This window comes from Notothenia rossii, assembly GCF_949606895.1.
Source record: "Notothenia rossii genome assembly, chromosome: 1".
Lineage (NCBI taxonomy): Eukaryota > Metazoa > Chordata > Actinopteri > Perciformes > Nototheniidae > Notothenia > Notothenia rossii.
The window spans coordinates 18,701,761-18,763,434 of record NC_136912.1 but is presented as its reverse complement, the minus strand read 5'-3'; the positions used below and the strand labels follow the sequence as shown (position 1 = coordinate 18,763,434).

At 41.6% G+C, this 61,674-nt stretch overlaps 2 long non-coding RNA genes across 2 annotated transcripts; both read right to left on the bottom strand.

Annotated features, from left to right (window-relative positions):
• Nucleotides 1-2,518: 2,518 nt before the first annotated feature.
• LOC307037580 lies at nt 2,519-15,672 on the bottom strand. The gene is made up of 2 exons (XR_013807710.1): nt 15,311-15,672; nt 2,519-2,637 (listed from the first exon to the last, which is right to left on the bottom strand). It is a non-coding gene; the product is annotated as an uncharacterized lncRNA (long non-coding RNA).
• A 4,183-nt stretch (nt 15,673-19,855) lies between these two features.
• On the bottom strand, nt 19,856-60,530 carry LOC307042345. Its single transcript, XR_013809086.1, has 5 exons — nt 60,513-60,530; nt 23,847-23,932; nt 23,643-23,724; nt 23,070-23,399; nt 19,856-22,167 (listed from the first exon to the last, which is right to left on the bottom strand). It is a non-coding gene; the product is annotated as an uncharacterized lncRNA (long non-coding RNA).
• Between the last annotated feature and the right edge of the window lie 1,144 nt (nt 60,531-61,674).

Sequence of the window (61,674 nt, the reverse complement as noted above, 5' to 3'; positions counted from 1 at the left end):
TGGTTGCAGTCACCCGTGACAGTTGTACGGCTACGGAATTGGACAGACTGATCAGGGACCCTCCATCGTGGTGGGAAGAAAGTTACGATAAGCCCCGGGGCTGTTCATAACCCTGTCGCTGTCTGTGTGGTGGCGCTGTCCAGTGCTGAAAGTGACACCCCTGTCACCTCGGAGGCCCCGATCGCTGCGGAGACTCTGGTAAATATTGAGTCTCATTTAGCACACTTGCCTGATGCGGAGCGTGCAGATGTATTGGAACTGATCGTGAGGTGGAGCGCACTGTGTCATACCGCTCCAAGAAATTCAATCCCCACCAGCGGGTGTGTTCCACCGTTGGTTCCACCATCGAAAAGAAGGCACTGGCTATGGTTCTGGCTTTAAACCACTTTGAGGTGTCACTGTTCTTAGCAATCACGACCCTCTTGTGTTTTTTTTGTGTTTGTTTTTGTTTTACAGTGGGTGCATGACACAAATCAAGGATTGATGTGGTGAAGACAAGCATAGTCGTGAGTGCGTCTGTCAACTGAGTTGATTGTTGTGATTGTTTCGGTTTTAAAAAAAATCACTAACTCATGGTGGGGGTGTTACATGCTGCCTTTTCTGTTGTCTTCTCTTTCTCTCTGCTGCACAGGTACACCTGGTCCGCCCCTGGCTCCGCCTACCCCAGGTGTCCTAATTCCATTCAGCTGGGGACTTAAAAGGAGAAACTGGAGGAGATGAGGAGTCTCTCTCCCTATCCCTATACCGGAAGACTTTGTCCGTGGACAATCTCTCTCTGCCGTTTGGATCTGTAGATCCCTTGTGTTATTTTGTAATATGTTTACTCTGGAGGACCAGGTAGTATAGGTTTTCGCGGCTTTATTTTACCCATAGGTATTTGTTAGATCTCTGGGTAGGGGAGGGAAGCTCTGGGTCCTACGGCCCGTGGTGTGGCTGGCCCAGGCCCCCTTCTTCCTTTTGTTTGTTTTTCCTGTCCTCCAGACCTTGTTCATTTGCCGTTGGCCCATGTGAGTACGGTTGTGTGTCAAAAGAAATGAACGCCGTTAAGTGCTGCGTGTTTGGTGTGTTTTATGTTACGTTGCGGGTCTCCCCACAAGCCACTACCACTGAGTAGAGGGCGGGTCGTAACAGAAACAATGCCTGACGTGTTTTGGACGTAATCTCGTCTTTGTTTACACTAGCAAGCCTCGCTAACACTCAGAGCTAACCTGTAGTGTTTAGAGCACATGTTTTAAAAAGCAGGAAATAAAAAAAGAACTCACCTTGTGATAAACCTGCAAGAGAAAAAGCATTTGAGCTCCATACTATTTCAGAAATAATCCTTGACGTGGTTTAAACAGAATTTTACTTTATCTCCGGTAGAATTCTGAACAGGCATTAGCTCTGCCTTCTCTTCTTTCTTTTTTTTCAAGCTAAGGACCCAAGATCCGCGTTTCTCTAAAAGGGCTGCAAAAGAGGGGTTTGAGCAGTATGAGGCATGGCTACAATGGGTGAACTGTTTGGTATTTTGAAAAAAAAACTTCACAGACATGTTTTGTATAGGTATGGCCCTACAATATATTTTTCAAATATAGCATGATAGGTCCACTTTAAGTTCCCTATGAAGAGCCAACCTTCAATTTAGAGAATTCCCAGTTTATTCCCGTTTATTCCCATAAATTCCCGTTTATTCCCATGGAAAGTTTCCATCTTTTAAAATTCCCGGAATTTTGCATCCCTAGTAAGACGTGACACAGACCTTTAAACCTTACCAAAGGATTCAGTGGCCCATGGATATTGTATTGAGATATGGCCAGAAATCATAACTTTAACATAACATTGTTACTTTCACTTCAACAGTTTTAGTTCTTTAGGCTGGAAATACATGCAGAATGTCAACCTTGCTCATCTTGAATCACCCACCATCAGAAAGTAAGAAAGTGTATTATAAATAAGCGTTTGCAGTAGGCCACCACGCAATGCAGGCTACAACTAGCCTAGAGGATAAGTGCGCAATGCTCGGTTGATTTAAGCATGGTCAAATAAAATTCCATTACAATATGCCATGTTGTTGCCTTTTAGCAGGGTTTATCTGTGTTTGTTGCAAGTAAACGTGTTTGCACTAAACTAGTAGAAAAATGACAATCACAACTTCACTTTGCCTGGATTGATTGTTTCTTGAATGGCAGCAATCAATTTGTTTCTCTTTCTCTTTTGTTTAACTTTTGGCTGTCGGTGACAAGATGTTGTTAAATTGTAATCTGTTACACCCCAAGTCTGGTAACTCCAGTCATGACGTTATGTTAATACCATCTATACATACTAGTGTCACAGCTATAGCCAATATTCATGAGACAACAATAGCCCATCATCGCTTGAAACTTTCATGAACATTTCACTCAGTGATCAGTCATGCTAAAGGTCAACTTAAAAAGTTAACAAAAGAATCATGGTAATGTGAACTATGCAATACAGTATTTGATCCTGTGTGTATATATTTGTAGGTGTAGCAAAGAAGTGGAAGAGAGGGACAGACAGCTTAATGACTGACTGCCTATTTAATTGACAGATGGGATGTTGATGGCTGTTCAGCTGCCTCCACTGTGGAGCCACCAGTGGTCTCCATGACGATCTCACGTCTCCAAACCCACTCAGGACCTTGGATTAGAAACACAAACACATCAGTCCAAGGTTTGTACTACACACACATTCCCACTAACCCACTTACACATTATATAGTTACCTTGCCCCTTTATACAACCACAACAACAACACCCCCACTGTTACACCATGACTTATTGATTTATGATGACCTGTTGCTTTATTGTGAATTATATCTGGTTGATTGTTGTGTTACTGAGATAAACAATGTGCATCCTCAGCTCTGGTGAAAATGAAAATCCCCTTCTGATTTCAATTGATGGCTTGGCTGTAAATGTTGTAGCCTGCTTTCAAGCTCATTCACTGAACTCAAAATGCAAATGCGGTAGATAGCTATCTGTAACTGCCGTGTGTGCAACTCTGTGCACGGTGTGCATTTGTATTTAGAGAATCTGTGGTGCATGTAGCCAAAGCTGCATTCTGCATGTTAAGCGTATTTAATTCTGTCAAAAGCCCAAATCCAAATGCAGATTACTTTAATTGTTAATACTTCAGTTTAAGCAAGATGAGGATTTTCACTGATCACTTTTTGTTGATTGCAATCACTTATGTATTTTCTAACGAATGACCCAGAGCTCCTTTAGCTAAAAGCCCTATGTATTACGGATGAAGCTGTAAGGCAATTGGTTAAAGTTTGTCTTGCATACTAAATAACCCATGTATTATGAAGCAGCATGCAGGACAGACATCATAATGGGGTCAGGTATGATGGAAAAAGGCTTCCACTTAGATAAAAAAAAAACACGGTATGACCACGTTTTAATGCAATCCTCCCTTATTCCCATACATCTTGTTCAATTAAAACAACTGATTTCGCACAAATTGTGTGCTTGGAATTTTTGTTCAATCTCATGTCCCTAATGCCGAAAAAATGATCTGCTTGGTTGATCCTGTAGAATTGCACAGCTTGAAGATAAACTAAAAGCCTTCTCTTAAAGGTCACCTCTATTATACACTGCTATGAATGGTTATATGGAGGTATGAGGGGCCGTACAGGCCGTAATTCATACTGGTCCTCTCACACTCATACATTCTCCTTTTACATACATATATTTTCACTCTTAAAGGTCGAGCGGGGCGGGCTCATGTTCAGAACTTCTGATTCAAATCAACATGATGGAGGGAGATGAATCCGTGTATCTTCGGACCATTTGATTTTGGTATGTGTATTTTTATCTGTGCATGTGTGAGAGGATGACCAATAGTTCTGAATTCTTAATCCATCTGGAGAGAACTGCAGGGCTTCTGAAAAGTAAAGCAGGCCTGACTGATCACGACTCAAATACTTCTACTTGGAGGGAGGTCAGGATAACCTCCTTGACAATCTTCAGCCTCATTTACCCTTCTGCAGCACAGTCTCTAGCCGGGCATGTCCCTTTGGTTTGTTGAGTTTTTGTTGTTACAGAGGGTTACGGTGACATTTGGCTTTTTTTTTCTCTGCCTAAGTACCTGTTTATGCAGCTGAGACTTTTAGCTATAACTGTATTTTGTCACAGCATTTAATTTACCGAGAAGTTTATCTGCAATCTCATTTAAAATCAGAAGACTTTTTTTTCGTTTTCCAATAATCTTAATGACTTGAAGTATTGTGAATTGAAATATGTTTTTCTTAAACTACTGTTATGCGATACTAAACACAATACTACCCAAACTACAGTTTAATGTGTACTAATTCCTGTATGAGACAGATTCATATTTGCCCAAATACAGTTTGGCTAAAGTTGTGTGTATCTTATCTCTGTATGAGTGTCTAATGTGAAGCTTTGCCTCATGATTTCTCGATGTGAATTTGATCCAAATGCTCCAAATCTGATTACTCTGCTCAATTACCTATTTAGTTGGAGATTTATCTTTAAAAAACACATGGGACGGATATATCTTGTGTCATGAGCTGAACGAGAAACTGGCCTTGTAGTATTTGCAGTGACAGAATTGGTGGATAAAATGGCTGACTATACGTAATCTTACGTATAGTCACACTACAGGCACACACACGTGTCTGTGTGTGCCTGTCATGTGCTTGGGGTGTAAGATTCCACATTGCAAAATATGCAAATATTTCTTACTTCCTGAAGCAATGTCAACAGAAACACACTGTCCGGTGTTTTTTTCTGTGACCACTTGAATGCTTACCTTTCTGCTTGTACCCTTGCACGTGCCATATGCAAGTGCGTGCATGCATGCGCTACTTTTTTGAAGGGGACACCATATTTGGAGATAGTGCCAGACGCTGGAATGCTTCCCTCGTAAAAAATGGGTGTGCGTGACACAATCTTGTAGCAGATGTGTATGTGTTTTCATTGAAGTAAATATAAATGCTACATGATTACTGGTCAACTATACCTCTGTTCTTATTCTTTCATGTGTGGGTACTAAATGGCTACAAACATTGTGGAGAAATTAGCTTAAACATCTTTCATTACTCCATATGAAATGGAAGCAGTTTTTTATGACAGGGACGAGAGAGGTGGGGGAGGGACGCATTCCAGGAGTTTCAGCATGTCAATTGTCAGGGGAATCGACTTGTTTTCAATAGAGGTGTGTGGTTAGTTACTTTGTGTTAATAATAGCAGTATGTGTAAAGGAAGCTGGAAATATACAATGTGAAACCTTTTATTTGAAGTAAAGATGTGAACAATAGCTCAAACAAATGGAAGGGCCATAGGTAAGCCTGAGAAGTTTGACTATTTGAAAAGCATCTCTAATACTGCTTAAGAGCATAGGTAATGTGTTCCTCGTTGTTATTGATATGAAAGTAATTAACATGTATTACGTATATTTAGCCAACTATAACAACTATATCTTAAAACATACTTTTAACTTGTGTGTGGCAGTCAGGAGGCGGGAAGATGGACTCAGGGACACAGGGCCATAAAGGAGATGTGTGTGTGCTGGCTAAAAGCTGCTGTGTCGCACTGATTGGGTGCGACAGGCCATGTGTTGATCTCTGCCAATAAGATGACCTCTGGGGGAATGCACGTACACACCTCCTCCTGTGTTTTAGTATGAAAGCCTGTGTTTTCCTTTGGTTCGCGCTCTTGTTTTTCACCAGCCGTTCCTGAGACCTGTCTCACACGTGGGGTAGAACCTGAGCCCGGAGTACTCTGCAGAGTGCTTCGTGATTTCTTTGTATTTTGTATCGTTACCTTGTATCATTAAAGCCGGATTATTGTTTCACTTGTATTCTGGTGTTTCTTAATCCCTCCCTTTTCCCGAATTCACCTAGCTTGTCAAACGACACGCGGAGACGAGGTTGGTTTGCAACATCCTCAAAATCTCCAACAAGTGGTGACCCCGACGTGTCTGAGTGGGGTGTTTTCGGGGAAGAGACCACCAGCGGCAAGCGGACGAATGGTCCGGAGAAGGCCTAGAATAATCTCTGACAACTAAAACGGGGATCCTACAATTGAAAGGTGAGCAGACAAGCCTGTTTCTATCGAAGGTCTGTAATTGGCTAAACTAAATTTTAGAGTTGTCAGAGACATATTCCGGTGTCATAGTTGTTGCGGTGGAATATACAAATCCATATTTTAGATAGGTAGGAAAGTTATATAACATAAAAGTGAATCAACGAGGTATGTAAGACGAAGGTGAAAGGCCCCGTACTTTTTTCAGAAAGGAGACGGCTGAAGACTCGTTGGGGGACGTCCAGTGACCGTTTTCAGACGGCATCCAGGAGACGAATCTGAATAACAATTCTTAGGTTCATAGGAATCGAAGTTGAGTTATAAGTAAAATCCAAAGGAGAGTAACGCAACCTTCAAAAAGCAATTTTGAAGTGACCGGACCTCATTAATCCTTTGTTCTGTGGGGGTTGCTGAATAGACTGTACGGGGAACATTTTTTTCTGTGAATATTTACTGGTAACAAGGACAGTAAGTCAGATCAATAGATATGAAGTCTGTGAATATTTACTGGTAACAAGGACAGTAAGTCAGATCAATAGATATGAAGTCTGTGAATATTTACTGGTAACAGAAACAGCCTAAGTCAGATGAATAGATACGAAGTCATAATGAAGGGAACATTTTAACGAGAGGAGCGTGAGTTGAGAGCTTACGAGGACAGTGGGTTAAAAAAAAAAAAAAATTGAATAAAAGGATAGCAGAAGTGTTAATTGTTGAAAGAAGCCCCCCTTTTCCAAAGGAGAGGCTGAGAGCTACAGCAGGGGAGAGAGAAGGGGGTGTCAGTATTTGTCTGTGAGATTTTCCCCCACCCTTTTTCCTCTCGAGAGCAGCAGCAGCAGCCCGGAGTGTGTCTGCTTGCTTTTTTCTCTAGTGATCTGAAGTTGGAGTTTAATACATAGAAAATTAACAGATCAAGGTGTGATTTGAAGTGGTAGATATATTGAAATAAATAAGAAACAATGATTTGCTGCTATTTAAATATAGTCTGTGAGAACTGATTGATACCGTTGCATTGCGTTGTGAATTTCATGGTATTTGTCATTAACTAAGGATTGTACTTAATTATATTCCAAGGGGAAAATTATATTAAATACAGGAACAAAAGAGTAGAAAGTAAAGATAAGGTTTTTGGAAGTTTGTCAGAGGGAATCTGTTAATGTTTAAGCATGACAGAGGTCCTGCACGAGGTTTTACTCCAGCCATCTCACACGGTTACACAAAGGGGTGATTTATGAGAAACTTGTGGTCAGGAGAAATGAGATGTTTTGGAGAGTAGACAGAGAGAGAGAGAAAAGTAAGGTTGTTGCTAAAATATAGAGAGTAAAAGTTATATAAAGTTAACTACTATTCGGGAGAATGTCATATTGTTGAATGAGTAACCTAAAATAAGTGAAGATGGTGAAATAGTTTGATTAAGGATACAACCGGTAACTACTGATTAAATACACAGTGATGGTGTACATGAACATTGAGAGTAGATTAAGTTGTTTTGTTCTTCATGCTTTTCACCAGAAGTCATTTGAATTGTTATTATTTTTAAGTAGTGTTGTTTTGGGTTATATTTCTAGACTATAATGTACCCACATGCATGTGGTTTCTTTGTCCCTGTTCATTTTAAAGTCAGCCGCCTCATGGCTAAATCTATTTGACCCCAGGAGGTCAAGAGTCATTCTGTTAGACCACCATCTTGTGAAAGACAAATCATTGTTCTTTTGTCACATTTTGAATTAGAAAAGAGTTCATTTTGCTAGATCAATTTATCTATAAATGTTGTAGTGGGAGTTTTGTTTTTGCTAACATTTTTAGGAACGACAACACTAGGAGATGAGTAAACTCAAGAATCCGTGGAGTGTAAATACATTGAGAAACACATTTTTATACTCTAACTTTTTGCACATCATAGACAAGGAATTCAGACAATATAAATAAATATTCACCAAAAGTAATGAGTAAAATGGAAAGTAGACATGGGCCTACACTTGAGTCAAATTATATTACTGTGATCTGATCAGTGTGCTCTGCAGGTTTACTATTGTTCTAAGTAACAGTGGGATTTAAAATATTGGAGAAAGTATGGAGATGTTCTTTCGTAGTGTGTGAAATATGTAATGCTTGAAACAGGTATTTCAATTTATGGAAGAAAATGGTTTCCTGAAAGACTCAGGTTGGGTAGATATGTAACAATGGATGAAACAATTTATAGAGGGAGTTTTTGTAATATCATTAGTAGACATTAATGGTGTTGTTTAGATGGCATTTAGCAACTAAGACATATAGTATGATTAGAAAGAGACAGAGTGGAAAGGGTTGGATTGATTCAATCTCAGTGTGCTAGATTTCTTATGGATAATGCGTCCCGGGACCTGGACTCCCCCTCTGAGTTAGAAAGGCTACGACCCCGTCCCTCCAAACTAGACAAAAGACCCAACCCAAAAGGAGGCTCCTCCTTCTCCATCAAACAGACAGAGAACCGGAGCTGAACCGTCTCCACCTGAGGCATCCAGAACCAAACCGCTTGCTGACATACAGAAATACTCTCATCAGTCCCTCAGACAGGGCATGAAGCTGAGCCACGAGATTTGGCACAGGAGCAGAGTGGGGGACATGAGAGCAGAATCCGCCCTCCATGAAGCAGCAGAGAGACTGTAAAGGGGAGATGAAATGCAAAGCAGTGCAAGAACAGTGGCATGATGTGGGCTGCAGATGTGACTGGGCCAAAGGCTGCCTAAAAGAGTTACAGCGGATGGATTCAAGAGCTGATGGACTGAAGAGAAGACAGAATCAGAGGAGTTGGCATAGTCGATTTGAGGTGAGGAGGTCGGGGTCACGGCTTGAGACAACCAGGGGAGGAGAAAAGGAAAACGGGAATGAGTGAGTTTACACATAAACACACTTATTCACAAAACGCGCATAGAAGACACCACATTTAAAGAACTTGAATTGACTTGATAAATAAGTAAAGATAAAAAGAGGTATTAACCATGAATTAATCGATTGGTAAATTCAAAATAGCAGTAAAGAGGAAACTATTAATGTAAAATGAGAAAATCATCCTAAAAACACACTGAGGGTTAAAGGGGGAGACATGAGGGAAATATGCACTACACTTTAAGCAGGGGGTGTTTTGGAGTAGCACAGTGTAGAACCATATTCTTCAATCTTTCCATCATATTAATAAATCATTCTTCAAGAGATTTTTATTCATGTGTGAATAAAGTAGTGATCTCATTTGTTACAATATTGATTTCACCATTGTGGCATAGTTATTACCATAGGAGGGCTTTAGGATGGAAACTGTTTTTAATCCTTGATAGAGTAAAGGGTGATGGTTGCATGTTCGGACACCCAAGGTTCCACACACTGCTAAAGAGTTTAACATTGTTTTTAAGTAGACCGGAATTGAAGATAAATGAGTATAATGAGCTATGAAATGCAGAGCTACACAGATCCTAGTGATGTTTTGACTTAAGATAATAGTTATGTACACAAGTTTCTGAATTAGATTTATTAGACATTTTAATACTACTTAGTTGTAAATAAATTGCAGTAGTAGTAGTACTATTATGAAGTGAGTTTTGTACCAAGTTGCGGGAAATGTGGGAAGCAGCCGTCCCGATGACAAGTTAGAGATATCTGACTTAAAGTGGTAATCGTGAATTGATAAATGATGGCGCTCCATATATGACTGATTTTTGTAGACAAAGGATACTGGCCTATGCTGAAATATCAAAGTCTCTGCAGAGCACGACACATGGCCAATGAAACTGAGACCAAATGACCTTTGACCCTGACTGACAGTGTGACTTGAGAAAAGCACTATCAATGACTGACTCTGGGGCTGACCAAACTTGACTTTACAACCTGACAGTGTGAGTGTGAATGAATTTCTGCATGTGATCAGTGTAACTGCATGATTCTAAAACAATAACTAACCGAGCATGTCTTTGGACTAATACATTATTTTGGAGCTCCATGGGAAACACAGGTTTCCTACAATTTCACACATTTGGAAAAACGCACATGTGACCCGTTTCTAATTCCCACAGGAGTTGGCGGTTTGCAAATGTAAAACTCAAACTAAAATCTAAAGATTCTGTTTCTTTTAGGACTGCCAGCTGGAAATGAACACTTATTTTCCCTGGAGTGTTTACTGTGAAAAGTGATGGATATACTTTTGTGAATGATGTTTGGTATTTTCTTATAACCACTGGTTACCTGAAGGTTTTCTTCCCATACAGGATTTTATTACACATGTTTACATGTGTAAAAAGGGGGAGTGTGGGATATTTTCATTTAGGGACTGGAAGAAACCTGCCGCCCCAACTCAGATGTTCAATCTGACCATAGATTGACAGTTTTAGATTTAACCTGCTCCATATCTGGGGATAAGATAATGTTTGATTAATGTTGACATGTTTCTAATATTGATTGAGTTATAACAGGTAACACAGATGCAGAATCAGTGGCCAAGGGGCTACTGAGAGAGGTAATTCCAGAATGAGAATGAGAAGGTGAACTGTGATAATGAAAACAATTTTGTAATATTTCAACAGGTATTAAAGTAACTGAGGTTTGAAGTGTAGAAAGAACATATTACAGCTAAGTTAAAACATAGTAATGTAATGAGATAGAATTTAATTTAGACAACATCTTGTAACTAGCCTGGTAAAGAAGTAAAAGCCATAGACTGTTTAGATCATTATGGGGATGTACATTTAATTTAAAGTCATAATAGAAAGACATTTGATGACAGTATGTTGGATTTCTGTATTCATTTTTCAGCTTGATAATATCCAAGCAGTGACAGGTAGAAGCAGTCTCGCCTGGAAATTATTCACTTTGTCAGTATCATGATTTTAGTTGTTTTTAATCCATAACATTAGTTTGTTCCATTACCAGAAACATTAGCAGTTCATATTATATTTAGATTTTAAATGGGATCTCAAGGATTTCATTTATAATAACACAGATGCTTGTCAGGAATTCAGAGCTATTGAGATATTTAGTTCACCTGAAGATGTTGGGGTTTATTTTGTTGACACAGGCCAAGTATTAGAATTCTTAAGCGGCCTACCAGTGGTGGGTCAAACACCTGAGGGCCCAGAAGCACTGAGCGTAGACTTGAGGGGTGGGTATCAGATTTCTCCACACAGGTTGCTGACGCCAAAAGGGGGACCCGAGGAGCAGGAGGCCGACACAGCGGAGTTCGTCTGGCTGAAGGTCGTCAGGCCTACGTGACTCAACCCCAGGTTCTCCGGCCTCTACAGAGTGACCCAGAGGACATCTCATGCCGTCCGCCGAGGAGCAAAGGGGGACATCTGGTACTACTGGAGCCAGTGTGCGGCGAGGAACACTCCGGCTAGGACCTTGGAGGACATCAGGATGGACCTGGCTATCGTCAACGCGGACATCCCTACAGCAGACGACTTGGAAGCAGGCATCAGCGGACTGGAGGAGAAGGACCTCGCGGACATCCCTACAGCAGACGACTTGGAAGGAGGCGTCAGCGGGCTGGGGGACTTCTCGAGGCAGCAGAGGAGTCTACTTCTCTCTGATCAGATTCATCAGTTCCACCTTTGAAGGAAAGGCCGCATCTCCCCCTCCCTATCAGCTGCCCTTGTTGGCGTATTCCGCTGAGGGGGGGGGGGGCCCTGATGATTCAACAACACGCAAGGATGCTGCTGTCTGGCACTCAGGCTCTCACTCTGATAGTTTCTTCATTGTCATTGGAGGTTGTTTTCTGTTCTCAAGGGTTTAATGAAGGGGGACAGACACCGTATTAAAGAAGGACAGTAGTTTTGTTTCAAATGTCTTATGTGTGTTGGTCTCGTTAATGCGAGACCAAAAAGGGGGAATTGAAGGATTATTTGAATTATTTGAAGTATTAAAGTAACGTGGTATGACAGGAAAGTTAAATCTGGTATATTCCTTTTAATGCCACCTTATTTATATTCATGTGTGTTAAATTAGAAAGGACAAAGTATCTTTTCCCTCCCCCAATATATTGAGGTGAATTCCTTGTGTTTAGAGAGAGAGGTGAGAAGGGGACACCATATTTGGAGATAGTGCCAGACGCTGGAATGCTTCCCTCGTAAAAAATGGGTGTGCGTGACACAATCTTGTAGCAGATGTGTATGTGTTTTCATTGAAGTAAATATAAATGCTACATGATTACTGGTCAACTATACCTCTGTTCTTATTCTTTCATGTGTGGGTACTAAATGGCTACAAACATTGTGGAGAAATTAGCTTAAACATCTTTCATTACTCCATATGAAATGGAAGCAGTTTTTTATGACAGGGACGAGAGAGGTGGGGGAGGGACGCATTCCAGGAGTTTCAGCATGTCAATTGTCAGGGGAATCGACTTGTTTTCAATAGAGGTGTGTGGTTAGTTACTTTGTGTTAATAATAGCAGTATGTGTAAAGGAAGCTGGAAATATACAATGTGAAACCTTTTATTTGAAGTAAAGATGTGAACAATAGCTCAAACAAATGGAAGGGCCATAGGTAAGCCTGAGAAGTTTGACTATTTGAAAAGCATCTCTAATACTGCTTAAGAGCATAGGTAATGTGTTCCTCGTTGTTATTGATATGAAAGTAATTAACATGTATTACGTATATTTAGCCAACTATAACAACTATATCTTAAAACATACTTTTAACTTGTGTGTGGCAGTCAGGAGGCGGGAAGATGGACTCAGGGACACAGGGCCATAAAGGAGATGTGTGTGTGCTGGCTAAAAGCTGCTGTGTCGCACTGATTGGGTGCGACAGGCCATGTGTTGATCTCTGCCAATAAGATGACCTCTGGGGGAATGCACGTACACACCTCCTCCTGTGTTTTAGTATGAAAGCCTGTGTTTTCCTTTGGTTCGCGCTCTTGTTTTTCACCAGCCGTTCCTGAGACCTGTCTCACACGTGGGGTAGAACCTGAGCCCGGAGTACTCTGCAGAGTGCTTCGTGATTTCTTTGTATTTTGTATCGTTACCTTGTATCATTAAAGCCGGATTATTGTTTCACTTGTATTCTGGTGTTTCTTAATCCCTCCCTTTTCCCGAATTCACCTAGCTTGTCAAACGACACGCGGAGACGAGGTTGGTTTGCAACATCCTCAAAATCTCCAACAGTGTCTAAAGAACATTTTTATCTTCCGTGCGGTTTTCCTTTCTTCCCAGGTTATTTTCCATCTTTTTTCTCATTACTTGTCAAGAAAATATCAAATGTGTCAACACCATGTGTTATTTCACTTCACAGGGACTTAATGAGGCTTTCTGATTGTGTAATTTGTAAAATCCCCTTCACATAACCGTTTTTACAATCAACATGTTATTAGCACATTTGCTGGTTTCCTGCTCTTTACTGTAAATTCTCGGAATGGGGATAACATTCAGTTGAATATTCAGAAAGACAGGAATTTTGGTTATTGATGAATAAGAAATGAATCCTAAAATCCAGTCCCATTACAATTATACATATTGGTCATGGAACAATGCCAAACCTCCCAGTTCTATATAGATCGCGATTAAAAGGACCACAATGCAATATTTATGACAACATAAACAATTGAAGAAACATTTGGTTTGAAAGTAATGTTTATTTTGTTTCCGATTAATTTACCACTTCTGTCAGAGAATATAAATGTTAAACCTTTAAATAAGGATGATTAGACATGTAAATAAGAATCAATTGTTAAGACTGAAATCACCATCTGTGAAACAAGCACAGATGGCTTTTGATTTCTGTTGTTCCATAACCTCCATCTTTCAATAATGAGGTGTTTTTCATTTACAGAAATGAAATGATCCTATCAAAGCACAACACATGAATTAATTACTTGCAAATAAAGATACAGTATACCTCATTGTGCTCAACAACATGTCAAAACAAGAAGTGATTGTGTGGGTAGCTGCCTGTAAACTTCTATAAAAGCCTTTCTCCGATTAGCTCTTCAACTTGTACACCATGAGTCATACATCAGATGGAAAGTGGAACTTTTTTCTGTTGTGAAAAATAGCAGATCAGTACAAATCAACATTTAAATTAGCTCTGTCATACTAAGATGATGATCCCCTATGAAGGAATACGATAAAGTTGACTTTGAATACCTCCTGCGACGCTGCGTCCTCTTATGCGGATATTACATTTTGGGATTGCTGCACCAAACTTTATTCTGCTTTACTTAGACATGTTGTCCGTGTTCGTAGTCACTTTATTGTGTCATCTAGTTCTAGAATTTTAGCATTACCAATACTGCTTATCAATGATGTTATTTATTGATACTCTTAACAATAATACTCTCCATAAATGCTTGCAAAATAATACATACATAATACATTCAAGAAATTAATGGAAACAATGTGAAAAGATTCCAGCACATCCCCCAAAACACATAATCAATTCTTAGTTTATCAGTTTTATGTCTAGACAAAAATGAACATGTTGCCTTTCCCTTGGAGAAGTGAAAATATCTCCAGCTTTGGATAACACTCTTTCAGCAGGTGATGAGGAGGCGTGCCCACAGACTGACTGTAGTTACCTCAGGACGGCTCACACCAGTGTTTGCCCCTGTGGCAACGCAGACAGCAACAACAACCCATAACAATACAGGATGCTGCTACTTAGAAAGTACACATTTGACAACATTGAGGGAGTTTATTGTGGAAATGTTGTAATCAAATCAACTTTTAAATGTCACACACGTACCCTTTACCCGCATTGACCCCTTCTTGTTGGACATGAGGCACAGTTGGCATCTCAAAGGTGGCTAGGATGCAAACTGTTCATAAAAATGCACATCATACAAAAGCTTGTGTCTGAGGGGAGGGTTTCTCACTCTTATAACGGTACCCTTTTTTCTCACCCTAATCATGATTCTCATTAGCCAAGTCACCCACTACTCTACCTCTCCTTCCTCCTAGGCCCTTGGTCACATCTGTTGTACTTGGAATACTAGAGTATACAGCACTCAGACTTAATGGATCGTGCAGTCTTTTCATTATTACAAAAGAGCCAGGCATGCTCCCATAGCATTCAAGCAAGTACTAGAATAAGTGAAGATGAAATGGTGTTTGCCAGTTTGGTGGTCAGGGTTACCAGGTGGTACATAAATCACCATGTTACACAATATCACAGACACACACACAAACAGAGGCAGGAAACTGAAGCAGTGGAACATATTGTAAATCTACAGGGGGCTGAGAGTAAAGAGGAAACATTTGGGTGTTTTTCTCTGAGCACACTTAACCATGTCATTCACATACCGGTTCTGCCTTGAGTGTTTTGACCCCTCCGTTCATGCAGAGAATGGATGATGGGCGATGAGACCTGTAGATTGAAGGGAGATGCCAAGAATGAGCACAAATTACCAATAAAAATGTCCTTTTGTCTCCGAGATGAAAAGCAGAAAACTGGAAAATGTAATATTCATGGAGAACAGACGGAGATTACTTTTGTGGCGTGAGCTCATCAGCAGCCCATTGATGCGAGATATGGAGGTGATTGCTATCGATCAGAGATGGTGTGTTATTTAAAAGCTGAAAAAATCAAGCTTTTATGGATCCAATCTCAAAAGTGCTTGATTTAGCTTACGGTCAGTCAGTTCTCTTGCAGGCTACTTCTTCAAACTTGGTCGTTTTTTGGGTATATGACAGTGAACAGTTCTTAGCTTGATGAAGTTTAATGAAATATTGATTCTGTGTTACAGAGAATTGTTAAGAAGTCATTTTTCAGAGTTGCAAACAGGTCAAAACTAGATTCAAGTCAAACAATTTCAAGACCGAAATACTGTTTCCCATAATCCTGAGGAATAACTAAATACAAATATATATATATACAAATATTTGTATTTTTTTATTCCAGATTGTCGGTGCGGGCACGTCCTTGCCAAATTGAAATACACACTATATTTTCTTGACTGTTTCACATTTGGCACGAGGTGGGCCTATATGTTATATGTTATCATGTTGTAATTTGTGTGCTAATTGTGATGCTTTCTCGTAATAATTAATCATCTCGGCCAATAAAATGATTACACACATGCCATGGTGCCAAAAAAACATTTTTCCATTAACTTACATTGGATAAGACATGACTGTTATTCAGCGTAGTACTTTTTTGTAGGTAAATTGTCTTATGTCACTCTGTGAGACAGGGAAAAGCATTTTTTAAAAAAAAGACATTAGTACTCTGAACAGCAAATCCAAATAAACAAACAGCAATGTAACATGTGCAAGATTCTTATTTTAAACTAAATTCTCCCTTACATCAAAAATGACACAGCAGAAAAGTAGAGGTGTATAATGCTAATAAAGATGCCTTTGTGTTTTTCACCAGTCATCCAGCATACAGAGCTCTTAGCTGTGTCTTAAATCCATGCTACATGCTAATTCTGAGCAGGTTTCGAGTCAGCAGCGTGTTCAAACTCTTGGAGTGGTCATACACAGCCATGGTAAGAGGTCTAATCATACATAATAAATGATGCAGCTGTGCTACACCCACACAGGTGCATTCACTTCTTTTGGCTGATTGACCTCTTACCAGCACAGTGTGAGCTTCATTGATATCTCTCTTATAGGCTCCATTTGGACCTGGTATAATCATGTGAGGTGTATTGTTGATACATTATGAAACTCAAGACTGGTCAATTATAATTGGTGAAGTCATTATGTTAATGAAAGCTTGATTTGAGAGGTGAGGATTATAACTGTGTTAAAACCCAGGGCAAGCGAGGCTAGCAGTGCATGCAGTTTCACAAAATTCTCCCTTTACAACACACACAACTAAACAAACATGCTGACTGCTATCTGTGAGCTGTGTGTCTGCACACACTATGCGGGAAATTTCCTATGAAAGAACAAAGACTGGAAGGTTAAATGTACGATTTTGCGGAACACATCAGTTTAACGCTATCTGTTGCAACAGAGCTACATTTTGAGCTGTTGGGAAATGGTGATTCTTTATTTCAAGCTTTCAGTCAGTGGTTATCTTTCACCGTACAGCTTTCCATACAGCTAACTGGAAGGAACATGGACAAGAAACATGTTCTTTCACACATGGGCTTGGGTATCCACGGATCAAAAGTGTTGCAGATGGAGAGACTCACCAGGACACATTCACACAGCTTCCAAGCTTAGTTTGTCAAATAAGTGGCAACACTGACAGCCCATACTAAATTTCATTTATAACACCTAGAAGTAAGACTTACAATCATATGTTAATTTAAGCATCTCAGCATTAACTGTAAACATTTTGGTATCTTATTATGACTTTACCCCGTGTTTGCCATGAGGCTTTCTAAGATGGAAAGCCAATGCATTTATTAATAAATTCCCCTTAGTTAGGTGGAATCAATACAATGTAATTCCCCTTAAAGATGTCTTTGAAAACAATTATTTTAAATAAAATGTATACACTTCTATTTCCATTTATTTATAAATAGCATCATATATTTATATATATATAATTTATAAAGATATTTAATTATTTGTGTTTTTATCTATACAATATCTTTCCATATTCTAGCTGTCTACCAGACTGCTGCTGCTTTGGGCATCAGCATTGGAGCATATAACAGTGTACATTGATCTTTAATGTTTTTCATGCCTTTCAACACTTCTTTTTCTCCTGTTGTGACCTTTCAAGTAGCCTCTCCTCTCAGTGTAGCACTAAGTCTTCCTGCTGCTCTATTCATGTATTGATCTCTGTAAAGCAGCAGCGGCCTTCAGGAGTCTGGATTAACACTGAATGTGCACACATGGAGGTTGTCCTCTTGTGGAAATACAAGACAGCATTGAAATGAATTCAGTTTTGGCAGAAACATTGGAAATGTTTGAGTCCCTGATGCTCTCCGATCTGCTAGATAATGTTTATGGTGCGGAGGATGGATGAAGTGGTAAACGGATGAGTGAACACAGACATTATAGTTCAATCAGTGTTTGAGCCACCAATGCCCTCTCATGTACTCAATACTGGACTTAAATACAATTGTTAAGGTTATAGCATACTACTAAATTTCAGGAAATATTGTACTTTTTACTCTTGACAAAAAATCAAAGCTATTGAAGGTTTCAAACTAAAAACATATAATAAAATATGATGTTCTATTATAGATTTACAGACTTCTCAGATGTGAAAGTGAATTTAAGTTTGTGTTGAAAGACATGCGTCGTCCTCCCCACTTTCCCAACATGATCCACATAACAAATAATAACACACATGCAAAATAGTAGTTTAGATTTAGATTTATTTAATAACATTTTGTCGACAATACTTGTGTTGAAAAAATGAAATGCAAACATGTACTTGAATTTTTTTTACAGTATTGTAATGCTGTATTGCATCGTAAAGGTATAAAATCAGTTTAAACATTTAAAAACATGTGTGTAAAGTCTGTGTGAGCAAAATCTGCATGATCTAAAAAGATATTAGAAGGGATTTCTATAGAAATTGTAACTGCGTAGTCAGAAAGAAAACATATGGCTGTCTAAAGGAACTGGGCTACGTGTGTCACTAACAACACTGAACCTCGTGCAGATCAGCTCTTTGGGCAATTATTCCCAAGCCAACTCCCATTTACCGTAACATTAGGTAACAGGCTATCAGCGCTTCACATTAGTCTGCTCTGTTTGTTGACAGAATCTGGCTTTTATCTCCTCTTTCCATTCCTCCATCCCGCTGTCTTCTCACTCCCTCCTTTTCTCATCTATCCATCCTGCCGTGTTTTTGGGTAGGTCAGTTTCTTATCTTGTTTCTTTTGATCTGTGCACCCCCCACTATGCTCTTGTGTATGGTGAAACCATCTGTGGTTGCTCACCTGACCAATGGTCACCGGGCTGTCAGGGTGATAATGTAAACCTCTCTGAGAGCAGATAACAGCCCGTTGGGATAATTGGCCTGACACACACACACAGACCAAGCTAGGGGCACACAGCGAGACACCTCTCAGTTACCATGGGAACTTGACCTGAAGCCCCTGTTTACACACATCTCAGTGAATAAACCCAACACCCCCCACTGTGTACTTTGCCCAGATGAGGAGCTCGCAGGTGAAGTAAACTTCAAACATTGAGAGATGATGTAACAAGGCAGAAGGGCCACCTGCAGAAACAAGCCCTGCTTCTGCTGTAACAGAGGAGACCCTGCTGGGGCTAATGCACCACCGACATGCAGCAGTTATGCTAAGAGGAAACAAGAAATCCAACCACAAAACGAGTTGGCACTGAGAAACAAAGTCACAGCTGAATATGTTTAATACATTTCCGAAATGTACGACACATTAGTCTAGAAGTCGTTTAACGTAAAGTTTTAACATCAACCTTTTTATGTGGCAAAGCATTGATTGAGCAGTGAAAAGGTTCTTTGAGTTCACTCATTACTCATTGGGCCCCTTTGAACCCTGCAGCCAAGGATCAACATTAAACATCAGTGAGTAACCACTATTTGTTCAGAGGAAGGCTGTTGGGTGTGTAACTTGTTCCCTCTTGTGGTGAGAAGTGTATGCTACAAATAAAGAGACTTCATAATCAAGATGCTCTGATGTGGAGAGGAAATATAATTTTACTGCCACAACACACAACCATTACATCTCATGATTCTCTTCATCCTCTGTGCTTTCTGAGCACTTAATGGACCTCTTGTCGTCTTTGAATAAGATACAAAATAGACCCCTACATTTTGAATCTAACATCACATTTTCATATCACAAGAATTGTTTGCATGCTTTTCTTTTGAGATGCATTGGTTTTATGAATGTTATTGCTGTAAATGTATTTTGAGACATTAAAGAAATACGAGAAAGAACACATGTATAGATTCAAAGGTTTTATTGTTATTGTTATAGCTTAATTGTCATGATTTTATTTCTAAATCTTTCTAAAGACTGATGTTGTGGCGTTCTGCCTAAATTAAGATGCACTCATTTACATGTAATATAAGGAAGGTTGGGGGTTGCGTGAGCCCCCATATAAATGAGGTACAATCCAAGCCACAGTAAATCAAGAATACATACATAATGTTGTGAATCGAAAATATACATCCAATCTTCCCTTTTATCTATACAGGAAAAAAACATTTTTCTCTTCAAAGAATCCCTCCCAAAGCTTACATTTTTTTTATAATGGTTAATGTCAGCTGATTTATATATAAAGTCATAATATGTTAAAAACAAGTAAAAAAGATTCATGAGTGTCATAATGTCATATTCAAACAGATCCATTTAAAGCTTATCACTGTGATTGTTTCAAGTTTGAATTTATTTTTCAATTAGTTATGTTAAAAATATTACCATTTTGAATAAGGTGCAGGTAACAGTATAGTTAATTAGTCAAAGATAATATTTGTATAAAAATAAGATTGTCAGAGGCAGTCTTAGTCAAAGCTATTAATGTGAGTGTGTGTGTGTTCATGTGTGTCTATCCATGTGCAATTGAATTGTCAGGGTAACCTCGTTGTCAATCACCCAGTTTGCTCTCAGCTGAGCAGCGTCTTACTAAAGGTCCAACGTGCCCCTGTGTCCCCATTCGCAGAGAGTCATTCTGACTTTAAAAGCCTCTCACATGCCTTCTCTGAAGTGGGGCATTGAGGTGTTAACAATGCAGGGTTTTAGCCTCAGAGCTGGATGGGTCCTCCAGCTTTAACCTATGCCTGCAAAGACACAGGGCTGAGTGGAGATGGAGACCAGGAGAAAAGATTGGTATCCATTATCTTACTCGTCAGCTGCACTCAGGATACTCGATGCTGATCAGATTAAAAACCCAAATGCAACCCTGACAACCTAGGCTCTATCTGTCACTGCATGTTCACATATACTTAAACACTGTAAAGCAATCTCTTTTTAAAAAATCCATCTTAAAGATTTGGTTCACCCAAATTGCAAAAATGCAGTGATTTTTAGCTACACAGATTTGATTCTGATTGCCTAGGTGTCCGATATTAATCTCTTAATGTTCTGCAACCGGTCCAATAAAACTGAAGAGCATTGAATGTCAGGAGTGGGGCTCAGAAGATTCAGTAGTCTCCCAATACATGAGTAATTCAGTAGTCTCCCAATAAACCTGAAACAGTTATTTGCCATATCTGGCACTCATCATTGTTCACCAGAGGGCAGTATCCACCCACACAACAGAGTCAGACATTGCATGAGGGTGATTTCCTGTGTCTGGCTTTTTGATATTTCACACACAAATGCTTCTGTGTGTCTGAGGGGGAATTCACAGCACAGCTAATCTTTTGAGGTCTGCATTTTATTCGCGATTGACAGATACTTTTTTTTCTCTTGCAGAAAGTGTGCATTCCCACAGCAGCCGTAGATGGACAATCATCCCGTTGAGACATGGTGGGCAGCCGAGATTTCAACTGACATTTTCATCTCACTCTCTCAGAAATAAATACATTCTAATCCGTGGCCATAGGGTGTATATCTTCTTGCGGAATTTAAGTAGTAGCCAGAAGGACTTTTTAAACATCTGAAGTTATGTGTGAGTGTGTGTGATGAAACCAGTATCTGCTGCTCACTCATGCGTGACTCAAAACAAAACAACAAAGGTATTTTTTGAAGAGCTGAAAAGTAGAACCATATATCTTTGGACCATCTTAGAACGCTTATATCCTGGATTTTTTGAAATGCACACATTTTAGTACCTCTTTGTTACTAATCAATGTTAATCACTTTACCCCTGATATCTTACCCAACTCCATTATGTGGATTTACTTTGGCAAATCCATTAATTCAGTGTGAGAGCAAGTGCAATTGAAACAAAGAAAAATGTCCACATAGGTCGCTGTGATCCAACTCCGTTCCTGGCTCGAGTTGTATGAACCTGTGCTCTGACTCTCTCCGCATGCAGGTCAGGATTCTCAACCAAAGAACTAGCAATGTATCTACCAGATGCTGTGCTCTTCAAGGAACAGTTGTAGGGAACACCTGAAAGACTGTGCTCCAGGTAACTATGGATAGTCATCCAACCGTTGTTCACCTGTTTCGTAGTGTGTTGCTTCACAGAGCCATCTGAGAGATTGTGGGAGCCGTGAAACCAGTGCACATCTCCGTCCGGGTAGACATGTCTGAAGGTGCAGGTGGGATGGCCCTCATTCCAAACAGCCTCAACGGACCAACAACACTCTGAGGGGAAGACCATAAGAAGAGCATCTAAATTAACTTTAAAAATGCACTTCAAGACATACCATAAAGTACTCAACGATTTCTACAATCAAATCTAGACCAATCACAAGGGAGCAGTGTTGGAAATTGAATTTACTCAAAATGTGAGTAAATTCAATGAGTAAAATTAGCCCTACAGTCCAGTAATTAAGCAGCTGATCCATAAAGGGCAATTGGCTACCCTGCTCCACAGTCCTCAAAAGCAAACCACCATAAATGTCAAAATCCAAACATAAACGATATTCAAAGATAACATTTAACTTCATCCTAATATGTAATCCTTCTTAAACATCATTGTCTTGTACATTTAAATGTATTTTTTTTTCTAATCTTGCTTACTTTGATTTGCCCCATTTGCAACCAGAATGCCAGCCACATGCTACATTTAAAAATGTATATACTGTATATGCTAAAACTATATTCTCCTCTGCATATATTTATTTATCAAGTCACCTTGCTAGAAAACACATTTGATCTAGACAAACACATGATATTAGTTACTGAAGCTTTCAAATAAATGTATTGGAGAGTAGAAGAAAAGATTGCAGAAAAAATATATACTCAAATAACTCAAATGTATACTATTACTATAACTGTTATCTCTATTGAGCTGTTATTTATGAGCAGGTCTCCCCTTTCCAAAGCAAGCAACAATAAGCCAACAGAGGCTGTTAGGAAGAAGACTATTATTTAGTAAAAACGAATTTTAACAATACAGAATTTTAAATATATAACAAATACGCTTTTAAAAATGTTTTTATAAAGAAGCAGGACATGCATTTAACACGTGTGTTAGTCCACAAGGATACACACAACCCAAGTGGGTGAGTCACACTGAATGTAAACACACTGTGGACACTGACCTTGTACCTCCACGATTAATTTTGCATTGGAAGCTCCACGGTTGGATTGTAGTTTGCAGGTGTAAGGATTTGAGTTTCCGCTCTCCAGTGGCATCACTCTTTTAAAGATGAGGGACAGTTGTCCATGTTTGTACTCACAATGGAAGTCACTTCGGCTGTGGGGTTTGATTTTTCCTTCCTCGTCCACTGAACAGAGAGAAGTTTGGTTTTGGATCCACGCCATGTGTTTGATTGATAGTCCATTTGGAGATGAGGACACGTCGCAATTTAGGGTAACCTGTTTGCCGCACTTCGCAGTAATCTTGGGACTCACATTAAGTTTCACCAACTCTGGAGACAAAGATACAAATATTATACGGAAATACAGAAGAACAAAAGATTCATGTTTGTTCAGCATTGTCATCAGCACAATTCCAGCTACTTTTGGGAACTATAAACTCTGCTTGTTTTCTAAACTTTTAGAGAGAAGAGCCAGAGATAGTTTTCCTTCTGTATAACCATAATCATTTTTGATCTACGATGAGTATTGGTTCTGAACAAATGACTTTAAACTTAAAAAATAACTTTACATACCTTGTGTTGTTAGAGTAAATGCATTTAAAAGCCAGAGAAGTTTAAGCAATGCGGTGTACTCCATTGTCTCCTTTGCATTCTACTGTAACAAAGAGAGCAATCACATACAAAAAAGTTTACACACTGCACGTTTTTCTGCAGGCAAGTTGAAACTTCATCTTAGTAGACTGGTATTTTGAAAACATATGAAAGTCTGGAACTGACCTCAGGATGATTTGTGCTTCTCCTCAGCTTTTCCCAAGTAGTCTGTGATTCCTTACTAGCATGAGTATCGTCCTTGAGACTTGTTCCTAAGTGCAGAATGTTAATGATTACAGTATTATAAAGAGAAACGACCAGGAAGGGTTATCTCTTCGGAGGGAGTGTGCTGGAGAGTGTGTGTGTCAGAGAAAGTGAAAGAAACACAAAGTGAAGGCATATTCATAAATCAAATAAAGCTGCAACAAGCAGAGACTTGTAAGATCCTCTTTGATGTGTTGCAGCAACTCGTTTTACTGAATTCAACTCTCATGAAGATGTTCCCATGATGTCACCATGACTCTTTGATACTGACAAGTCCCCTTGCAAATAGCCAAGGGCAAAAGGCCCTGATAATAATCCCCCTCACTCATAAAAGGACCATGTTGTGTCCTTTTGTAAATGCATTAGTCATTTTATCGGAAGTCGTCATGTAAGCATGGAAGCGTGAGATAAATGTCAGTAACACACTCTTCTGTAAACCTAAGCTTATTATAAACACATCAAAAATCAAGCAGTGTAGCAGTTGTATTTAGTTATTTGCCCTAATTTGTTTTACTGTTTATGTTTCCTCTTAATTGACTCTATAGACAACGTTTCGCTGTTGGGCCACAATTATAGGAATCAGTTTCTGTTGGTGAACCACACCAGAGTTTAGTTTTGGAAAATTCTGAGGATATTACCAAGCTACAAGGCTGTATTTTGGAGAAAGGTCTTGATTAATTCAACTTTGACATCTATAACATATCACTACTTATATGTGTTCATCAAAGGATTATGCAACCCCATTTCTTAAATTATTATCACTTGCAAATTCCAGGAAAAGATCACGTGGATGCGAAGCAGGGTTTCCGAACAAGACACACTTCTCTGTGGGGTACTTTTTATAATGTTGTCACCCATATTGCAGCTGCCATCAGCTTTCTTGCCCAATACTGGACCGATTTAGAAAAAGATGAGGTTACCATTAGTTACTTAGAGACACAACATGTGAAAATAGGGTCCAGGTTAATCTAGACTAGTTAATCTCACTTTGTATTTCTTCACCCCTTTCCCTCAAACTATTTTAGGAGAGTGCATTTACGTAGACACGTTGTGCCTCTCTTCCTCTGTTTCTTACTTCTCTCTTCCTACCCCTGTCTCTCAGACCCATCCTAAGGGAGCAGACACGTTCTGTCTCTCTATCTCCGAGGGTCAAAGATTCATATGGCCAGGGATTCCTTTGAGCGATATGCGCCGGCCCTTGCCTTAAGCCTTGGACTTCTACACAACTGCACAGGTCTTGATAGATAGAGTGGGGAAGTTCAGGGGAACAATTTACTCTTGATTGTCATATTCCTTCATTGCAAGGCACAAAATCAACTTTGACAATGTCCTCTGCTATACTTTCTACTTTAGAGTATCTGTATTTCAGCTAGACTTCACAAGGATGCTAGAGTTTCTGTTTTTACACTGCTTTACCAGTGGGGAAACTGAGGGGAATACAAGATACAAGTTTTTTTTTGGAAAAGGATATTGAGTCACAACTTTGGAAATGCAATAAAAAATCCTTTGCAAGCGTCTCAAATGTATTTACAACAAATGCTCTAGTCATAATAAGCGTTGATTTTCCGTAGCCCTTTTCGGACAACTACAGTAAAAGTGCTAATTTTAGACAGCGGTGTCCAGTGTGTGACAGATATTAAGTAACTGCTAGTAATTTAACTAATTGATTACTGGGAGACGGGAAGCAGAGCAGAGCCTGACAAAGAGATCTTAGAGACTTACAACAAGCGGGATTGCAGAAGTTTTTAACAGCTAAAAAGAGAATCAATGTTTTGGAAACATTGTTTTTGGTATATAACATTTTGATCCAATCAAAACTATGAGGGATAAATTGGTCCCATCTACTTTCCACTGTGGTTATCTTTAGGCACAACAGTAGCAATAATTGGATGTGAAGGAAGATACTGCTGTTCGTAGAGACCCTAGTGAGGGTTATGGAAAACAAAACTGCTGAGTATACAACACATGCAAATTTGAATGCACCGAGATGCAGATATCTTGCCTGGGAACCAGACTTATCTGTGAGCTCATGTTTTCTTTGGCCTGGCGGATGCGTCTGTTCCCTGTCTGCCTGAAACACATTTTCAGCAACTTGAAATCTGGCAGGCCAATCAAAATTGTTTATTTATTATAAAAAAGTCTGAGACTATGACTGTAAACAGAAGCATTGTTGAGCTATTTTTGAAACAACCAAGATGGCTGCAGCTGATGTACAACCTATTGTTAAAGACCTTTTACATCAGTATTGAATGAACCGGATGGTAAATGATTAAACTTCTATCTCGTTCACGAACATATTACATTACCATTACAGCACATTTGTGCAACCTGTAGAACTGCTCACTCAGCTCATGTTGTAATTGGCTGTAGGTCTATCCAATGGGGTCTTGGGACCGTTCATAACGTCCCCTGGCAATCAATAATCAGAGAGGTTCCAGACTCATTTACATTTTGTCAGGTTAAATTATGTGCATAGCTTACATCCCAATTAGAAGGCACTGGATGTGATTAATCAGCTGAAGTTACCATGTTCAATTCTCTTATTTCTCTCTCCATATGGGAGCAGCATCTTGGCATCGGTGTTAAACATCAGCACTGCATGCATTAATGGAGCATTACCTTCTGATTCAATGAGGGCACTATACAGATGACCCCTGCAAAAAACGAAATCTCTGACCGTTACTGGCGACAGTCTTGCACTGAGAGAAAAAAAGGCGGCAGGGTTTTGAAATAGAAGAAGAAGATTTGGAATAAAATGTACAATATATCTGGTTGCTTTATGGATTTCAGAACTTCAACAACTATCCATTGGGAGTTGGACTGCTCTACAAGATTCACAATAGATACAGCGTAGTTATTGGCAGTTATTATCTGAAGTCCCATGCCCGGCAAAGTGCAACATACAATATACTTTATACATAAAAGGAGACAGTCAGATATGTTTCCCAATCTTTCAGCACTAAAATAATGTTGCACTGCTTAACTCTTCAAGACTGCAGTCATTATTTTCACAGCAACAATAAGAGCATCGGTATTGACCTTTACCCTTGCTGCAGGTCTGTGTGTTTTTATGAGATCATTACAACCAACAATTGTCAATGCTGATTTTGTCATAAAGTTAATCATGAATCAACAATCTAGCCCTTGTAACACTTGACACCATGTGTTTTTTCTTCTTCTTCTTCAAAACATCAGCCGACCCTGTGTATTCATCATTCTCTGAACAGCCTTCATGTATTATGCAATCATTCAATTATTTTCTTAATACAACACAACTTCCCCATTACATTTCCTGGAGCTGTTGATCCTGCCCTTGTAGTTTGATCAGGTCTATTGTATTAACAGCCATCATCAGCCACTCAGCATTGATTCAGGATAGTGTCAACGCTTTCACGCCTGTATGTTCTACATGTACACAATATCATCCTAATAACATTTGTCATTCTGAAAACCCTGCGCCTATTCCAAACCGGTGAGGTAATTGGTTTGCATATAGTTACTGGTTTGTCTTACTGTAGGTCGTATCTGAATTGTCATCCCCAGGATATTATTATTAGCTTTGATTCCATCACTGACCTGTCTGCAATCTGTCTTTTGCTATGTGTGCACACTGGTTGATATACATGTCATACTTCAATTCAGTGATGCACATTAGAGAGAAACCCATGGTGCTAAAGTATCAGGACTTCCCTGATGGCTGCATTGCGGCTTAGTAACACGGGATGTCAAGTTTTATCCTGTACTTAATTGCTGTAGGGACCCGGTTATCCATAACGCTGAGTTCTATCTGGTGCTTTAACATGATTAGCAGTAGGTCTAAACTGCTGAAGATGTCCGGTAATTGGTAAATAAAGTTTGATGGTAATTGCAAGCTCAAGATTGGCCAGTTGTGTTTCAATCATACTTTGGACCTGTTGCTATGGTGATTTATCTGATAATTTTAACGTGGCTAGAAGTGGAAAACTTCACATGTTCGAGTCTGGTGATTCGTGAAGTTAAAGGATTACAAAAAAAAAATGTGTTGTATGGACTGAAAGATTGTCCCGCAAAGCTAAAGAGGATTTATGTGACCTTTCCTGGATTTCACTTCTGATAGATGAATCACTTGTGACTTAAGAAGAGGGTGTTTCAGTGATTGTAAACACTGGTCAATATTCTTATAACCATCAATATAAAATAACATAAATTAAAAAGCACCAAAGTTGTGAAGTCTTTAAACGACATAAATGTAAACTTGTGCACTTCATAAGCTGGTGATCCTCCATTGCATCAGAGTCTTCAACATGCTACTAAGTAGCACTCATAATTCCAGTGGATATAATTCTTTTTTTAGGGCTTGCTGGTAAACCCCCATCCAAATCCACTCTAACTCTCAGCCTCACCGAGATGTAATGAATCTAAACTGTGCAGACACTTAACTCTAAAAGTTTCCATTCGAAAAGCAACCTGCAACATTAGTGGTAACTGAACTGGAGTCTCAATGCTTCATTTTGTTGAAACAAAAATAAATGTTGTTTAAAGTCAGTACAAAGAAGTCATGGACATTAAAAAAAGGCTATACATAAATTCCTGTATAATGTAACTACATTTGTTTGTTAATTATGTTCAGATGGAAACATATCTTCTCCAAGATAACGTTTGTTTTTGGCGAATAACAAACACCTTTATAATCAAAGTCTGTCGCAGTCTGCTCATGTGGGAAGTCGAAGTATGAATGTCAAATGGGTCAGGGGGGGAAATCTAACACAGGATCTTCCAAAAGGAAGCTGCTGTTCCTGTCTCGGGTCAGACCTAGAGCCAATGTTGACTTGATACATTTATGTCTGTACCTAAAATAACTGTACAAATGTTATTTATTCAAGCTGAACCATTACATTTATCCTAATCCTAACTATTTTTGTGGGGTTTTTGTTTTGCGGGGTTTTTATTTTGCTTTGTTTCCTTTTAGGTTCTTAACCGTGTGTTTACAAGTGAAAATATGTTTCCCTCAAAACATAACTGGGAATGCAGGTAGTATATCAGCTGTAGCTGAAATATAATTATTAATTACCTTGTGAGGTAACTAGATTTGATCAACTGATAGAAACAAGGAACATCATTTGTATTGTTGTACCCGTATCAAAGTCTATATTGGCTTTGGGTTAATCATTGCCACTACCATCATAAAGGTAAAATACTGGCACAATACTAACTTGCTAATCGGAACTCCTTCAAACAGTATGCACGTTTAGTTGTTTTCTGTTTTCGCTGTTTAATCACAGACAACAGAAAAAGTCATAAGCAGTTACAATTATAAGCCATGTCCTGAGAAAAACAAAAGGATTTGCAAACTGTTTCTTAATGTCATATGTTTGAACAGGGATTTGGTTGTTTGAGCTGGGTTGGGAACCTTTGCTATTGTATAACTATGATACTGGATATAAAACCCAACTTGACCTGACATTTTGACAAGACACTAACATGTTTTAAGTTACTACTCCTGATGTAGTTAACTTATTTTACCTTTTTAGTATTTCACCAAATGTAGCTTTTTGTCATTTTGCCAAAAACTAGCAAATCTAAAACTACGTTGTTTGCTTATACCTCAAACTATGATTTATGAGCACTTTATTAAGCAATAACGTCTTGCATAATTGGCGTAGTGTATATATAGTGCAGTATTCACGGGGGATCTGGACCAGAAGACAGGACTATGAATCATAAGCACATAAGTGATAGCACTTTGAAAACCATCTTTGTTCTCAGTTCAACACAGTATTTTCTGGCTCAGGTTATTAGCCTTTTGTTTTCTCCAATTTTCTACCACATCTTTAACTGACTTGAACTGTTCTCTTCGTTCACCAATTTCAGTGTGTTCATTTGTCTTCCACTCACACCTCGGAGAACAGTTCTAATGGTTGTAGATAGAGTAAATCTTGTTAATGCAGGTTAATTAAACACATCCTCAATAAGCATTAATCCAGATTATACTCTTACCCTTTCAGGCTCTCTACGTGCTCTCTCTTTTCAGCATATTTTGAATGCTGATTTCAGCCGTCAGCGGCATGGTTAGAGTACTTATTACAGCCATTAGTGGTGACTGGTGACATCCAGAACATGCCATGGCAGGATGCAATTAATGCCCCCCTGTCCTCTTTTGTGAGACGTAAGGCACAAAGTGGACAAAAGGCAAGAAGAAATAATTTGTAAATAATTTGTTTAAAATTGAAGAAGAAAAGCAATTCAATGGAGATTCTTTGTTGGAGTGGCTGCAAGGTAGCAAGTGAATTGCAGCCACTCAAATAAAATTGAGCCAATTTTACAAAATAGTCACAGTGGATCTCTGCCGGCGGACAGTAATACGTTTTAGCTGTAGTGTATTTTTGAGGAACAAAAGTTAGAAGGGAGTGGAAACACACAGCCCTCTCATTCCTCTCTCATTTCCGTCTCACTGAGTTCATACATGTCATGAAAACATGATTTGTCTGCTTTGAACAATAGCAAACCAACGTTAGCGTTATAACAGAAGGTTTGGCATTTGGGACTTTCCTTTAAGATGAGTTTCGCTTTGTGAAAAAGTTAATAATTTTCTATATTTAGGGTGGGATCAAATACTCAGAGGTTGTTTTTACTATGTTTACCTGCACTAGGGACATATCTATCAGAGTGAGATATTCTGTATGCTCCTAAAGTCATAGATCTATTTTAATTTATTTTATTCGTAATGTGTCTCTGAAGAAAAGAGAGCTTCATCTGGTTTCCTGTTTCCCATCTTTTTTAAGGTAACAATATATGGTAAACATTGAAGCAAGATGAAAATGTAGAATACTGAAAGCTAAAATGATGCATATTTTAAGTAGGAGCAAGGAAAAAGCATCCTATCCACACTAAACACTAACTCAGCCTTAGTAGCCACCATCTTCAGGTTGAAGTGTGCTTGTGAATGTTTAAGGCACCTTGTATTGCAAGCTCTGCCACCATTGTATGAGATCTGTATGTGTGTGAATGGGTGAAGGCTGGCTTGTTTCAGAGATCATTTTGAGTGGTCAAGTAGAGCAAAAAAGAGCTATATAAATGCAATTCATTTATCATTTATAGTCTACGCATGTATGCTATCGATTTGATAGCAAAGGAGACATCACATTAAAGAAAATGTGCGGAGAAACAAAGTGCATCTGACTTATTATCAAAGGCAAGGATAATGAATTTAACATGCCCCAAAGCAAGTCATTTTGTTCGGCTACAGTGTTTATAAAGCAAAGTCATCCACATTTCATCTGTCTTTGTCACATTCTGCTTTCTCACTCAACTGTTTTCTGCATTAACCTTCCTTAGTCACCTGGTAGTCACACCCTGTCTCTCTCTCTCACTCTGTTACACCCATCAGCTCCATTAGTATTTAGGCCCACTCAGTGGCGTCAATTCAGCCAAAGCTAAGGTATGGCAAGGTTACTAGTCACATGACTTAACTACAGTATCAATCAATATACATGCCCAGCAAATAATCATAACAAAAGTGACAAGTCTGCTATGTAGCTTTTCTGTGTGGTTAGGAAAATTTGAACTTTTTCAAATGCAGCCTCACTCACATCCCAAGAAATGGAATGAATCCAAATTTTTGAAAAGTACCGTGCTTCTCCTACTTCATTTATGATTATACTTCTGATATTTTCCCCAATAACTCTCACCATATCATTCTGGGCTTCTGGGGAAGAATTGTGCGCATACCTGCGTTCCTGTTTGCTTTTCACGTTCCTGTCATCTGTTGCAATAACGTCCAAAAGTTCAAGGAAATTTCCTTTATTTTCATCCTCATCTCTCTCGTTGTGGCCACGGAGAGGGAGGGCCTGTCTTCCCAGAAATGACGTGATTTTGAACAAGGATTTGACGTGAGCCCGGTTCTCCTGCACCTCATCTGTCCTGTTTGCGTCAATCCGACTTGCGATGGATTGCTTATGTCCGCTGATCACAGCCTTAAAGTTAGACCACGCTAATGCAGCACAATTGTGTCTACTGCTCCCTTGATGATCCCGGAGATTTTTTTTCATGTTCTTCCAACATGTGTATCCAGTGTCTATGAACACACGCAGTCCATGCCTGTCACCTGTTAAAGTTGAGGCTCCTCCAAAATGACGGCATGCAAAGCAATAAACTGCATCTTCTTGCGCAGAATATTCAACCCAGTCATATTCCTGATACACACTGACATTAAAGCGTCTTCCATTTCTAGTTGGCAAGTGGGTCAAACGAGGACGCCTGAGTCCGTCTGTTTTACATCCACTAATATCCTTCTTCTCTGCTCCAGTTGACCCAGAGGCTGCTACTGCTGCTGCACCCGGGCCTTGACCTTCCTTATCGCTGTCCACGTCTGATCCAGCTCTTTCAATCTGAGAAATTGGTGGGGACTCAGACTCGGATTCAATTCGAGAAGTCGGTGTGGACGAGTTCTCAGCCTCCATGCATGTAGTCTCCGTCTCCCTGTTAGCATCTGCATCCCCGGCGCAGGTGCTGGAGTGGCTAACAGCCTCGTTAACAGCTTGAATCCCACCTTCACTACCTGGTCCTTCTCCCTCTGCTGCTGGGGCAACATTGGAGCCATCACCTTCACCTGCCTTTTTTTTTATAAAAAAAGATTCTAAAGTTCTTTGCTTTCTTTTCATTTTAGTTAATTAGCTTAGCCGAAAAATAAAAAAAACCGCGATAACATGACCCGCTCTGACCTCCGGCGGCTTCTCGTCAGGAGATACCACATTTCAAGATAGGGAGGGGGGATACGTTACGATAAGTATTGGGAAAGATAATATCTAGACTAGAGAAATCGATTGTGTTGTTCTGATTTTCATTTGTATTTAATTTATATGTATTAAATAATAGAATAATCAATACAAATTGACACAGAGTAATTCCATAAATTTATTTTTTTAAAACGAACATTTACATTTTCCCCTGGAGCCAAGGTGTGGCAGCTGCCATACCTTGCCATACCCAATTGACGCCTCTGGGCCCACTTCACTTTCACCTCAGTGCCAGATCGTACTTTGCAGCATGCCAGTCTTTCCTGCATTACCCTCCAGATTGCTCTCCCGGTTTCGACCCTGCCTGTCCCTGACCTGCCTGCCTCGCCTGCTCCCTGACCCGGTCTGTACCTACGACTCCCGTCTTGCTTTCTCCTGCAACCCTTGCCTGTCCCCGACCAGCCCTTTGCCTACTATCTGCCGTTTTGTCTCCTACCAGCCTATTGCCTTTAATAAAGCTGGTTACAGACTATCCCTGGTTTCCCGTGTGTTGCATTTCGGTCCTCAGCTCGTTTGTGACAGTCTTCAAAGATTTGTTTATCTGCCTCAAACAATTTACAACGATTTAGGTTTTTTTCAAAAAGTTATATGTAGTTCCATAGATAGTTTGTCAAGCTACCTGATTTGTAATGACACTAACACACAGTTCCATAATATACGCAAAATGTTAAAGAAGAATATCAATTGACTGGAAACAAGTTCAAACTGTTACCAAAGCTTTGGTAACAGTTTGAACTTGTTTCCAGTCAATTATTGAACCAAGGTAATGCTTTGGTAAAGCATTAACTTGGTTCAATAATTGTCCCACTATAGTACAAACTTTGCCCATCTTGCACTTCCCACAGCAATGAAGAAAAGGCATTTTAGTTCTTTACTTGACAATCCAGCACAATCTGTGTACATTCTCATGTACGTATTCATTTCAACCAACATATGTGAGATCATTAGCAAACATTTGAAGATGCTGCATTCTGAAAACTTTTAAGCTGCAGGAGGAAAAACACCTGGGACTGTCACGGTGACAGACACATCCTTACACCGACATACGCAGACACACATATGCTAACAATCATTTAAAACTAACACTTAAACCTAAGATCAGTTTCTCAAAGTAGAGAATATTATCCCCTAACTTTATGATAACTCACAGATGGATTGAGATGACTGTAATTCTAGTTTACCTCGGAGACTTAACTCCAGACTGCTTTACACTAATAAGCTTGCACACCATGATATAACTCCCTCTCTGCCTGTGCCCTCTGTTGGAGCCCTAAAACATGAAGGACATGTTCTTCACACACACAATCATTCATCACATTTATGAGCTGATCTGGAAGCTTTGCTGTGCTCATAACCACACCACCCGAACAAATGTCCACCAATAAAGTCTGCAATCACTGAGTTGAGGTCCACTGGGAGGATTGTTGCAGGATACAACATGAGAGTACACAGAAACAGGATGAGCTGGGTTTGAGGGAAGTATTTTAACAAAGAGTACAAGTATTGTACACGATTTTAGGATCCTGTGAAGATAAGAAGTCTGATACAGAGGATGCATTGTTGTATAATCCAACACCTCTACTAATTTATTAGGAAGAGTAAGAAAGATGTTTGGCGTCCGTCAGCGTTTTATCTGGCACAAACCCTGGCATCTTTGCTGTCTTTCATGCCAAACGCTAGTTTAAAATCAAAAGGGTATGAGGTAGTGATTTATGTTTTTATGCTTTCTTTTTTTTATAATTGATGACTCACTTCATGGAACCTCTAACAAAACATTTTTGTGAAAATCTTTGTCAAGCAACAATGTTTTACAGAAATGTCGATTATATTAACTAACCGTTTCAGTGTTATTAAGAATATTTTTTTTTACTGTTATTGTCATTACACAGTAGGCCTACTTACTATGTAACAAAATGGTTTTCTCTGCATTTGACCCATCCTAGTGTTAGGAGCAATGTCTTTAATAGAGGACAATCCTTGTATTAAATTAGAAGAATTTATTAAACAGAAAGAGAATTTCAAACAAAATATATGATGTAAATATAATATAATGGATAGATCTGGTCCAGGCTAATGTCATCAGCTGAAGTTTGTTTGATTCTTGCACATAAGGTATGAATAATAAAATGGTGATCGAATTGTATAACTGAGGAGAGGCTATTTATTTTGATATAATATTATTTAATTTCCTTCCAAATGGAAAAAAAGACGAGCCCATATCATGAATGATTCATTATGCTCTCACAAATGACCTTTCAATGAAAAAAACAGCTAGTGCTGGCAACTGACGGACCAAAAAGAAATGTAGAGTAGGCAGAAAAGGTTAATTGGTGATTGTTGGTCAGCTCTATAGTTCTCTGCTTTTGACACTCCACTTTAACGAGCAATTCATCAACATTATAACACGTACCAGCGGGAAAATCCACAAAGCCCATCAGATCAATTAAACATTTCTTGGCATTTTTAAACCATGAATGCAGATAATTGGTTCACTATTTAGGATCAGATTCTTTTAAAGGTCAGTCCTTTTAACATGTCTGAAAGGCTTCAATAACACTGCTGGAAATGGCTAGTCATTATATTGATTTACATAAAGCTGCACTGCACTGAACTAGAATTACCCTTATGTGGTTAGTGAAAGCTGCAGCTACATGTGAACATTGAGACATTAAGGAGAATTGTGCTTTGCCATCTGTGGCCCTATGATACATCAATCTCACTGTGATCTACAGCCTTTTAGAGGCTCCAAAAAATGGAATTGAATCATCTTGATTGTAGAGCAGCTGCCTGCTGCAGCTGGCAGGAAGAGGACGTTGAGGGAGTTAAGACTGGAGAGAAAACCATCATTATGACACTGACAATTTTACACAACAAAGCTGTTTGTGAAAAGTTTCCTAAAGGCTTTTTGGGCTGCAGAGGGGGTTGATCTAAGTTAAGGACAACATCTTTAAGAACTATTTTTAAATTAAATAATCTGGTTGGTGAAATTATTAAAAGGTAGGTGTGTGTACCTGCTTGTGGGTTTAGGGCTACATTAATAATCTCTGACTAATCCAAAGGCTATTGAGTGGAATTGTGGGTAATGTGGGTGCCATATTTTGAAAAGGAAGAAACTAAACTGTTTCTGGTTTTTGACAGTTTTGAGTCAAGTTAGATTCAATACTTTATTGCCATATCAACATAGCTGATAACCAATTTAGCATTATACTCGTATAACTAAGCTAAGTATTTATTTATGTTTATAGAAATATTGCCATTTTGGAAAGCAATAACACTATTCTTAATGTAAAACAAATAAAATATATGATTTAGGTTTGGGAAAGACCTTACATACACATCCATCAACACACCTTCTGCATCCTTACTTTCTGCCCTCCTTGCATCAAGGACACAACCAACATGAACATAACTCCTGTCGATACTAAATTGGAGAACCACTTTCAACAGAAAGACTTCACATAATTGTCTGTAACAGGACAGGGTCTTCAAATTGTGTAAAGTGAACATAGTTAGACCAAAACACATCACACTGTTGTATTATGTTCTAATATTTACCATTAAAATAATATTACTGCATTAGCATCACTGCTTGCTTTGAACTGGCAGAAATATGCAACCCATCCCATTTAAAACGTAAAATATGGGACACTAGGCTAAAACCCCTCCATCAAAATGACTATTAATATCAGATGTTAAATAATATCTATCCCCGGAAATAACTAAGCTCAAATATGAAATGTAATCCATCAGGTTAACAAGAGGCTGCATTGGCAATTAGTTAGTTCCACCCTCGAAAAATCATAACATGACAGGATGTATGACCTCCTCCTTCACCACATATGTGTTGACATAATGTTGTTTTGACACATTTGATATCATAAACCTTTGAAAGGTACCACAGTGTGGTTATTAACCCTGCCCGGAACGTCACTATCCCTGCATGTGATTCATGGATTCAGCAAATTCAGGCTGTTGCTCTTGACCAGCTCAACATTATTTTGTCCTGCATAATCATATTTATCCAAGTCATAATTCCCTCTAATCTCTACAGAAATGAACATCTCAGGGATCCTTGTTATCTTTTGTTTGGACTTCAAATGGGTGAAATACAATGTTTGGACACCACACACATCCCATGCTTCCTGTAAGCCCGGTGGTGTTGTCAGCAGCTTTGATGCAGGACACATTTATGTTTAAGAGAGTTTATCACTGAGGAACCAGCTCCGAGGAGATCAGAGGCATGTTTTTGCAGAATCAGAACTTAATCTGGCTCAGAGCATACAGGGTAGCTGGCCTACCTTCTTAGAGAATGTAGAGCCGTGCTCAAACTTGACGCCAATGTTTGCTAACGCAGAGGATAAGCCTCTTCTGTTTGCTTGCACTTTGCAGTTGTTGATGTGTTATTGCAGCATTACTGGGCCCAAACATATCCTTCATTTTGGCTCGAATCCCAGATGAGATTCTAGCAAGGTGTTTTATGATAGGAACATTAAATGTGGTTCAAACTGCCTCAGTGAAAAATTGGACCCCCTGTGTGATTAACACTTAGACAACCACTTCACACCGAAGGGCTTATAGACTTCTTGCACTGCCAGAAAAAGTGGATATATTTGCCTCGATTATAAAAAGCAAATGATTGTGGTGATTACAGTGATTACAGTGGAGGCGCACAAAGGTCTCTATGCATTTCATCCCTCATTCCTGTCTGAAAGAGCAATTATTCTTCATTTAATTATAAGACTGTACAGATGTCCAAGGGCTTATAATGCATCTCTTTTCATAACGCTTCAGTGCCTTGACTTGAATTTAACAATGTGAGTCTGTTTCTCTGATGCAACATTATCACAGACAAAGTAAGATGTTAAGAGAATGATCCATACAGTAACATCAATCTGAAGCCAATAGAGTGTTGAAGTCCCTCAACTCAACGGGACCTTATTTCGAAAAAAATTATGTATTGAAGTCAATGGAGAGAGAAAGATTATCTTTCGATCCCGTTTGAATTTCTCCACGAATTACACATATGTTTGTCAGTTTAAAAGATAATTTTGCAAGTAAAAAAAAAAAAAAGTGTCATAAAACTATAGGTTACTTACGTAACCCCAGTTCTCAGAGTAACATGAAGTGAGATGTCTCACTATGGGATGCGCCTCATCGCGGAGCAAACAGAAGCATTAATCTCATTACGCCAATCCTGATTGGCTGGTGATCTTGACGTCAGCGTCAGGGAATCCACCCCCTATAAGTAGCTTGCGCTACGCCGCATGCGTCATTCAAAATAAGCACCTCTTCTCGCTTCACCATAGCAAGGAGGGCCGTCTGGTGAGACATCTCACTTCATGTTACTCTGAGAACTGGGGTTACGTAAGTAACCTATAGTTCTCATTCATAACACTCCGTTCGATGTCTCACTATGGGATATTGTAGCTCCCGAATTGCCAGACGAGCTTATCTCAAAAGTCACCAAGACCAACCAGAACTTAACAGTTAGAGCTCTAACTCAGCAGGGGGCCCAGCACTGCATGGGCCACACTGGGAGCAAAGACGTCTAATCTGTAAAAGCGGACAAAAGTGAGCGGCGAGGACCAGCTCGCTGCTGCACAAATGTCTTGGATGGAAACACCCTTGAACAAAGCCCAGGATGTAGCCAGACCACGAGTCGAATGAGCACGCAAACCCGAAGGTGCCTGCAGACCCTGACTCGTGTAAGCCAAAGCAATTGCCTCCACAATCCAGTGAGAGAGCCGTTGCTTAGTAACAGGCTTGCCCTTCTGAGGGTTAGCCCAGGACACAAAGAGTTGGTCATTATGACGAAACTCTTTTGATCTGTCCATATAAGTGCGTAAAGCACGGACTGGACATAGCAAATTCGGCTGCTGTTCCCCGGAGGGACACAGCGGCGGAGGAAATACCTCAATGTCAAAGGGGGTACATGAACCAACCACCTTAGGTATAAAGGCAGGGTTGGGCTTCAGCAACACTCTCGTTAACCCTCGGGCGAACTGAGTGCATGAAGGATGTACAGATAGCGCATGAATGTCACTGACTCGCTTGGCGGATGCCAGGGTCAGTAACAGCACTGTCTTGAGTGACAGGTGCTTCATGTCAGCTTCTTCCAGGGGTTCAAATGGGGCTCGAGTGAGCCCATCTAAAACCACTGTCAAGTCCCATAAGGGCACCAGTGACCTGGAAACAGGAAGGAGCCTGCAAGCTCCCTTCATAAAACGGCAGACCAGAGGATGCTGGCCAGCCGTCTTACCCTCAAAACCCACATGGCATGCAGCAATAGCAGCCAGGTAGACTTCGATCGTGGAGAAAGCTCTGTGTTGATCAATTAGGTCCTGTAGAAATGATAAAATCACTCCCACAGGGCATTGAAAAGAGGTGTGCCCTTTTTGAAGGCACCAGTCCTCAAACACCCTCCACTTACAGTCATAAAGAGACCTAGTGGAGGAAGCAGGAGGACCGGAGGCCAAATGTGCGCGAGCGCGTCCACGCCTAATGGTGCGTTTTGATCGCGCATTGAAAAGAAAAGCTGACAGTGAGCATTTTCTTTTGATGCGAACAGATCTACCGCGGCTCGGCCGTAACGCACCCACAGCTGGCTCACAATCATTGGATGTAGAGTCCAGTCTGCATATAGTGGTACACCTCTGGACAGCAGGTCTGCACCGAGGTTCATCACACCCGGTACGTGCGTCGCTCTCAGAGAGAGGAGACGGCCGCAGCTCCACAAGATCAGTTTGTGTGCCAGCATGTGTAACTGGAGAGAGCGCAAACCCCCTTGTCGGTTTATATACGATATTGTGGTCGTATTGTCCGTCCTCACAAGGACATGGTGTCCTCTGAGAAAAGGCAGAAAGCGTTTTAGGGTGAGGAACACCGCTAAAAGCTCCAGGTAATTTATGTGCGACCGCTGGAGGTCTCTGCTCCAGAGACCCCTCACCGGACGACCTTCGTAAATACCTCCCCAGCCTGTCAGACATGCGTCTGTGGTGACCACCTTCCGTGAAAGGACAGCACCCATAGGCACGCCCCGTATCAGAAAAGTCGGGTGCAGCCAGTGGCGCAGTGCCATTACGCATTTCACAGTAACCATCACTCTCCGTGCTCCATGACGCGCGGGGTTTAGTTTTAGAGCGGCTACCCAGCGCTGAAACTCCCTCATGTGTAACCGTCCCAGCCGTACAACCAGGATGGCTGACGCCATGAGCCCCAGTAACCGCAGGCATGATCTGAAAAGAACATGTTTGCGCAGCTGGAAATGAGCGAGGCAAGCTCTGAAAGCTTTCACTCTTTCCGCTGACAGGCGGGCTGGGCACCGAGTTCAGGTGTAAACCCAGGAAGAGTACAGTCTGTGCCGGGCACAACATGCTCTTTTCTGTGTTTATTATGAAACCCAGGTTGAGCAGGTGCTTTACGAGGACATTTGTCTGCGTAATAGTCTCCTGTTCCGACTGTGCGAGAAGCAGCCAGTCGTCTAGGTAGGTTGCCAGGCGAATACCCTGTTGTCTTAACGGGCTATCGCGGCTTCCGTACATCGTACAAACACTCTTGGACTGAGAGACAGACCGAAGGGAAGTACTCTGTATTCGTAACAGATCCCCTGAAATGCGAACCTCAGATATTTCCTGTGTGGGTAATATACTGGGATGTGGAAATACGCATCTTTCAGGTTGACTGATGTAAACCAGTCGTTTTGTCGCACGAGACGCAGCAGAGATGTGTGAGTGAGCATTCTGAATTTGTATCTTCTTAGATATTTTTCAGAGCCCTCAAATCTAGTATTGGCCGAATTCCGTTCCCTCCCCGTTTGGGAACGAGGAAATACTTGGAATAAAAGCCGCTCTGACTCTGCTCGGCGGGTATTATAGATATAGCCTCCTTTTCTAGAAGTGAGAGAATCTCTCTTTCTATAATGTGGGCTGACTCCCCTCGGGCCTGTGAATACAGAACGCCCGAGAAGCAAGGGGGGGTGACAGCGAATTGGAGTCTGTAACCCCGTGTAACTGTCTTGAACACCCAAGCAGACGTTGTGAGCATCTTCCACTGTTCGCTCCTTAGAGCCAGCGGAGATGTCACGTCTTTTGCCCTCTGAGTCTCTATTTGTTGTGTTATGGGGCCCTCTAGTGTCTGAACACGGTGGTACCCCGATTTGACAGTCCCCACCGACACTGCGCATGCGCGTGACGGAGGTGCCTTCACAACCCCAGCCGGCACTGCGCCTGCACGTGACGGTGGTAGCCTCACAGCCCCAGTCGTTACTGCGCATGCGCGTGGCGGCGGTGCCTTCACAGACCCGTTCATCATCCGCCTTTTGAGAGAGGCCGTAGCTGCTCTCAAAAGGGGAACAAATGTGGGGCTGTTTATTGGTTTTATTGTTTTCTCTTTCATTTTTCTGAGCTGCGCCCTCAGCCTGAGGCCTGGATGCGTCAGCGGAAAATGCTTTATCCGAGAAAACAGAGCAATATTGTGACATGTGTTTTGGTGCACTTGAGGATGGCTTTGAGGCATCTCTCGAGGCAGCGGGAACACATCTGGAGCTGGGGAACCTTCCAGCTCCGTCACCGAGGGAAGAAGAGGAGGCTGTCAGGCCGCCAGCTTCTTCTTCCTCGCCTGCTGGCCGAAATTCCGGGTTGGCTGCGCCTGGGCTGCAGCCGGAACCGGAGACTTTCTGGGCCAATTCGCCCTCGTCTCCTGCCTGGGCTGGGGACTCGGGGCGGGCCGTGACCTCTGCTGTTTCGGTACTTTAAACCGAGCAGCTGAGGTAGCTTGGGCGAAGGACTGCCGCTGTGAAGGCAGCGGCTGGACCCATCGAGGAAGACAGAGGTGGAGGGCCTCGTCTTCCTTCTTCTTGGACTCGCATCTCTTCTGCATAGAAGCGAGCGCAGATCCGAAAATCCCCTCGGGAACGATGGGCATGTCCAGCACATCCTCTCTTTCCCGGTTTTGGGAGGTTGGTGAGGTTGAGCCATCTAGCTCTTTCCTGCACCACCATAATTCCCATTGCCTTTCCCGTGGCCTGGACGGCGCAGCGTTGAACGCGGAGACAGATGTCCGTGATCGCGGCTATCTCGTCCAGTACTGCCGGTCCAGGATTACTCGATAGATCCTCGCAGAGCTCCGCTTGGTAAGCGGTTAGCAGCGAGGAAATGTTCAAAGCCCTGGCAGACAATGCTGAGGCTCTGTAGGACCGTTCAGTCATGGTTGACTGGAACCGGTCCGCCTTTGCCGGCAGCGTGGGGTTCCTGCTCGGTGTAGTCGCCATCCTCGGGAGGAGGTGAGCTGCCACCAGCGGTTCCATCGGCGGTATGCGGAGCAGGCCGAGCCTCTCCATACCGTCGCAGTCTAGGGGAGGAGGCACCCTGGATTGGGGCCTTGTTGCTGAAGGGCCGGTCTCTCCACGAGATCGACACCTCATCCAACATCTCCGGGAAGACCGGCAGGAGTTGCCTCTTTGTCCTCGTTGCTTGGGGCACATTTTTCCCCTCGTAACGGGACCTGTAGGTCTCCTTGGCCATTTCGGGCCATGGGATGTCTAGGCTGGCTGCGGCACGCTGACACACGGCCTGCAGGTCTATACTCAGACAGGGCAAAGCTGGTGTGCTATCGCCCGGGAGAGCAGCCATCGCTCCCGGCTTTGCAGTCTGAGCTGATGACACGAAGACATCATCGTCTTGCTCATCAGAGTCGGACAGGAGGAATCCAGAGGTTTCATCCTCTTCGTCCTCCATGTAGTCCAACTCCGGGACATCATCCGCGGGCGAGACCATGGTGAGGTCCAGTTGGGAGCCCCAGCTTGACACAGCGCGGGGCTCCGCTCGCACGTCCCTCGCTGCCACCGAGTCCCAGCCTGACACGGCGCGGGACTCCGGTTCTGCAGCTGCCACTACTGATGAGCCCCAGACCGACACAGTGCGGGGCTCCATCTCTGTGGTGGACGCCCCCGTGTCCTGATTTCCGTCCGGTAAATCAGAGGACATGAGGGAGTCCTGACCCGACAAGCTAGCTTGGCGTGCTAGCCGTCGGCGGAGGCTCTTGATGGTGAAGCGGGCACAATGTCCGCACGAGCCGGGGTTGTCGATAGCCTCCTGGGCGTGTTCCAGCCCGAGACAGGACGAGCAGACCTGGTGTGAGTCTGTGCCTGATATCTTCAACCCGCAGCCACAGAGCCGAGCCTCCGAGTCCCTGACTCCTCTGGTGTGAGGGAGAGAAGCGTCCATCTCGGTCGCCGTGGTGACGGCGTGGAGAGGACCCGCTCGTAACAGGTACGTTGCTGAGAAACAATACTTCCCCAACTGTCGTTAATCCGGAGAAAAAACGACGGTGTAGAATTTTATTCTCAAAGAATATTAACTGGTGTGTTAATACCCTTTTTATCTTCCCCTCCTCTGGTGTGAGAGAGAAAAAGAAAAAACGTCCTCGCTACCGTGGTGTCGGTAGTGAGGGAAGACAAGCTAGCAACACGTGTGTTGCTAGCTTGAAAAAATCAAAACCTTACCTTTATTCCCGAGGAGAAAACGGCGAGGTCGATTTGCAATACTAACTGGTGTGTTGGTATTAACAGTCTTCTTGCAGAAGTATATATAGAAGTAGCCGGCGAGCGCCCGTCGACCGAAGGTTAGCTTCGTAAATCAGTCTGTGGACCGTTAAGCTAGCTAGCTACTGATCTTTATCGAGATGTGCTCTGAAGCGAGAAGAGGTGTTTGAATGACGCATGCGGCGTAGCGCAAGCTACTTATAGGGGGTGGATTCCCTGACGCTGACGTCAAGATCACCAGCCAATCAGGATTGGCGTAATGAGATTAATGCTTCTGTTTGCTCCGCGATGAGGCGCATCCCATAGTGAGACATCGAACGGAGTGTTATGAATGAGAACTGTGAAGTAACACATTTTTTTGTGTGAAACGCTCAATGAACTACATCTCTGGTCTCGCACAACACACGTCCCCAAGATGGCCGTCACTACTGTCTTGCCAAAAAAAGGGATTGACTACCCATATCACCAAAATGAAACACGTCCAGAAGAATGTCATGCAAAACTGCCTGCCTTCCTTTGATTCTCTCTGAACTGCCTGATCTTTTTAATGTTTAATGTCAACCATTTGTGCAGATAGATTGAAGTACAACAAATCGCCGATGCTAATGTGGCGTTAGCATTAGCATTTATCCCCCGGGCTTAAATGGTGTATTATAGAATGATCACACCAGTGTGACAGTACTCTTCAAAGCGTTCACGAAATATGACTACTACTCTTACTGTTTAAAATGTTGGGTTACTTAATGTTACTTGATGTTAAGGCTAATACAAATGACAAGGCTAAGGCTGTAATGCTAACGAATTTGCTTGCTACTAGCTAGGTAGCTAACTTGATCCAGCCACTCCTGGCCCTTTTATCAGACGGGAAGCGAAAGAACGAGCAAGACCCATTGCTGGTATGATAACAACCTGGTACTAAGCACACAGGCATCTCGTTAAAGTTATCTTATCTTAGCTATCTCTTATTTAGTGGAGGAAAACAATTGTGACATCAGTTACACAACTCTGGGATTTGTAGTCTTTCTAGTTCCATATTTTTCATAGTCTTATATTTCAACAGTTTTACGACAAACTGTGACTTTTTTGACATGGAAATGATTCTTTAAGATTGACAAATGTGTAATTCATGGCCAATTCGAACGGGATCGAAAGATAAGTTTTCTCTCTGCATTGACTTCAATACATAATTTTTCAGAAATAAGGTCCCATGGACCGGAAGTAGAAGGGCGTGACTTCACCACTCTATTTGGGGCCTATGTAAGGGCCATCTAACAGGCGTGGTTAGGTAACTGTAATAATTGGCCAGAGTGCATTGTCAAAACTTTGACAAATTGTATCAGAAGGATTTAACATGGTAGAAAAAATATGTGTGTGAGATGCGGTTTTCATAAGGATGATGTAAACATGAACAATCATGTTGCAGGTAAAGCAAGCTTTGGATTAATTATAATCTTGATCTGATAATGACGGTATGATGAAAGGTCTGGGTATAACCAAAGTTTACAAAATGGCCTCCAATTAGCATGGTAGTCCAACCCAGTCTCATGGCATTTCGTGTTCACCAACACGATTTTTTATCTATTGATTCATGTTCACCAACACGATTTTCCCCTTTTTTCGTGTTGCACAGCACGATTTTAAAAGCAATGTATTTCTATTGGTACACTGTAAAAAATGGCTGTGAAATCCACAGTTATTTACAGTGTTTGTGCACAGTAAATTACTGTATACCATTTTAGAGTATAATACCGTGTTTCGAACCAAAAATTACAGCAACTCTGGAGTTACTGTAGAAATAGCAGTAGTAACGTCCCAACTATATAAAATCACAGTAACAAACCATGTAGGCTACTGTAGAAGATCACAGTAACCAACAATGTACTGTAGAAGATCACAGTAACCAACAATGTACTGTAGATGATCACAGTAACCAACAATGTACTGTAGAAGATCACAGTAACCAACAATGTACTGTAGATGATCACAGTAACCAACAATGTACTGTAGATGATCACAGTAACCAACAATGTACTAGAAGATCACAGTAACCAACAATGTACTGTAGATGATCACAGTAACCAACAATGTACTATAGATGATCACAGTAACCAACAATGTACGGTAGAAGATCACAGTAAACAAAAAAGAAAGAACCAACCGAAAAAAACCATTTATAGCTAAAATATCTTAAATAAACCAACATATTTTTCTTAATATATATAATCTTGATGCAGTGTAATTACTAGTTTGGCTATACTAGATATTTTATATACTTATTAGATATATTTGTAAGACCCCATGTCTTTGCAAAATGGAAGAACTACAACTGTGTCTTGGCATTGCACCTTAATTAAAAACGCAACATAGAGGAATAAAAATAGACAAAAGTAAGGTAATAATCATCATTTGTATTATTATTGTGGCAGCTCGAAAGTAGACGAGAATAGCCGATTGCAGCTGGGGGAGGTCTCAAAAAGCTATCAAAATATTGATCATTTACACAAGAAAATACATGGTCTTGATACCGTTCAACAATTAAGAACACATTGTTAAAATGTATTGTATGCTGTCTCCCTGCAGCTATTGGTGAGCTTTAACATTTTGTCAAGAATTTCTGGTAATCTGTAAATTACCAGCATGACATGAAGTATACTATAATAACAAATGTTACAGTTACGATACTGATACTGTAACTTAAAATTATAGCATTAATTTAGTCTTTCTATTTTACAATTGAAACACTATTACCGTAAACAAAAATACAGTACTTTTTAAATGGCAGTGTTTTATTTTAAAGTTAAAATACTATTAGCTTAAACAAAAATACAATGCTTCGAAATTACTGTTTTATTCTACAGCTATAACACTACTGCTGTAACAAAAAATAAAGTAATTAAATATTACTGTGTTTCATTTTACAGTCAAAACACTATTACCGTAAACACAAATACCGTACTTGGAAGTTACTGTGTTTCATTTTACACTGTTACTGTAAATAAAAACTTGTAAATACTGTGATTTCCTTTACAGTATTTAACTGGCAGCAATTGACAAGTTACTTACTGTAATTCATTTTACCGTATTTAACTGGCAGCAATTGACAAGTTACTTACTGTAAAATGAATTACAGTATTTAACTCGCAGCAATTGTAAAATGAATTACAGTAAGTAACTTGTCAATTGCTGCCAGTTAAATACGTACGTTTCTTACAGTGTAGTCTCACGGCTTTACGTGTTATAGGAAGACCGGAAGCTCTGTGGTTCATAAAAACATGTTCTTACTCAATGTCAAGCCACAATTATTGCTTTTGTTTGAAATCGTATAATTTCTGACTTTTGTTGCCGTCTGTGAGGAAAATAAATGGGGCTGAGAGGCTCAGGATACTGAAATCTGTATTTTTTTTTATTCTTTTCAAATAACACACTGTTATTTACTCAACAATAACACATAATTATCCTTGTTTTTATTTATTGGTTTATTTCCATAATCTCGTGATTTTTTGACGTCCGTAAGGAACTGAATTTCAAAATAAAAATAACCGGAAACAGACATAGGCCACTAGGAGTTTAGGATGGCCTAAGACACTACACTACCCATAATCCCCAGCTATCGTTTAGGACTACAGTCCCCGTGATTAATATTCAAGCTCTGGAATTGGATGTTTGAGTGGCAGTGCGCCAAGGTTGGCCTAGCGTCAAACAGCTATTTGAAATGGAACGAAACCATGCCAGACTATCCAAAACTGGAATCGAACGCCCCCCCCCCCCCCCCCCCCCCCAACCTGGTATTTTTAGTCCACTACACTTATTTGAGTTACTTTGCAGATTCTGATTAATGATGTGAAATATAAACAACCCTTAAATCAGACTTTAGTTACACCTGACTAAAATTCAGGGAAGATGATTGTCAAGTGCCAACAATCAGGAAAGATATTTGATAGTTGGTGCTTGAGAAGACTAAACATTTATCTGCAAATGACATGAATGGAAACAAGTAATAAAGTATATTCATTACTCGTTATTCTCTACTAATAGTTAATTAAAGACTGTATAATGGCTATTTTGCACATCCCTTTCAAGATTTTCAAAGGTTATTGACATATAATATACACAACTACGGTGTATGCAATGAGTGAAAATCTTGGATCACAGGTTCCTCAACAGCGCATTTCAAGAAATCTATCAATATGTGTGTATACCTCCACCATTAATTATTCTGCACATTTCTTATACTATTTACCAAGGGCGCCGGAAGCGGGGGGTCCAGGGGGCCATTGCCCCCCCCCCCCCCACTTTTCCGCCCTGCCCCACATTTTCGCAGATGCCGCAGAAAACTGTACAAATCCCGTTTCAATAATTCCCCTCTACTCTAAAGTCGCATCTAAAACGCGATCTGATCTAGCTGTGTATATATTTATTTTTTATTGTTATATTCAATCTCACTAGCTAGAGGCATGTTTGAAGCTTGTAAAGGGAAGATGACAGCTCTCACTCACCACTCTGCTGTTCCTCAGCGCCGCTCCCCCTCCCTCCTGCTGAAATTATTAATGTAAGGTGCATACAGTAGCAATCATAGATAACACGGCAGGGTCCGTTACAGTTTGTTTTTATCTGATTTCAAATAAGCAAAGTCTTGGCTTTCAGAATATTAAACTTGTTTCGGCAAATTCAGATGATAAATAGGCCTACAACTTTGATAATTACAAGCGGAGAATGGAGTAATTTAACGTCACTGCAGGCATAAAAACAGCCGGTGTTTCTCGTGAGTGTTTTCCCCAGGAAACAAACACAATACACACAAACGCAAAAATACACAAACACACACGTATACACGCGGCGCTGTACAAATCCCGTTTCAATAATTCCCCTCTACTCTAAAGTAGCATCTACAACGAGATCTGATCTAGCTGTGTATATTTTGTTATTTTTTATTGTTATATACTGTATATTCAATCTCATTAGCTACACCCATTTTTTAAACTTGTAAAGGGAAGACTCTCGCCTCTCACTGGCCACTCTGCTCTTCCGCAGCGCCGTTCCCCTCCCTCCCGCTGAAATTATGAATGTAAGGCATAGTAATCATAGATAAAACGGCAGGGTCCGTTACAGTTTGTTTTCATCTGATTTCAAATAAACAAAGTCTTGGCTTTCAGAATATTAAACTTGTTTCGGCAAATTCAGATGATAAATATGGTTTGAAGCTTGTAACGGCATAATAACAAGCGGAGAACGGAGTAAGTTGACGTCACAGCAGGCATAACAACAGCCGGTGTTTCTCGTGAGTGCAGTAATCCAAACAAAAATATCTTCCCTCCGTAGTATTTTGATCATTTGCTCTGCTAATAATCAATCAGATCGATGGATTCCAGAGAAGAGAAAACTTTAAAGGCCTTTTTCTCAAAATGATGACTCTGTAACAGTCATTATATAATGTGACATTTTTTTTTCTTAATATTTGGAGTACAAAAACAATCCTGATATAATTTGAAAGCTAGGAATCAAAATGTGTCTTCGGGTCAATGCAACGGATTTCGATGGAGCAGGTCACTTTGCATTAGGTAAAATAAAGCAGGCAGACATAACAGGAAGAATATGTACATTTTAACCCAATCAAATAGGACATTGTCACACCATTCTTGTAAATTACAACGAATAAAAAAGCTTAGATTTGTTTATTTGTTACGTTGTTTACTTTATTTGTTACGTTGTTCTGTGTGTGTCAGCCGTTAACCTAGAGATAGAAAGAATATATACACTTGCAAACATGTCAGAAGAACTAGCGCAGAAGAAAACTAAATACAGTCAATCTAAACTTAAATTTAACAACTGGAAGGTCACATCCCTGACATCCACATCTCCGGAGCCTGGACCTTCTTCAAACAGCGAAGCCAGATGAACCCAGCAGCAGCTCTGCGGCCTTAGAAACTGTCAAAACCGCCGCCGCCCCCACCGCCGCCGTTGTCGAACCGAAACAGGCTGGTTCTATTTCGTATATGGCTTCGCCCTCTAAGGCTATCGCTATTGGGTAATCCCCCTGCGCCCCCGCGCAGCACTGAAACACTTGTAGTCCACGCCCACCCGCAAGGTGGGCCCCACCCTCGGGCCTCCTTCCGGTATAAATAGGAAGGTGGCCCGGCAATCTGCTCCCTCTTTTTTTCAGCAAACCAGCACAGTTACTGAAGCACAGCAATTGAGAATCATCATGAGCAACAACTGCGTCCGTGGTTGTCCCTCATGTGGCTCTGGGTTCATAATGATTTATGACCTGCAGAGATAAAAGCAGTATGCGAATCCTGCCGGGGGTCAGAGCACGCGTACGCGGCTCTAAACCAGCAGGTAGCATGCACTGCGCTCGTCTCCCCTCGGGTGACAGGAAGCGGAGAGCGGACACTCTTGCTGCTGTGGCCGAGGAGGACGATTGGCCGGTCCAGGCTTACGAGCCCGCGGACGGGGCCTCGTGTCCCTGGGGCAGAGTGCTGGGCAGGAGTCCGAAGCAACTCCTGCCCCGCCTCCCTCCCCGGTTCACCGTTCGGTTCTCCCCTCCTTCCTCTCCCCCAGACGGGGGAGACAGAGTCGGAGCAGGGTGCCAGCTTGGCGGCCGAACATGCTTTACCCCTCTCCGTCACCACAGCGCGGCGGCGTCTGTTACGGAGACGGCCAGAAAAGTGCTACTGGACGCTCCAATCAGCCCGGACGGGCTGTTCGGACCCCAGTTCATGAAGACGGCCGCGGAACAGGTGGACGGCATTCGCCAGCATGTACAGCTGGCTCCAGTCGGCTGAGCTGCCACAGCGGCACCAACGCCCGCAGCAGTCGCGGCGTCCACGCCGGCCACAGGAGACCGCAAGCGGAGAGACGCCCACAGCAACCGCCCCGCTCCCCCGCCACCCCAGAGACAGGGTCTCCCGGCGGCGAGTCAAAGGGGAGTGAAGCTCCCCCGCTCCTGGTCTGCTCCGCGAGAGCCTCCGAGGAAGCGGAGCCGGTAATTAAGCCGGCTGCCACTAATCTGTTGATTAAGTAGGCAGCAGGGCTCCCTGCAGAAGCCTGCTGGTTTTAACCTATCGGTTAATAAACCTGCAGATCTCGCGGCATTCCCCTGTCCGAGATACGCCTCCTACATACGGTCATAATAACCCATGAGCGCCGGTATAACGCCTCATGGGGACAGTTCTGCACACACCTCCACTCATCCCCTGAGCGTGTACACGCCTCATGATGACAGCCGGAGTGAAACGCAGCGTGTGGAGGTTTCCTCGCAGCCCTTTCGCCTCACGGCCAGCGGCGGCGAGGGCAATGGCGTGGCTCGTCACCATGACGACCATTACAGCACATCACAGAGAAGCCAGAACGGGGGAATGAGCAGTATTCCAGGCTGAGTGCCCCCAGCGGAAGCGCCCGCAGCGCCACGGCGCCCGCAGCGCCACGGCGCCAGGGCTCGCTACAGAAGCCTGCTGGTTTTAACCTATCGGTCAATTAACTGCAGAGCTCGCTAATTAAGCCGGCTGCCACTAATCTGTTGATTACCAGCAGGGCTCGCTGCAGAAGCCTGCCCGTTTTAACCTCGGTTAATAACCTGCAGAGCTCGCGGCATTCCTCTGTCCGAAATACGCCTCGTACACACGGCCTTAATAAACCCATGAGCGCCGTTATAACGCCTCATGTGGGCAGCACTGCCCACACCTCCATCCATCCCCTGAGCGTGTACGCGCCTCATGATGAGAGTCGGAGTGAAACGCAGCGTGTGGAGGCTTCCTCGCAGCCCTTTCGCCTCACAGTGGCGGCGAGGGCAATGGCATCACAGAGAAGCCAGAACGGGGGAATGAGCAGTATTCCAGGCTGAGTGCCCCCAGCGGTAGCGCCCGCAGCGCCACGGTGCCAGGTCTCGCTGCAAGAAGCCTGCTGGTTTTAACCTATCGGTTAATAACCTGCAGAGCTCGCTAATTAAGCCGGCTGCCACTAATCTGTTCATTAAGTAGACAGCAGGGCTCGCTGCAGAAGCCTGCCGGTTTTAACCTCGGTTAATAACCTGCAGAGCTCGCGGCATTCCTCTGTCCGAGATACGCCTCCTACACACGGTCATAATAAACCCATGAGCGCTGTTATAACGCCTCGTGTGGACAGCACTGCACACACCTCCATTCATCCCCTGAGTGTGTACACGCCTCATGATGAGAGCCGGAGTGAAACGCAGCGTGTGGAGACTCCCTGGCGTGGCTCGTTGCCATGACGACCACAGAACATCTCAAGCATGTGCGCCCGCTCTTAGAGTGTTTCTCAGAGTGGCAGCGCGTGTGTCTGATGGACAGATGGATGAGCAGGCTGATCAGCAGAGGATACGTCCTGCAGTTCGCCTCTCCCCCACCCCCACAGTTCAATGGGATACAGGAAACACTCCTGTCCTCCCAGAAGCTATGTCTTGCGCTCCAATCCGAGCTGCTGGAACTCCTGTTGAAAGAGGATATTTCCAGGGTTCCTCAAAGGGAGGAAAATCAGGGGTTTTCACTCCCGTTATTTTTCTAATCCCGAAAAAGACTGGGGGAATGAGACATCCTGGATCTGTCAGTATTCCACATGCTGACGATCAAACAGGTGCTGGAATGTTTTCACCAGGACGACTGGTTCACTTCCACCTGAAGGATGCATACTTCCACGTACCCATCATCCCGAAACACAGGAAATTCCTGCGTTTTCCATTCAGGGAATATCAGACCAGACAATCGTCTGCCGTTCGGATATTTCCTGGCTCCTCGCATTTGTGTAGAGAAGGCTGGAGCCACTACACAGAGGAGGGATGAGAGTGTGGTTTTCCTCTGGACGACCTGCTATTTGTTGGCTCGCACCAGGGAGGAAGTCGCTTTACAGACGGTACATCTTGTATCGCATCTGTCAAAGCCTGGGTTTCATAATAAATTGGAAGAAGAGCTGTCCTCTTCCCTCTCAGACAATCGTTTATCTGGGAGTGGAGTTAAACTCAGCCAGCATGAGAGCGCGACTCTCGCGGCAGCGAGGGGAAGAACTGACAGCTCTCCTCCGGCGTGTCACAACCCACACAGCCCTCTCCGTGACGCAGCTGCTCGGCGTTGGCGTCAGCTGGTCACGTGATGATCCCCCTGAGTCTCTTCCAACAGGGAGACACTCCAGAGGTGGTTCATTCGCTGCAGAAGCCTGCTGTTTTAACCTATTGGTTTATAAACTGCAGAACTCGCGGCATACCTCTGTCCCAGATATGCCTCCTACACACGGTCATAATAACCACGAGCACCGTTATAACGCCTCGTGTGGACAGCATGCACACACCTCTCATCCCCTGGGCGTGTACGCGCCTCATGAGGAGAGACGGAGTGAAAGGCAGTGTGTGGAAACTCCCTCGCAGCCCTTTTGCCTCACGGGCAGCGGGGGCGATGGCGTGGCTCGTCACCATGAAGACCATTACGGCACTTCACAGAGAAGCCTCTCCCCCCAGCAGTTCCATGGGATACAAGAAACACTCCTGTCATCCCAGGAACAGTGTCTTGCGCGGTTTTTACCCCCGCTATTTTTCTAAATCTCCTCTGTCCGGTGCGCGCGCTGTCCTGCTATGTGGCGCGCACGGTGGCCTGGCGCCGTTCTCAGCGCCTGTTCGTGCACTATAGAGAGAGCTCGATCGGGCAACCTCTGTCTGCACAACGGCTGTCACACTGGCTGTGTGAGGCTGTGTCACAGGCATATGTCTCCTCTGGGGTGGAGCCCCCGGAGAACATCAAGGCGCACTCCACCAGAGGAATTTCCTCCTCCACGGCTTTGCACGGAGGAATGCCAGTCGAAGATATTTGCACGGCTGCATCTTGGTCTTCCCCCTGTTCATTTATTCATTTTTATTTGAGGGATGTCTCCCATTCCTCTCTGACACACCTTGTACTGGGTGTCCTGTCGGGGTGAGTGACGTCAGGGAGCCATCTGTGCGCCTCTCTCCTGCCTTTTGGCACGCGGAGAGCGGCCCATTTCCCCTCTTATAGGAGGGATGTTCCTTTTTCCTCTAACACACTTTGTACGGAGTGCCTGGTCAGAGTGAGTGACGTCAGGGATCCAGCTGTGCGCTCTCCTGCCTGTCTGCACGCAGAGAGCTGCTGTTCCCCCACTACGATCGCAGGACGAGGTGGGACTTTCGTCTCTACTTTCTCACAGCGGCCGGTATGTATTGTTCCCAGCCTTCACCCCGTCGGGAAGATAGGCATGTTTTGCTATGTTCCAGGTACGGTGATGAGCCATTACGCATGGCACATCAGGCAGGGGGGTGTTATTGAGCAGGTATGTCTGTGCTTCTAGTGCCGGGCGGACCCAGTGGGGCGCAGACTACATCATGCTTCGCCCTTAACCCAATAGCGATAGCCTTAGAGGGCGAAGCCATATACGAAATAGAACTGAGGTTACCTACTGTAACCCCAGCTTCTATGAGTAAATGGCGCAGCCCTCTAAGTGCGGGACCCCACTGGCTCTACGAATAGCTGAAGAAAAGTTATGTTGTATGGGAGCAGATTGCCGGGCCACCTTCCTATTTATACCGGAAGGAGGCCCGAGGGTGGGGCCCACCTTGCGGGTGGGCGTGGACTACAAGTGTTTCAGTGCTGCGCGGGGGCGCAGGGGGATTACCCAATAGCGATAGCCTTAGAGGGCTGCGCCATTTATTCATAGAAGCTGGGGTTACAGTAGGTAACCTCAGTTCCAACTGCATGGAGGTTTGCTGTCGGGACATTGAGGCGGGTAAAGCTGTACAGCTAACTATCGGAAAAAAGGAGACCGCGAGTAGATTAATTGGCCAAAGAGAAGGTACTTCAACGCAGAATGGTACAAAAACAGAGAGTGGTTAATTATTTGCAAAACCACTAAACGATAGTGATAAATTGCGATGATTTACAGCATATTGCTATACTATTTCAGACTCAGTATTCTTATATTCAAAGAAAATCAGTAATATCTTTAAAAACTACAAGTCCTTTTATATCAGTGCACCGTTATGGTGTAAATATAACCTATCTATGAATTAGATGAAATGTAAAAGTCAGCCGAATTACTATTGATACTGCAAGGAGACGTATTGTGTGAAGAGAAATTGAAGATGTTGTTTAATTGTTGATATATTTATGATCCACATCAAGTACTCAGTTTCGGCTGCATTTCTTCCAGTTTTTCCAAAGGTCTTCTCATCAGGGCTCTATAAATAGAGAACTACGGCAGATCTGTAATATGTAATGCAGCCGAACCGTGTATTACAATGCCGTAATAACTTTCAAAGAGAAAAGCAAGAACACTCGGAATTAATTATTCTTTTATTCTTTTAAAATGTTTTTCCGATTTCATATCATATATACACCAAATCCCAACATGCATTGTGGCTAAAACATCTAATCGGCGAGTTTAAACCATAGCTGAGGATCTTGGGTAATCGCTCGAAATGCCTACGTCTGTTTCCGGTTATTTTTATTTTGAAATTCAGTTTCTGACGGACGCCAAAAAAGCCAGAGATTATGGAAATAAACAAATAAATAAAAACAAGGATAATTGTGTGTTATTGGTGAGTAAATAACAGTGTGTTATTTTGAAAATAATAACAAATTAAAAGGAAACAAAGATTTAAAAAATACAGATTTCAGTATTCTGAGGCTCTGAGCCCCATTTATTTTCCTCACAGACGGCAGCAAAAGTCCGAAATTATACGATTTAAAATAAAAGCAATAATTGTGGCTTGCTATTGAATAAGAACATGTTTTTATGAACTTTTATGACTACCAATAGAAATACATTGCTTTTAAAATTGTGCTGTGCAACACGAAAAAAAGTTGAAAATCGTGTTGGTGAACACGAAATACCATGAGACTGGGTTGGGTAGTCCATTCGATAGTAGTCGAGACAAAAATAATTCCTGAACTTTACAACACGGCTTCAATAAAAAAAAAAACCTTTACAACACTGAAACAACAACAGTGCAAAAGACATGTAATACTCCATATGCTGACAGCAATAGCGTCATTCCCTGCTCCTAACATTGGCATACAAAAAATAAATAAGTTCTGCTGTTCAGTCCAGAGCAAGGGTCTCAAACTCAAGGCCCGGGGGCCAAATCCGGCCCACGACTTCATTTTATGTGGCCCCGCAAGAGCTTGCAAAGAATATAATACGTTTATTGTGCGGTTACATGCCACTTTACAGAAGCAGGTTGCCAATAAACTACATGTCCCACAATGCATCTCGTTTTGTGACATGCGCACCGAGAGACTTGCAATTATTTGCCCTGGACTTCTGCTTTCAGACGTAGTTAATTACTAAGTTATTATCCTTTCCAATAATATTCCAATTCAGAGGCAATAATATAATATAATACATTATTTTATATATATATATATTATATATTTATATAGTTACAACCGGCCCTTTGAGTGCAACCTTTATGCGAATGTGGCCCGCGATGAAATTGAGTTTTGACACCCCTGGTCCAGAGGCATCTACACATACGCATGAAAAACCTTCACAATGGAGGGAAAGAAACACATTTCCTTCAACCTTGTGTTGTTAAGGCTGATGGACTGAATTGTTGTGTTAACCAGCGGGGTGCCATCCCTCTTCATGCTTCCTCAAATTCTCCCCCGGTATTAGATTTTCAGTAGCCCTTTCAATTGTCCTGGTTCCAGTTACACCCTATGATTACACCTCTTTTTACCAAAACAAAATGGTCAAAAAGGTGTTCCTGGCTTCCTGAAAAATATACTGTATGGTCTTAAGCAGGCCAGCTGGATATTGGATTGCAAATGGGGATAATCCAAAGTGAAAGTGTTCTTCCTCTCAAGTGTATATTGAATCACAAGGGTGCTCTACCCGCTGCTTATATTGTGTTATTCTGAACAAACAATGATTGCATATTTCTCCTTCCTGGGGGAGGGATCCTTTCTCTTTTAGTTCATTTTGAGGTGTACTGCCTTCAGTTTCTAAGGGAGGCACTCACATCCATGCAAATAAAATAAAAGGGAAGCTTGGATTACAACGCACACAGCGGGAGTGTGACTTCACCTCTCTGCTCAGGACGCCATTGCTCCTCTATATCTTTATATAGCTAATTTTCGTTTGGTGCTATAGTATTATTGCTCTGATATTTTTTAATGAAAGCTGTAAATTCCTAATTTTTTATAATGAGCATTCACTCCAGAGAGGGATACTCATAGCTGCTACTTTGTGGCTATGGTTTCTCCTATATGATAATTGCTCTCAATGCTAGAAGGGGGTAGACAAGTGCTCCCCTGACAGATTAAAGGCACATCTAGGACATTGGGCTATATAAACAAAATTGACTTGACTATAATTATCTAACGTGTCTTATGGTTGTTTTCTCCTTTCATATTGCTGCTTCTTCCAATCGCCTCTGACTATACGTAAAGGAATGGCCTCTCGTATTAATGGACAGTTTCTATTAGCCTTCTAGCCTCCCTGGGCACTCACCCACTGTGATTTAGTGGAGCTGTGAGCCATGAATGTCAGTCAGGCAGTTGAGGAGAATTGCAAGTGATTCATGCTTTTGTTTACAGGGTGCTGTAGGGACCCTAATCTAGCAGTGATGAGAGCAAAGAGGGTGTGTCTACAGTGAACATACGTGGTGAGGACCCTGCATGCATGCTGATTTCTGATTAATAATAATGTGTATGAGGAAGTGAAAGACATGATTAGAGGGAGGGGAAGCAGGAAGTATCTACGTGTATGTTTTGACTTTTGCAACGGTGGGAATTCACAGGGGAAAGGATCATCCCAGATGCGTCCGGGGTGTATTTATATTCAACAGAAGAGCTGATACACAAGCCATGCTCTGCTTGTTAAGACAGGAAGTTGCTGAAGTTGGGGAGTAAACCCCAAATGGGACCTTCTGTATTTGTGCTGTAACTCTTGTATGTATTTTCATAGTACATGTACCTGTGACAAATAGAGTTATTGAATATATTCAGCCTTCAACCTTACTTTAACAAGCCATACATCAGTGAAAGCACCTCATAAAGCTACGATTCTTAATATCGTCCAACAAAAGGATTGCTTCTAACAGAGTACCGGTCAGATCATTACCCTCCAATGATGTTCCTTTTAAAGGCATTATCCTTTATAAATGAAAGCGCTGTCCATTAGTGATAGTGCATCAAATGAGTTGTTTGACTCCTGATGAACAGGGCATAGCAATGCTTTCACACCTCTATGACTTGGGATCCTTCCCCTGGTGGGAGAAAGCACTTAGGAAGTGTCATCCATTATCTTTCCATCAAAGGTCACCAACCCGTAAAAACACAAGGGCAAACATCAATACTTTGAGCATTGGAAGTGTTAGGTATTGCTAGGTACACACACACGCACGCACGCACACGCACGCACGCACGCACACACACACACACACACACACACACACACACACACACACACACACACACACACGTGTCGTGTATGCATTTCCAGCTACCATTGTTCCAGGAAACTTATTGTGGAAAGGGAGTGGAGTGGTTTCCAGTCGTAACTGTCACATCAAAGAAGGGAGACTCACATCCTACAGGAATTATTTTCACCAAATGCCAGAAGTGTATGCACTCTTTATATTAACACTTATTTTAAATATCAAAGCATGCCTTAAAACGACTTTTTTACATTTTTTCTGACAGCCGCAGTCTGAGCCCAGTTTGCCCTGAATGTAGCTCTAATCGAGATGGTTGAAATCAATACGAGTAGAGAAGAGGGATGGCCAAAGGCTGCCTGTCAAATCATTCACCTTAAATCACTAAGATAATGGCTGCAGGGCTGTCTAAGGAAATGCCGGAAAGGCATCAAATCAGACAAAGAAACATTATATCACTGTATATCAGTGAACAAAGACAGGAAAGATCATTAGGTAATAGGTCACTGACACTTATACCTTTTCATTTGGGCAACACCTATGTTGTTTAAGTACAGTATGTGGCACCGCAGATAAATAACTGACAAACGGTTTGTTTAATAGGTACTGTGTGTGGTGAAAATAGTGGCACATTTAGCAGCTATGGATATTCTTTCTGGGAAGCTGGTGCAAAAAACTGAAAAAAAAGTAAAGTCATTATCAGCCTTATTTGTTATGTGGCTCGTAACTAAAATAGTTTTCTCAGGAAATTCGCCATATTAACTAAAGTAGTTATACATTAATAATGTAAATATTGCATTCACATATTGTTTTAGCTTAACCTAAATGTCCAAACAATCAGCTTTTTTTTATTATTTGATCATGCGGATAATGTAGAGCAGGGCTGGGGAACCTTTTTCCTCTCAAGGGCCATTTCAATTTTTACAACATCCTTCGAGGGCCGTACAAATGATTGAACTCAACGTCTGCTTAAAAAACTCAAATCAAAGCCCATTCATTTCGCCTTTCTTTCATGCTGTGCAAAGAAAAAGCAACGTCTTAATCCAGATATTTGACCATGACCCGCGCATTCATGCACAGAAAGATATGGACACAAGATGTGTGCAAATGCATTTAGTTTCATATCCATGTGGACATTTTTTTAAATGTTGAAGTTAAAAGCATCAATCTGGTGCACTTTGAGAGCAACATGAAGAGATCTATGGATACATCTCTCAACACCCATATGAAACAGAACTATAAGCAGATTTTTTTCTTTATGGATATTTTACAAATCACTCCCCTTTTAAACTGTATTCTTGTTTATTAATAACAACTTTTTTTTTACTGTCATATTAGTATTTTATACCTGTTTACTTTATTCTCTTATTTTTCTATAACTATAATGATCATATAAAGATGTGCCTTTACCTCACTGGTTGGAGAAAAAGCTTCTTATATTCGTTAGCATAGCTAGCTAACCAGATGCTAATAACAACAAAGTTATTGACTGTATGATCAGTATGACAGATGAACAGATCGCCACTGGGCTAACAACTAAAGACACAGCCACGGAAAAACTGCGGCATGTGTAAGTGGGTACTGCAATTTGTGAAGTCCCGGCCCGGAGCCGCGTTCTGGTGCTCTCCGTTAGAACTGCACTCCTGTCAGACGAGACATATACCACGTGATGACACGTGAGGCTCGTGTTGTGTTCAAGGACCCTGAACTTGGCCAGGAAAAACAAGCTTATTTAATTATTTTGCGGTCTAGATTTCTTGAATTTTTTTTTTTTTGCGTGTGTTTATAAATTACCTCGAGGGCCGTACCAAATGGTCTCGCGGGCCGTATACGGCCCGGAGGCCGGAGGTTCCCCACCCCTGATGTAGAGTGTAAAGTTAATTTAAAAATGACTGGAAAAAGGTGGATCTCAGAGCACACATTTCAATTATGTGACTTTGTATATATTTTATCAGCAATCTACTGGTACATGATTATTTTCCTAAAAATATATAATCATACAAGATCTATAAAACAAAACACGAAGAATTATTAAACGTAACCAATGGTGTTATACTCCCTTTCCAGTCTCACCATGTCTGCACACATTTCCTCTGGAACAAAGCTTGAATGAGGAACAATGTTGTTGACATTTCAGAGGAGGGAGAGGAGGAAGGATAATAAGAAAGTGCTGGCTAATATCATATTCAAAGTTTACAGAAGTGCTTCCTGTTTTCACAATAAAACCATTTCTTAAGGGAAATTCTTATTTCCTAAGAATCTTGTCATTCTGCCAGAGAGAGCTTCCAGCAGCTTCCTTTCCTAAAACAATTTTTGATTACTCTTTGGAGGACATATGACCATGCTTGGAAGAAGTACAACTTTAAAATTACATTTATATATAGCTGGAAAGTGTGCGATGCTGAGGCAGTCAATTTAGGACAAGTCGGCCATATTACGCTGGTGTCAAGGGAGTAGCTTCATTGCAATGTTGTCAAAAACAAACTCATCAGAAGTGTCACTTTAATCCAGTCAAGAAAGTCCTCTCATAAGGCTTCAGGGCTTGATAACAGTTAGCCAGCACAAGTCAAGAGGAAAGCTTGTCTCCCATTGTTGAAAGACTTCAGCTCTATTCCTTGAAAGTAAAAAAACACATAAGGAATGCAAGTTTCTGTCTTTATCAGCTGGGGGACGTTTCAGCTCTATATGATTTTGATTACCTTCTGCTGTTTTGTAGAAAATATGTTTTGCTATGTCATCTTCCTAATGGTCGTACTGTCTTCTCCTGTATTTCATTCAGGCTAAACAAGCTGCTGTTGCTGTCAGTCACACACACACAAACATTAAAGGAATAAAAGGAACTGTTACAGCCTGCTAATTACAAAAAGCAAATGTCCTCTTACCTCTTGCCTTTTCTCCCTGACGTCTGTTGAATGATGACTAATTTGTAATGCCTTATCTCTCCTGCACTGTTTGTTATCTCACTCCCACGGTCTGCTGCACCGCACTTACATCTGTAACATCAATGATGCAGACTGCTGAGTCACTTCCTTATGTAAAAAACTATTGTCTCTATTATCTTGACTTCCTGTCTTAAGTACAGTTTAGTGATACATTATGTGGTGTCAAGCACAGTGCTCTTCCTTCCTTAGTCTACATCTAAAGAATGTCTATAGCTTGCTGTTTCCTCTTGTTCAGCCGTCTCCTATTGTACTCAACAAGCGTGTTCCTACATATGTTATGTCCTGTGAATGAAAGTGAAATGGAAGCTGTTTTGAGAATGTTTAAGCGTTGGTATTTAAGGACTCTAAAAGTTATTTTACATTACTATAAACCAGTGGTTCCCAAAGTGGGGGGTATGACAGGGGAGGCGCGAGAGACCGGGAGGAAAAAATGGTTATTAAAAAAAAAAAAAGATTAAAAAAAAAGAAATCATAATTTGAAAAATTATTGATTTGAAAATAATATGATACAGTAAAGTACTATTACGTCTGGGTCTCTGTGTTTCATTAAAGCTCGGCTCTGTGTGTGTGGAACGAGCCATTTTGTGTGCGAGCGAGAGAGAGCGCACCGGTACCGGAGATCGTTGTTGTTAGCTTGTTGTGCTAGCCAGCTACGCTAACGGATATAAGGAGTTTTTTCAACAACAAAGTGGAGGAGAGTCCTCTCCTGTCAGACTGAGAGGCTCAGTGAACTAAAAGACTCTCTCAGTGTTATCTCAGTGGGTTTCAAACGTTTTGGTCACCATTATGTAAACAATTATTTCCGAGGCACACGTTTATATGATCATTATAGTTATAAAAAAATAAGAGAATAAATGAAAAACAGGTATGAAATACTATATGACAGTAAAACAAGAATAAAGGCTAAAAGGAGATTGATTTGTAAAATATCCATAAAGAAAAAGTAAATCTGTTTACCGTTCTGTTTCAAATGGGTGTTGAGAGATGTATCCATAGATCTCTTCCTTTTGCCTCTCAAAGTGCACCAGATTGATGCTTTTAACTTCAATATTTAAAAATAAATATTCCCGGGGGAGCATGCCCCCGGACCCCACTGGAGGTT